Here is a 72,089-nt window from a genome sequence, read left to right as displayed (position 1 = left end):
TGTAGCTAAAATGTTTACTTGATTTTTTTCAACCAAGCTTGTTTAAGCAAAAAAACCCAGGCTTTTAAAAAGTCAAGTGGATTTCATCCTGAAGAGATACAAAACTTAAATTCCATTTGAATGGGCCAGAACACAGTAGAACTGCCATGGTTCTGCTGCAGGGAGAAGCTAGGAAGCAAAACATCCATACATTTCCCTGTGCACTGTGGTGACCCACTCCATTGGTGCACAGGTAGTGGGAATATGAGTGGAGTGTGTAGGTTAGTTATAGGAGCATGACCATTGTATCCCCAAACTGTGTAGATTCACTGCCCACTAATATATGTGGATTTAAGCCATTATAATAGTTCATGGGCTATAGTAGAATTTGAGCAGTGGCTGGATGGGTGCCTTGCATTCTGCCTGAAGGCTGTTGGGAAGGTTTTTGTTCCTCTCTCCCAGGTTACTTCTTTGTGCATAGCTCATATACTCAGGTCTAGATGGGGGATTTGTACCTCACCTTTGTGACTGATGATGTATGTTGTAACCATTGTGCTGTAGTCTTGTTGGGCATAAGTTAGAGACCTCAAAAAGGGGTATTTATTTCTGTAACTCTACCCAATCAAGCTCAATACCCATGTATCCTCAAAGAAGGGATGATACCACAAGGACTTTTGTATATTCTGCTGGAGGAGAGGCAAAAAATGAAGAACTCAACAATGAAAAATAAGCTCCTGTACTAAAATACTCAGTTATGGGAATATTTTATGCAGACTTGTTGGACCCAGATTTATCCAATTGTCTAGAAGGTTTCCATTCCAAATGGCTGTTTGTTTATAACTGGATTCATCAGAAACATAACTGGGCAATAACACACCATCATTCTACTCTTTGAGACCACAAAATCTATGTTTGCAAGCCCCTCATGATCTGTAGAATGTGTTCCTTGGTTACAACTTTGGGTCTGGGCTCCTCAGTATTCTTGGGCCTTCCATGTTTACACTGTACTGATTGTCATTTTCCAAAAGTCTTAGGTGCTGTTTGCAAAAATAAAACAAAAAACAAACAAACCACCTTCAGACTTTGCTCAGTTTCCACTGCTGCCTCAGTTTTCTTAGGGTTTCTCCATACAGTGTATTTTGGTGGCACTGTATAAAGCCCAGAAAAATTCCCCAGGAAACCCTATACTCAGACATGTGACATTTGTCTTTGGATTCTTTTTCCATAAATCCATAGAAAGGAAAAAGTCTTCTGGAACTTGGAATCTGACAAAAGTATGTTTCTAAATGAGCATTGTTCCTCCCTGATTTCTGTGGTTTAAGTAGCTACAGAACTGTTAACTCTTTTCTGTGTACAGCACTGCTATTTTGTTACACAGAACTATGCTTTGCAGGGATATTTTAATTTTTTTTTTAATTTTAAAAAACGAAACAACAAATTAGGGTGACCAGATGTCCTGATTTTATAGGGACAGTCCTGATATTTGGGGCTTTGTCTTATATAGGCTCTTATTACCCCCTACTCCCTGTCCCAATTTTTCACACTTGCTGTCTGGTCACCCTACAACAAATCAAAACCAAAAAAGACCCCTTCATAATGTATATAGTTACTCTTTATACATGGAAAATCCTGCTTTTCCTTCAGTTAAGATCTGTATAAACTCCTTTTCAATTAAACCTCCTATTTTCTTCTAGAGTATAATTTGCCCTACCACTAATTTCCTCCCCTTCTGAGGAGGGCACATCTGTATGAGAAGGCCCTACAAGTATGTGTGCGAAACAGCTGACTCTGGCAGAGAATGGATGAGGCTCTTGAATTGGAACTAGAGTCAGTATTAAAAAGGAATTTGTGCCCAACCATCTTCAGCTTTACTTAGACTGCTTTTGAAAAATCTCTGTGGTTCAGTCAGTCACTGATTATCCAGGCTAACTCAAGGCACCCTGCTGCTAACAAAGATTCTGATGGTGTGCCTTTATTTGAACTACTATCCCTCTAATAGAGGATCCTGAAAACTGAGCTACTTCCATTGTCATTAGTCTATCTCACAGGCATAGATCAGCAATCTGAGCTTATTCCTGGCCTCACAGAAGGTATTTCCTCTTCTAATGCAGTGTAATTCATCAAATCAACTACACACAGTGTCTGGCTGTAATGGGAGTGTATACTCTTTCTATCACTAACACATCCTTTTCTCTGTTGCTTAGTGTAGAAAGGAGCACAGATGCAAGTGGCCATGTGAAACAAAGAGAAGGTTTTCATTCTCTATTGTTAACTATTGTGGAAACTGAATTTGTAACACGGGTAAAAAAACGACTAAATTTTCAATCCATAAGAAAGCCTCAGATTGTGGATCGCTGCCCCGCCCCTTTCTTGACATTCAAAACTTTTGGAAAAGAAAAAGAAAAGAAAAAGAAAAAAAAGAAAGAGAGAAAGAAAGAAATTTAAAGAGCTGAGGCCCAGCCCCCTTGGGTACCACTTGGACCTGCAAAATTTGCACCTGAATTTTTTGCTACTGCTAACTGTGTGTGTGGTTTTTTTTTAAATTGGACCTCACTTACCTGCCAGGTACTTGAAGTCAGGTAGTTAAACTGTGGGCACAAAAATGTGAGAACAAAAGGGAGGCTCCCATTTTGAAAATTCGCCCCAGTGTCTTTATTGTGAAACTAAAAGCATCACAACAGAATTATACATTCTGTCTAGGGTATTTGTAATGTGTCCAGCACCACAGTATTTAGGTACTCAGTCAAATTAATGGCTCCGGGGAACTGCTAGTTGGTATGATGAATAAGAACAGTGGGTTCTATTCTTACAGTATGAAACACTGTGAAGTAAATCCTGTCAGAAGAAGTCCGTACATTGTAACAGTGTAAAATCCTGGCAAGAGGTTTGCATTCTAATGCCTTTGAATTAACTGTCAATGGGGACAGTGTAACAATTTCATTAGGACCCGATAGAATGTGCAGAACTTTGTGTTTTAGTTTTTCCCTTTGTACACTGATCTTGCTAATAACAATACATAAATAAAATATAACAAAAAAATAAATACAAAAGTCTCTCTCAATAGAACATGTCTGGACTGACCCAGAATTAAGATAGGACACTCCACTCAGTCTGCTGAGCTACGCTTCGTTGTTACAGCATATGCAAAATTTAACACTCATTTCTGCCCCAATACCACTGAACTACCCAGGCAGAGTGATGAGCAGATAACTAATTTGTCAAACTTTTAGCTTAATTTCCTGTTTTTGTTGGTCTAAGTCAGACTCTTCAATCTCTTCTTCCTCCCCCAGAGATTTCCTGTGTCCTCCTTGGAGCCCTGCCAAATTTTTCTCAGCCACTGTCATTTTCCTCCTCTTTATAGTCTTTCACTTTTCAGGTCTTGTGCCTCAGTCGTCATGCTTCTTGCCAAGGTTCCCAGTCCTTGCTTGGGTACAGGATCATTGTATAACACAGCCCTCTCTCCCTTCATTGCATCTGTAACTCTTTTAGCCTATGCTAGTCTGGGAACTGAAACTCCAGATTGGGCCCACCCCCACTATACTTTACATAGTGAATTTAGAAGTTACTTGCAGAATTCTAATTAAGCTGTACATGGCTTTAACAATATTTAAAAGTTGTTAACATTTCAACATTATATCAATCATATGCCAGCTTTCTTAGGCCAAAGAAAGATCTCAGTTTTTTGAGTTTTTTACATGGGTTTATTTTCATCTTCAAAATTTGTTAGCACGTCACACTAATAATTATCTTTATAAAGAAGCACAAAGAAGAATGCCCAAATTCTGTCATTATATACATATACACAATGGCCATTAAAGTCAATGGAGCTGTATGTGTCTATCCAAGGACAGAATTAGCAAGGTTGGAAAACTAAATTGACATCCTTGCTAACGATCAGACTCCCTGTCCATTTCTACATGTGGAGTTGGCTTCTTCTTGTGGGTAGATAAGAGGGAATTGTTCCCTTTCTATGGCATTATTCCTCCTTTTCTGCTTTCTTATTTAGTAAAGTGCTTGGGAAATAGACTCTTACCTGTTTGAACACACTGCACAGACTGTCATCTCAACGCCCCTGAAAAAAATTAGTTCATGCTGGGCATGCTCATAGGCTTAGTACAATCACTCCTATATTAGCATTGCATCCTCTCATTTGCTGAACTAATTCAATACTAGAACCAAGATACACTTTTTCCAGTTGTATTTATAAGTCTGGTTTTGTTTAGGTTTGAGTAATTGAGGTCTTGTGGGAGCTAGTCATTTTTCATCTGCTCATTTCCATCTGTGCTGGAGAAGCCAGTTTTCTATTGTTCTATTATATTTCTAAGATCCAACTGTTGGCTATGGATCTTTGTTGCCATGACTAGCTTTCTTTAAAATATCTTTCAGATTAGCTCTCTCAGTTATCTTGCTATGTAGCTATTTTGGCAACAAGGTGAAGTGCTCAAACAGGTCTTCACAAATTTCTGACATTTCAGACCAGTGAATTGGAGTCAGCTGTCAGGAATCAGAAAATCTGATATTCTATTGCTTGCAGAGCGTGATTTGATGTGGACAATCACATGCTCCTACTTGTTTTTTAGTTTAGAAATCTCCATGAATTTAGAGTAATAATCAATTTATTACAAATAATAAATACGTTTCTTCTAGTCACACTCAAATAAGCCCTCATTTAGCCTATGCTATAGCTTTTCTGGGATTTTATGACCCTATATCAGCTCTTTGGTTAGTGCTTTTCAGAAGCAATTACATATATCACAATGAATTAGTAGATATCTGTTATCTAAGTACTTACCCCAGGCAAGGACAGAACTCACTATGTGGATATTCCACAGTGACCTCTGGGACAGATTTTTTTCCCCAATGAACTTTCAGCTTGAAACTGCATTACCTGCTGCTATGTCCCTTCCTCTCCTGCTACTGTACTTTCAGGAGCTGTGCTCCCAGAGATGCTAAAGCAGGGTGAAGGGGCCAGTCTGCTGTTCAGATGCCTCTGCATTCCTAGGAATAGCCTCATTACTCAGGATTCCTACGTTTCCATCTTTGTTCCCTACTAGTATAGGGAAAATGTGTCCCCAAATTCCCCAAAATGTGTCCTACCCAAGGAGATGATTACTTGGAAACTGAGGACACCCTCATGGCATCCCCGCCCATGAGATTCCTCTGTGGGAAGGGATAACCTAGCACTGAAGTGTTATTTATAGCTAATGTACCTTCCAAATACATATATGTTATTAGGCCATAAATCAGAACACTCAGGGTCAGGTTGTTATAAATTCTCAGCACTCAGCTGCTGTCATTGAGAATAATGGGAGTCGACCACTTAAAAATCTGGTCACTTTATTGAGGTACCTAAATTGGAGATGGACTTTTTTGAAAACCTGGCCCCAAGAGATCACTCCTACTCCCATTGCCTTCAGTCGGAGGTTTGTCATTAACTTCTGTGGGAGCATGATTGGGCCCACACTGCATACACAGTATTTAAAATCTCAGTAGCAAAAAACAAACAGTTTTATAAGTTGGCTATTCTAACCATAATTTTTCAGCCATCTAAATTCAGGACAAAGTGATTCTGCTCTATTGTGCTATAAGTAGATAAGTCATTCTTCTTTACTAAATTAAAGAGAAATATATGGTCTCACTCTAACAGAAGAGAAAAGATGATTTAGGGCCTGACCCAAATGCCACTGAATTCAGTGGATGTCTTCCCATTCATTTCAATAGACTTTGGATCTAATCCCTGATGCACAAAATAGATGTCATTTCTGCCATTCCTCCAGTGAAAACATTTTGTATGTTTTGGAAAGATGGAGTGATGAGTTTTATGGTGAGCTTCGATCTGCACTTAAGTATTGTTTACCATTATTCCAGAACTTGGTCATCTCTGTGTGGAAAATTACTTACTGTGCAATGAAACTGTGCATGAGTGATAGGAGATGGGGTGGGAGGATGAGAGTTATATTTTTGTTTTCAGATTAGCATTATAGGCATTTCAGATGCTTTAGACACTCTCCTAAGGCATTTAAGGAAACATCATTTGAATACCCTTATTTTCTCAGGGTACTGAAGGAGAAAAGATTGATTTGTGAATATGCTGGAAGTTACATACTATTTGTACAGAGCTAATAAAAAATGAAAACATTGTGGTCATGGTAGAATTTCAAAAGAGGTAATGGTAGCAATAATGAATTCATGTTTGAAGAATTTTCTGTTATCTAAAATAGCTTTTAGGTTTGTTGTGCCATTATTAGTAAGTTTAGAGGAAATTAAACTAACAGTGTATATAATCTTGTATTAATTCCTGACTCTCTTGACCTAGATTAACATAACAAGATCTTAATATTTAGTTCTCAGCCAATTGCGGCATTGGTCAGCTACAGGCATCATCACATCAAACAAAAGTCACCATACCCTATCCTCTCATTTGCTATTGTGCTATCAACTCCTATCTCCAGTTGGCCCATGATGGCAGCCTCTATCACCCACTTGTTAAATTTTCAAACAAGCACTTTTGTGCTTTCTCCTAAGCTGCCCCTCCCACTTAATTATCCACAAAATTGGGAGGTGCTCCCCTTAAATATCCACAAAATTATTTCACTATCCCCCTTCAGATACCCCCTCAAAACTCTCCTCTGCTGTGATGCCTACAAGTCACTTGATAATAGTCATGCTGATTCCTGTATCCCCCTGTTGTCCCTTGTCTTATACTTACATTGTATTCTCCTTGGGGCAGAGACTGTCTGTTCTGTGTTTGTACAGGACCTGGCACAATGGGGTGCCAGTCCATGACTAGGGCCCCTAGGTGTATGTTAATAAAATAATGGTTAACATTCAGCTTCCCAACCTAACAAAAATGACGACCAGCTGGTGGCCCAATGCATGACACTCTCTGAAGCAGTGACACAAGCCTTTTTTATTTACATCTGGGTGAAATTCATCCCTGCACAGAGGCCCTCAGAAAAATCTGTCCTATTTAAATCCTCCAAATAGGGCTTAAGTAGGATGTTAATGGTGCCTAGATCCTCTGCTGTATAGGGGAAAATTTCACCCATCCAACGCCTCACCCCGAAACAGCTCCACATTCATTTGAAACTGGACATTGTGGGTCATGTTTTTCCGTCCATTTCACCACTGCAACCCCACTGACTTCAATAGAGTTAGTTTGGTGTAGTAGGGTCAGGACCCAGGCATGGGTAGCCTGACCTAGGGGCTAGCATCAGGCATAGGCCAAGGATGCAAAGGCAAGGAGTCAATTACCAGAACCAGGCCTGGTTGGAATGCTAGGAGATAGGAGTCAAGTGACAACCCAAGTACCAAAATCAAAAGACAGGTGTCAACAAGCAGGCAGAGTCTGGATCAGGCAACAATACCAGAAGGCAGGAACCAGGAGGCAGTTCCAAGAGTCTGGGCAAGTCAGGATGCCAAAAACAGGTAAACACAAGGGAAGTGGTCCAGGTCAAGGTAAGGCCCAGCTGTTCAGACAACTTCCTGATTTTCCTCCTGGCTTAAATAGGGGCTGCAGCCCAATCAGGAGCCATAGAACTCTCCCAGGCAGAGATTAGGGGAGGGGCTTGTGCCTCAGTTGGTCTGCATGGGCCCTGGTCCAAGCTGCTGTCTGTGAGTTGCTGGGTGGAGGATAGGAGTGTGATGATTCACCCCATGGACCCAGGTTTAAGATCCACAGGGCCTGACAAACAGAGGGCATCATTTGGCTCTGTGATTGGATGTATTTTCCACATGCTGGTGCAGAAAAAACCCAAACTCATTTACCACACGTTTGCCCAACAGCTTCACTGTGATGCTGCTTTTTGGAATTATTGGTTCCAAAGGGCAGTTCTTCCAGGACAAAGACCAGCTTCAGTACTGTTCTTTACAAGTACTCCTGTCACAGATGACATCAAAAAGCTAGTGCTCCTCTAGTGGATTTGGTATAGCATGTGGGTTTTTTAATGTATCAATTAATAATTCAGATTAATTAATTCATAACAAGGGACTAAATATTATGGGAAAAGATTCTAAAAATCAATATAAATAATTCATAACTTTTTATCTGGAAAGATAAGTTCTCAGAGAATTGTTTCTGAAGGAAAGAATTTACACAAACCTCTATTTTATAGTATTAATCTGACAATTATCATTGCTCAATTGGCTTGAGAATAATCATTACATAGATGTTTAGTTACAGGCAGCTATCTCAAAAACTGAAATTGGTTCGCTCAATATCAGAACCATATCCAGCTCAGAACCACCATCCTTAGTTTTAATTTGAGAAGTAAGGAAGGCTTTTCCATGGTCATCATAAAAACAGTATAATTTTTTTGGTCTTTAATTAATCTAAGCTTGGCAAGAAACAAGACAAGCAAAAAATACCATGATCAGAAAATCCTGCTTTAAACAGGAACAATTCTTTTACATCGAGAATGAATAATTTTAGAAATAGCTGGATTTTTTAAAATATACCTAATAGTGCCACTTGCCCCCCTGACCAAATAACATCCTTTTTCGATCATGAAGGAAAGTAAATGTTACAGTTATGGTGTCAGAAGGAGGAAGATTTATCTGTAGATTTACATAGTGAAACATAAGTGACCAAACAATGTTTTGATATCTGCAGGGGAGGATCAAACTCTAGCAAACAATGTAAAAACCAAGCAGAGGTGATGACTAGTGGCGTTCTGTTATTTTCTTTGTTGGGCCTGTCCTGTAGTAGGTGACTTCTGGGTATTCTTCTGGCTCTGTCAATCTGTTTCTTCACTTTAGCAGGTAGGTATTGTAGTTGTAAGAATGCTTGATAGAGATCTTGTAGGTGTTTGTCTCTGTCTGAGGGGTTGGAGCAAATGTGGTTGTATCATAGAGCTTGGCTGTAGACAATGGATCGTGTGGTGTGATCTGGGTGAAAGCTGGAGGCATGTAGGTAGGAATAGCGGTCAGTAGGTTTCCGGTATAGGGTGGTGTTTATGTGACCATCGCTTATTAGCACCATAGTGTCCAGGAAGAAACAGATTGACAGAGCCAGAAGAGTACCCAGAAGTCACCTACTACAGGACAGGCCCAACAAAGAAAATAACAGAACGCCACTAGCCATCACCTTCAGCCCCCAACTAAAACCTCTCCAACGCATCATCAAGGATCTACAGCCTATCCTGAAGGACGACCCATCACTCTCACAGATCTTGGGAGACAGGCCAGTCCTTGCTTACAGACTGAAGCAAATACTCACCAGCAACCACAACCTGAAGCAAATACTCACCAGCAACCACACACCACACAACAGAACCACTGACCCAGGAACCTATCCTTGCAACAAAGCCCGTTGCCAACTGTGTCCACATATCGATTCAGGGGACACCATCATAGAGCCTAATCACATCAGCCACACTATCAGAGGCTTGTTCACCTGCACATCCACCAATGTGATATATACTATCATGTGCCAGCAATGCCCCTCTGCCATGTACATTGGTCAAACTGGACTGTCTCTACGTAAAAGAATAAATGGACACAAATCAGATGTCAAGAATTATAACATTCAAAAACCCGTTGGAGGACACTTCAATCTCTCTGGTCACTCGATTAGAGACCTAAAAGTGACAATTCTTCAACAAAAAAACTTCAAAAACAGACTCCAATGAGAGACTGCTGAATTGGAATTAATTTGCAAACTGGATACAATTAACTTAGGCTTGAATAGAGACTGGGAGTGGATGGGTCATTACACAAAGTAAAACTATTTCCCCATGTTTATTTCCCCTCCCCCCCGCGACTGTTCCTCAGACGTTCTTGTCAACTGCTGGAAATGGCCCACCTTGTTTATCACTACAAAAGGTTTTCTCCCCCCCCCTCGCTCTCCTGCTGGTATTAGCTCATCTTAAGTGATCACTCTCATTACAGTGTGTATGGTAACACCCATTGTTTCATATTCTCTGTGTATATAAATCTCCCCACTGTATTTTCCACTGAATGCATCCGATGAAGTGAGCTGTAGCTCACGAAAGCTTATGCTCAAATAAATTGGTTAATCTCTAAGGTGCCACAAGTACTCCTTTTCTTTTTGCGAATACAGACTAACAGGGCTGCTACTCTGAAACCAGTGTTTAGAAATGTATGTTGTTGGCCCACGAGGATGCCTGACAGCGCTACAATATATACATTTCTAAAACTTTTGCAAAACAGGCAGAGGGTTTCCTTTTCTCTTGTATCCCCCTACAGAGATCATAGTAACATTGGTGCTTGACATTTGCCCACACCTTTTATTAAACTCCTGCAGGCGGGCTTTAAGTGAATATGTAAACACTGACAGGTTTCTCTGCTCTGCCATGTGTCCTGTGGCAATAACATGCAGTACTGTAGGTTTAGGGCAATTGTAAATTTTCTGTGGTCACCTTATCAGAGTATAGTTTAAATCCTGACGGGGTTGGCAGCTTCTATATTTATTTTTTGAAACATGTGCCCTATATATCAAACTCCTTCCTCATTTTTGCTGGCAGTTGCCTATGCTACACAGTAATTTTCAGGTATTTATTCAGCTTTAACCCGATTGTAAACATACTTACCATTAATGCACAATAATTCCAGTGGGGTGAGCACAGGTTTGCTCAAATAACCTGCAAGTGGCGAAATGTTGGCAGTGATTAATAGCTGAATACAGCATGGAGTATTTTCTCTACCGCTACTTGCTGTTGAAGTTTCAACTTTTCATATCCTGTGTGCTTATTTTTAGGGTTTTTCTTTTAGGATAGTTAAAATCACAACTATGGGTTTATTTTCTACCCTTGGATGCTGTCCTGCTCTCAGACACACTGCACATATCACCATGTATGTCACTATGTAGCATTTTCCTGGCATAGTAATTTAAGGAAAGTAGATGTCAGAATAACCATTTTTGAGTACATTAATACATATGAATCCTCCTTTTAGAAATTGTGTGTGTAAGAATTATATGGGAAGACATATACTACATCTTGACATGGGGTGTGCCCTTGTGACAAATTGTAGCCCTAACATAGGCATAAATAAATCTGGAGTTGTGCCCATTGCACCACTAATCATAAATCAATCATATAAACCAACAGTTCTCTTTTATTTGCTTTAGTTTTAGATACATATACTCACACACAACATTAAAAAAACCACTGAGGTGGCCAAGTCAAGCACTCAAAAGTTAGAAATGCCAGACTTAAGGTTGCCTGTGCAATTATATATGCACCTTAGATGTTGAAGCACAGCTCCCAGTGATTCATCTGCAGCCGTAAGTGCTCTGCACTTCCGGTCTCAAGTCAGGCACCCTGAAAATGAGGAACATAGAAGTAGTGACCACTTGTGAAAAGTTTGATTCAGGTGACTTGCTTATCATCACATAGGAACTCTGTGGCAGAGGCTGGTATAGAATCTAGTTCTCCAGAACACCATTCAACTGCCTTAACCATGGGAACCTCCTTTCTCTTCCTGCGTTCCCCTGCCTCATTCACTACACACCTTCCAACTACTGCAACAAATGAGACCAAGAGTACTGTACAGGTTTCTTCACTGCACAGCCCCAGAGCTGATCTGTCCTGTGCAATGAATGAGGGAGAGGTTCTGGGAAAAAATGGCATGTGAGCAAGACTGTATCAGACTTTTGAGTACTTAACTTTACAATTTTAATAATGTTCTTTTAGCATAGTGATTTTTTTATTTTCTATTTTTTTAAAAGAGTAAACTGAAAACCCCCAGAAAATCTACTATCATATTGACAGTCACATGGTTCATCAGCAAGGTTGGAACCTTTAGATCCACCACACAGACCTCTTCCACTTGAACTAACAGAATCATAGAATCATAGAATCATAGAATATCAGGGTTGGAAGGGACCCCAGAAGGTCATCTAGTCCAACCCCCTGCTCGAAGCAGGACCAATTCCCAGTTAAATCATCCCAGCCAGGGCTTTGTCAAGCCTGACCTTAAAAACCTCTAAGGAAGGAGATTCTACCACCTCCCTAGGTAACGCATTCCAGTGTTTCACCACCCTCATAGTGAAAAAGTTTTTCCTAATATCCAACCTAAACCTCCCCCACTGCAACTTGAGACCATTACTCCTCGTTCTGTCATCTGCTACCATTGAGAACAGTCTAGAGTCATCCTCTTTGGAACCCCCTTTCAGGTAGTTGAAAGCAGCTATCAAATCCCCCCTCATTCTTCTCTTCTGCAGACTAAACAATCCCAGCTCCCTCAGCCTCTCCTCATAAGTCATGTGTTCCAGACCCCTAATAATTTTTGTTGCCCTTCGCTGGACTCTCTCCAATTTATCCACATCCTTCTTGCAGTGTGGGGCCCAAAACTGGACACAGTACTCCAGATGAGGCCTCACCAATGTCGAATAGAGGGGAACGATCACGTCCCTCGATCTGCTCGCTATGCCCCTACTTATACATCCCAAAATGCCATTGGCCTTCTTGGCAACAAGGGCACACTGCTGACTCATATCCAGCTTCTCGTCCACTGTCACCCCTAGGTCCTTTTCCGCAGAACTGCTGCCTAGCCATTCGGTCCCTAGTCTGTAGCGGTGCATTGGATTCTTCTGTCCTAAGTGCAGGACCCTGCACTTATCCTTATTGAACCTCATCAGATTTCTTTTGGCCCAATCCTCCAATTTGTCTAGGTCCTTCTGTATCCTATCCCTCCCCTCCAGCGTATCTACCACTCCTCCCAGTTTAGTATCATCCGCAAATTTGCTGAGAGTGCAATCTACACCATCCTCCAGATCATTTATGAAGATATTGAACAAAACCGGCCCCAGGACCGACCCCTGGGGCACTCCACTTGACACCGGCTGCCAACTAGACATGGAGCCATTGATCACTACCCGTTGAGCCCGACAATCTAGCCAGCTTTCTACCCACCTTATAGTGCATTCATCCAGCCCATACTTCCTTAACTTGCTGACAAAAATACTGTGGGAGACCGTGTCAAAAGCTTTGCTAAAGTCAAGAAACAATACATCCACTGCTTTCCCTTCATCCACAGAACCAGTAATCTCATCATAAAAGGCGATTAGATTAGTCAGGCATGACCTTCCCTTGGTGAATCCATGCTGGCTGTTCCTGATCACTTTCCTCTCATGCAAGTGCTTCAGGATTGATTCTCTGAGGACCTGCTCCATGATTTTTCCAGGGACTGAGGTGAGGCTGACTGGCCTGTAGTTCCCAGGATCCTCCTTCTTCCCTTTTTTAAAGATTGGCACTACATTAGCCTTTTTCCAGTCATCCGGGACTAACTGATAGCAATAGTAAGCTGTCATCCTATATGTGGACCAGCACTAGAGGAGGATGGGAAATGTTGTCAGTGGGTTCCACAGATATTTGCTGACATCAGAGGAATGGAATCTTGGGTTACATTTGAAGTTATGGAGGGGAGTTTGTCTCTTATGGATACAGATTCTTCTGCCCATTCCCCATAAACTTGGCAGTTTTTGTCCCATTCCCTCCAACCTGTCTGCTCAGTTCTATCTCTTCCCTAACCCTTGACTCTTCATCCCAGTCCCAGTATCCTTACAAATTCTAGTCTCAGCCTTCTGGACTCCCCATTCTCACTTACCCACCCAGTTGCAGTCTCTCCCAATGCAAGTTCCCTTGTCCACACAGTCCTAATTACCCCCTCTTGGCTCCTTGTCTGATCTCTCCCTCTCCCTCCCTGGCTTCACACTGCTCCCTCCCTTGTCCCCTGTTCCCCAGTCCCAGACTCTCTTCCCTAGGCTCTGCGTCCAATCTCAGTATCCACTCCTCCCTCAATTCCTTATGTACCTTATCCCAGTCTCTTTGCCCAGTTTCTCCCCGTTATCCCTCTGCACTCCAGCTTCTCAGAAGATCTGCCTCCTCTACCCTCTGGCTCCTTTCCCCCTCTCCACGGGTTCCCTGTCTCAGTCTCCCTTGAGGTCCTCATTCAATTTCAGTCTCCCCCAGCCACTCTCTCCATCTCCCTCCCCATCTCCCAGTTCCAGTGTCCTTGCCCAGCCAGTCTCAGTCTCTACCCCAGCATCTAGTTTCCACTTCCCAGGCTCCTTGTCCAAATCTACTCCCTCCCCAGGTCCAGCTCCTATCCTCTTTGCATTTACATCAGTCAAATTCCTCCTCATGCTTGGTGTATATGGAATCTTCAGTGATTTTAGCTGTGAAGCTATAGCAAATCTTTACTGAGCATGTGCAAACTGCAATTTTTCAAAGGCTTTCAACTTGGCCAAAATTGGGCAGGTTTTCATTGGGACTAAAAAAGACATCCCTTACACTCTCCTGCCAAATGTCAAGCCCCCGCTCCAAAGAATGGGGGTGGTAGAGCTTCTCAAAGAAAGGTCACCAGAATTTTTTGACATGGATCAAACAATGTATTTTTTCCCTTAGCCTTGTTCTTGGAAATGGCTAAACCATACTGGCTGAAATTTTTTATAAAGTTAGCCTGAGGCAGAGACCCAACATGGAAAATGCAACCCAAATGGTTCAAGTTTGGCAAAGTTATAAGCAACTGAAAACAAGGTCTTATAATGGGAAGTCCCAGGTGACCTTAATCATAGGTGGTGTTGCCACCCCTGCCAATAACATATAAGATATATCCATTTATAGATAAATCCCTCAGTTTTAAGGACCAATCTTTCAAATGTTTTTGCACAAACATGGTACACTTCTAGGGCTTTCAGACTCATGTGTATGCAAACATCAGTGAATGTCCACACCCCCGATTTGCACATTCAAACACTTTTACATATGTGCAAATCAAAGGCTGTCCCAGGGCATCATAATCCATGTGCATGCACGTCAGGAGTGTGTCAAAGACTGCATCCATTGTTGGTGCTTGCGTTTGAAAATATGTCCCAAGGTGTAACATGAAATGAAAAATATTTTAAATTTCCAGCATTATAAGATGATCATAAACTGGCCCAAACCTAAACCTCAAATCCTAAATTTGAGGAGGTCTGATATGCTTATAAAGCTTACTTTGGGGTTTAGGCCCATCTTGAGGGGTTAAATTATTTCATCTGCACAAAGCTTGAGTAAATGGTTTTGCTCAAGGGAGTATCTTTTACATCCCCAGGATCATGCTGAAGCAGCTAAGCTGCTCTGTGTCCACTATTCTCCCCTCCCCAAATCAGAATATCCAATATACCCCGTCTCCTCTTCTTCCCTGAAAACTCCGCAAGGAAGCTGTTTTCTTTTAGGGAAATCTCAGTTTGGGGCCAAGTGGCCTCTCACATTTTCTTCTCTGTCTGACAATCACAATTTGCCAATCCTTCCCTCATCCACCTGTGCCTTAATGTTAGAATTAGTGCTGGTTGGAAAGTTTCTGACTGAATGTTTTTTCCATTGGAGAACATGGATTCCTTGAAATCAAAATGTTTTGCAGAGATGGTTTGTTTTTGTGGTTTCCTGACAGCTGTCCTACCTGTCAAGAGCCTGAAATCCCTGGGAGCCCTGGTTCTCAAATTCCTAAACTCCCAGCTGGTTCCTGGTGCCAGGTAGGCTGCCGCAGAGTGGAGCTCCCAGGCTTCTAGCTTGCCATCAACTGGACTGATTGGGGACTAGGATCCCAGAAGCCATGGCTTTAAAGCTCCAATGCTCCCAGATTAGCCAGGGCTTGCAGACTTCTAGCTTCCCTTCAGCCTGCCAAGCAAAATGCCAGGAGCCTGGAAGGCTAAGAGTTCTGGCTCCCAGACTCATCTCCTCAGCAAGCTGAGCTCCTAGCGTCTGTGGCTCCATGGCAACCCACCGCGCACACTGCCCCAGAGCTGGGGCTTCATTCCCTTTCACAGAGAATTTTTTTTAGTTTTCATTCCAAATCAGAACTAAACCCAATTTCAAAATCGTCCATGAAACAGAATGACCTGTCTCCCCACAGCTCTAGTTAGAGCATCATTGAACAGCCAAAGGCAGAGTCTATTATGCCTCCATATTCCAGGGGGAAGTATCCCTTCTGGGGGAGGGATAGCTCAGTGGTTTGAGCATTGATCTGCTAAACCCAGTGTTGTGAGTTCAATCCTTGAGGGGGCCATTTAGGGATCTGGGGCAAAAATTGGGGATGGATCCTGCTTTGAGCAGGGGGTTGAACTAGATGAGATCCCTGCCAACCCTGATATTCTATGATAGGGAGTGGGAATCTACATTCTGGTTCTAGATATACCAAAATGTTCTTTCACCCTGAGAAAATCCTTATGATTTTCTGGAGCTGTACTGTACTGGGGACTTGTGAGGGGGGCAGATAGGCCCCACACTGGCAGTGAGGGAGTTAAGGACTGCCTGTGGATCCAGTTAATCCCTGCTACACCTGCAGCCCAAGTCAGGAGTGGAGAAGGGAATTGAAAGGAGGAGGCCTCATCCCGTTGAAGGCTGACCGCTGTGATCAGGAAGGCGATGAGAGCTTTCCTACTTCTTAAATTAAGGAAGCCTGATTCCTGCTGAGGTAAACAGCTTGTTACTCAGACAAGCCATTTGATGGATGGGATGACCAGGCCTAGGAAGATGGAGACAAAAAGGGTCTACCCACACAAAGACAATTCTGGAGCAGAAGGGCAGGGTCTAGCCAATGAATCCTTGGACAACCCTGACTTTTGATTCACTCTTTTCCTTTTTGTTTTGGACTCAAACATGCTGGAAAAGGAAGGACTCCAGTGTGACTTAGCCGGAGGGATAAGGCACCACTGTACCAGAGCTAAAGGGGTGACAGCTCACCATCAGGGGCCCGCAGTAGGGAAGTCATGCTGTGACAGGTCACAAAGGGGGTGCTGACTAGACAACCTGGTTACATGGCTTGTATTTCATTTTTCAGAACCTAGAGCATATTAGGGATAAGGGGCAGTATCCTCAGCTGGTATAAATCAGTATTGCTCCATTGATTTCAATATGATCCCAACCTAGATCTCCTATTAATGGTAGCACACATTTACCAGAGGAATACATCACTTTGCTTACATCATTAGTGTAATATTAATCAAATGATATGCACTTCTGAGGAATGACTTAATGCACAATAAGGGGTTTAATGGGCAGAACCAATGTTTTGTAAGTCAAAAAGAAAATGTTTACACTTGAACTACCCCAATGGGTTAAATGTTTCCTATCACAGCATAACAGTTCAAATATAACAGCTAGTCCTTATGCCTTTGAGTGCCCCATCCTTCCACTGATCTGTATTATAGCATTTTTGACATATCATCTACACTGATATTTCTCTCCCCCACTCTTATTGTTATTACAACTCCTCTCACCTGTAGTACTCTTAGTTTTGACACCCAGAGGAAATAACGACTATACATTTCTTTACAGTAGAAAATATTACTGGCAGTATTGCCAAACCCAAGCATTCAAAGAATAATGAGATTGGTTTAAAATTATGAGATTTTAAAACATTACTAAAGTTTGGGTTATTTTTAGTTATGGACCTCTCAGGTGCACTCACTTCACAGTTTCAAGATTTTCTCTGCAAACATGAGGGCCAGAAACTTACTTTTAAGTTGGAGAATCTCACCTAATCTCTTGATTCCAGCTGCTGGGGTTTTAGGGATAGCATCAAATATTGCCAGACTCACAGTGAAATTATAAGAGTTGGCACTGCTGTGCTGTGCACACTCTCTACCGAGCCCACTTAGGATTGCAGATCTAACGACACCCATGTCGTCTTGCTCTTCAAGAAATAGTTTAAAATCCTGAAGTGTGGGTTTCTTTGCTTCTCACACTTAGAGTTGAAAACAATGGTAGGGTTAGAATCATAGAATATCGGGGTTGAAAAGAACCTCAGGAGGTCATCTAATCCAACCCCCTGCTCAAAGCAGGACCAATCCCCAATTTTTGTCCCAGATCCCTAAATAGCCCCCTCGAGGGTTGAGCTCACAACCTTGGGGTTTAGCAAGCCAATGCTCAAACCACTGAGCTATCCCTCCCCCTTGCAATTGTCCATTGCAGGACATTAAGCAATGAAGCACAGAATCCTCAAAAGCAATAAGGTCCCTCATTGCATTGAGCCACTATGCAAGAGGTCGGTGTTGATGATGTATTCTTATTTTTAGAAATCCTTTAATGAGAGTCAAACTAAACCCGACTATACCACATTTTAGACTGCTTAAGATGTTGTGGTGCCACTTTTCATTATTATGAATGCTAAACACTTTAAGAATATTTCTGGTTTATACATAAGGTTTTGAAGTGGTTCAATGATTTATGAAGCAAATAGGCTTCCTCGATGTCTATGAAACACCACTGATGTGTTCAGTGAATGCAGGAATAAGCACCCATTACAGTACCTAGAACATAGTATCTAACTGATTTTTGTTCCATTAACAAGTTGTGAAAAAGTTATGATGGTGCTTTTAGCTGTAAACATTTTAGAGTGTAATGTGCTTTTGGAAGATTAAGTATCTGTAATAGTGCGGCAAATGACAAACAACTTAAAGGAGACAAGGAACGTAGCCTGTTACCACTCACAGGAGACTGACAGCATGTACCATTTTACACCTCAGGACAATACTACCCATGCTCATGCACACACAACTGGCACTGCCAGAAGATTCCCTCAGAACAGTCCCCAAAATAAAGTTTTCCCTTTCAGAGTACAAACAGTAACCTGAAATAAATACTGGCCTTTTCACTCTGAGCATCCGACAGTCTCCTGATGCTTTGACCAGAATAGCCTCATCTTCCTGTTTGGCATAGAAGACAGCTGGGCCTTACTGCCCCAAACCTTTAACCCTCTCTTGCCTATTCCACGAATCTCACCAGTTTGCATAAGAAAGGGAAGGGCTTAAGAGGATGCCTCTTATAAAGTGGGCAGATCATCTCTGTGACATTTTGACCTGAGAAACCCCATAGATCTTAGTAATGTTGTAGCTTGGGAATTTGTATTTCAGAAGGGAGCATAATCTTTTGGTATGTGCCCCAGTTTCCCACATCACAAGCAGAGAACTTGGCTTTTTGGTATCATACCTAGGTATCCCTTCTGTCCAGAGTGTGTGAAGAGCTCTGGAGAATTCTTTGGGACCCAAGGGCTTTGGGGATAGTTTCAAGAATGTTCTTTTCTCTTTCACTTCCTGATGTGGTCTCTCTGCCTATGTCCCAATACCAAGAGACCACACTTTCTGGCTGGATCATCTTGCTTTCCCTCCTCCTCCACCCCTAACGTTCCCACTTTAAAGCTTTGTCTACACTACCGTGGTAAGTCGACCTAAGTTACGCAACTCCAGCTATGTCAATAATGTAGCTGGAGTTGACATAGCTTAGGTCAACTTACTGCAGTGTCTACACCTTGCAGGGTCAACAGGAGAGAGTCTCCCATTGACTTACCTTACTCCTCTCTTTCGGGGTGGAGTACCAGGGTCAACCAGAGAGCGATCTGCGGTCGATTTGATGGGTCTTCACTAGACTCACTAAATCAAGCCCCGGTGCATCAATTGCTGGAGCGTCGATCCAGCAGTAGTGTAGACATAGCCTAAGACAGAAGGCCAAATCCTCAGCTTGAATAAATTGGCATGGCTCCATGAAAGTGAAAGAAGCAATGAGAGGATCTAGTTACTAGACAGGGAAGGAAACTGGAGAATCCATAGACAGATTGAACCTGGCCCTTCTTGTTGTCTTTGGCATCTGGCAGACAGGTTACGGAAGAGCTAAATGGTTTTTGTTGGACCTGAAAGTTTCACAGGACGGGTTTCTCAGTTCTAGGCTGGAATTTCTAGTCAAAACCAGGGAGACACTGACCATGTCACAAGTCCAGTGAAGCACCCCCTCTTGACCACTCACAAGACTGGTAGAAGGGGATCCAGCTGCTGAATTCCCAGGTGTTTTAAGCCTCTGGAATTTGAGCATGGACTGTGCACTGTTCTTATCTTTGTGCAAATTTTCTATATAGTACCACCTTCTGAGAGCTGTGATCACATGGAACTCAGCCCTGCACCAAGAACCAATGGTGATCCCTCAGTTTCCCCCCATAACTTAGTCTCTTTGCACTGGTGTGACTGCTGTTGGAATATAGTGTTCAGTTCTGGTGTCCGCAATTCAAGAAGGATATTGATAAATTGGAGAAGGGTCAGAGAAGAGCCACAAGAGTGATTAGAAAACATGCCTTATAGTGACAGACTCAAGGATTTTGATTTATTTAGCTTAACAAAGAGAAGATTAAGGAGTGACTTGATTACATCCCATAACTACTTACCTGATAAACAATTATTTGATAATTGGCTCTTTCCTTTCTGTTCCTCAGTCAGAGGACTCCCATATCAGCCTCTTCAGGTAATTCCAAATCCTTATGCAGTGACTTCATATTTAGGCAGCCTCTTCCCTGATAAACAAGTTCTCTTGGATAGGAGCCCACTTAGTGTGTAGAATAATTCTATTTCAACAGGAGAGCATTTAAGTCAATAACCTTCTATTTTCAGCCTTGCCATTAGCCTTTGGAATTCCTGTCCAGCATGGAGGTAACAGGGCAACAGAGAGAGTTAAGAATGCCCCATCCAAAGTGGAGTCTGCAGTCTGACACAGATACATATCAAAGGCCCCCAATATTAACCAGGATTCATAAATATAGATTCCTCAGATCAGCGCCCCTGGTGGTTACAGCACTGACCTGGGATGTGGAAGACCCAGGTTCAAGTCCCTGCTCCAAATCAGACAGAACAGAAACTTCAACCTGGGTTTCCCATGGCCTACATGAGTGGACTAACTACTGGACTATAGGGTATTCCATAGTGGGATTCTTATGTTGGAGCAGTTTCACTTTGTATAAATAATTAAATACCCATGGGGCCAGCAAGCAAGACTGATTATAGCTCTGTGGTCAGGCACTCGCCTTAGGTGTGGGAGATAGTGGAACTTATATTTATATAAAGTGGAACAGCTTGAACAGGAGAGACTGAAATAGAGAGAATTGACTCTACAGCTCTGCTCAGCGTGATTCAATGCAGGGACTTGAACAAGATGAGTGCATTAACCACCAAGCTATTGGTTATTCTGGAGCCTCGCCCTCAGTTTTTGTGAAATTTCTTGAAAAGTCTCAGTTTCAACCCAATGCAGAATAGTAAAAATGTTTGAAATCTCAAAAAAAAAAAAAAAAAAAAGCATAATGGGAAAACTGTCTCTCACCCAGCTTTAGTTACAAATGTTTCTGAAGTTGTCGTTCATGCAAATACTAATGAAACATTAAAAGCATTGAGGTGTGTACTTAGTATGTATTACTTTTGTCAGTGGTGGCTTTGCTATTATAAAGCCTTCAGCTTCCATAAATTGCTTCCTGAACAATGAGGTACCTGATGAAGCAGGACAAAAAATAAGTAGCATTTATAAACAAAAGACAAAATATTTTGCCTTTTTATATATATCAGAAAAGCCTATCTTGTCAGGTTTGACTAGCGGGATCTGAGCTAAATGTTATCTACACAGAACACTTAACTATCACAGCACAACGCTAATTATAAAGAAGTGTCTTCGCTTTTTCCAATACATAGAGGAGGGACTAGAAAAATCTTAAATCATGCTTAGAGAAACCTCTGTTTAAACATCTGTGAGCAAACTAAGTATTTTTGCTTGTCCAATTTTGCACACTTGAAAACAGGGGGATCTACAAAATCATGGCTGTCCAACATTACAAGTGCAAATAACTTGGATGCTGAAATTTAGAGGCCACTTTTGTAAATAAGACAAATAGCACATAGTTATACTAGGAAACATTTCTTTAGGCAGTAACTTCAATGTGAGATTGAATTCAAGGACAGTAGCTCTTGTTATGTACACACCATACTTTATAGACTGTGTAAACTTGCTTAGCTATGAACTACTGTACTTCATGATAGAATATTGAAAAATATTAAGATCTACATAGATTACTGAAAGGATTTTCAACAAAATACAAAAGCTTCAGACCTTGTTGTCACCCTTTTTCTCAACACAGAAAAGACAAAACAGTCTCAGTGCATCCTATGCATCTGCATTTTCTTTCTCCTTCACTTTATAGGGGGTGGAGATGAATACCAGGGAGATAAAACTTAGGGCAAACCTAGACAGACATTGTGAGTCCATTTTTTCTGGTACTCTTTCAAGTACTGTACTCAAATTTCTTGTATCAGAGGGGTAGCTGTGTTAGTCTGGATCTGTAAAAGTGTCAAAGAGTCCTGTGGCGCCTTATAGACTAACAGACGTATTGGAGCATAAGCTTTTGTGGATGAATACCCACTTCATTGGATGCATGGAGTGGCCATTTCTTGAGCATTCTATTCTTGGCCTTAATGCTGCCCATATAATTAGTTGTGCACATAGTTACAATGAAGTGAGCTAGGAAAGGGTGAATAGTAGCCAAGCAGGTGACAGGACAAGAAACTTTAACGAATAGGCTAAAATAAATAAACTGGTAAAAACAAAACAAAAAAATTTAAGAAACTCTTCATTTTTAATCTCTTCATTGAATAAATCATTTCCAGGTTTTATTTTTTAACCGCTTACTCTGAACTGGTAGAAAAGTAGCAATGGTGAGACTGGGGAGATAGAATTGTGACTAAAGCTAGTCAGAAAACAGCACCCTGAGCATGGCACCCCCAAGACTGGGGTTGCCTGCCCCTAAATCCAGCCCTGAACATGTGTTTAACTTTAAACAGGTACTTGAGTTCCATTGACTTTAATGCACTTGCTTAAAGTTTAGAACATGCTTAAATGTTTTCCCAAATAGGGATGTGCTTAAGGACCTTGCTAAACTGAGGCCTAAAAACTGTAGTGATGGGCTCATTAGACATTTATAGGCAGAAAAGGCAGACAAGTGGGAACAATTACTGGGCCTTATAGTCTACTATATTTGACTATCATCTTTAATCTATGTCTGTTATTTCTTCATCATTCATCTTCACAGAAAATACATCAATGGCTGTGAGTCATTTAAAGCTTTGAAGCTGGAGAGTTAGACTGTAACTAGTGGTAAGGGTACATCTTAAAACCATGATTAAACTTGTTTGGAATTTTTCACTGAATATTTCTTCCACAAACTGCCAAAGACTTGTTAAACTCTGGTTCCAGTCCTATATTTGCACATCCCAAACTCTCAATGACTTCAAAGGGAGCTTGTTGAGGTGCACAGAGAACGAAGGATTCTGCCCTCTTTTTATAGACACCTCAGGTCACCTATCAATGTCTTCACTAAAGTCATAAGGAGTTAAGCAAAAAGACAAACGTTAAAGGCAGTTCAGTAATTAATTTCATAAACCTTTCAGCAACCATTTTGACATATGTAGCTATCTAGCTAGTATATCATGTTTTGTTGTTTTTTTCTTTTTTGGCTGGCCTTCCTTTAATGGTCTGTGATAGGGTATGATTTATCCTTGCTAAGGAAGAAACTGGAAGAAACCAGTAGAATGTGTTTTGTTTAAATCCATAAAGAGCTGCATAGTGATTTGGGGTTTGAAAGATTAGGGAATGAATAAGAGAAATAGAAGCAGATGAAATACGGATTCCTTTGCATGGTGTATTTCAGGGAATCATTAATTCATCTGAATATAACAATGAGTTGTGATCAGAGAATTGTACTAGAATTGCTAGAAGAAAGCGATTTAGATACACTTGTAAAGTTAAATATGGTAAGATAGTAAAATATTGATTGTTTATTATAAACAAAGCAGTAGGGCATCTAGAACATGTTTTCCACATGGAATATAATGCAGTAGTTAATCTAATGATTGGTTTTATTTGTATGTCTGTATTTTAAAGCAGTCATAAAAATATTTTCATTTCGGACCAATTCACACCTACAGTTGAATTAATGTTCATTTTGTATAGGTGCCTTCTATCACCCAGACTAAAACAAGCAATACTTTCTTCCCTTTTTTTGAAAGTAAAATAGTGGAATCAGTTGTAAAAGAGCACTTTGGTTATAAAAGCTAGTGACTAATATTAGAGTTCTGACCTTCTGAGTTGCATTTACTGTTCACCAATGATTATATCATTTGGAGTGAATTAGATAGTCAATGAAGTGGATCTTCAGATCAAAGCTGCCACTCTGAAATTTTCAATAATTTTGTCACTTATAGAATTAAAGCAATATTTAATGACTAGAAATGTTACATTGCTGGGGGTTTGCTGTCATGAAAAATAGTTGTCTTGTGGCACTCTTGCTCTCGTAGTATTTGTGCATTTTAAAAGAGAATTCTAGGAATAGTAAGACTGTTCAGACCTGGCTCAGTAATACTTACATTGCCTTAATAAGCAAATTGCAATGGGACTACTTATGTAGTAAGGCACTATGAGGAGAGTGGCTGAACTGAGGCCTAACAAATCTATGTTATTTTACATAGTCTTTGCTTGGGGACAGTGGAATATATATATCAATATATGAACTTAGTTGTGCACCAAAGCTGCATTTACTACTCAAAAAGCCCCCCAATGTAATGACTTAATGTATTTAATTACAAAATGTACACCTCTGAATTCAGTCACAAGCTGTAAGGCCCAGCAAGTATTTCCTGCCTCGGTGAGGCAGTTACACATTTTGGGTGGGATTTTCTAAAGCACTTGAATGATTTAGAAGCACAAGTCATATTGACTTAGGAAGTGAGGGAACAGAATGCCTCCTGGAGCTTTCTGGTATGTGGCACCTGTGCACCTGCTCCTAGTCACCTTTTTAGGATGCAGCTAACTTCCCCCCGACAGCTGGTCAGCTCTGGTGGCTGGTGTGTCTGAGGGGCAGAGCCATACCCTCCCGGCAGGAGAGATAAGGAAGCACAGAAGCTGCTTTAAGAGCAAGGGCTGTAATTCTGCCTCGTTCTTGCAGGGGCTGCACAAGTGTGATGACCACCAAGCAAGGACCTCCAGAGCTAAAAGCACAAGCCTGTGTAGTTTAAGGGAAAGACCCACACGATATAGCTGGTGGCTAGGGTGACCAGACAGCAAGTGTAAAAAATCGGGACAGAGGGTGGTGGGGGGGTTATAGGAGCCTACATGAGAAAAAGCCCCAAATATTGGGACTGTCCCTATAAAATCAGCAAAGAGTCCTGTGGCTCCTTATAGACTAACAGACGTATTGGAGCATAAGCTTTTGTGGGTGAATACCCACTTTGTCGGATGCATGTAGTGGAAATTTCCAGAGGCAGGTATAAATATGCAAGCAAGAATCAGGCTAGGGATAACGAGGTTAGTTCAAGCAGGGAGGATGAGGCCCCCTTCTAGCAGCTGAGGTGTGAACACCAAGGGAGGAGAAACTGCTTTTGTAGCTGGCTAGCCATTCACAGTCTTTGTTTAATCTTGACCTGATGGTGTCATCCTTTGTTTAGTCCTGAGCTGACATCTGGTCACCCTACTGGTGGCTGGGATGGACTCACCCCCTCTCTGTATTTGTCATGGAGAGCACTTTAACACACTGATGAGGTGTGGAGAAAAGATTGTTAGTTCTTTTTCCTCTGTGCATCCAGGAGAAAGCCAGGCACAATCTGGCCCAAAGGAGGGAAAATACGAGACCAGAAAATTAGCACAGAAATTATTTATTAGCAGCACCATTATCAAGATGTTAAAGTGAAAACAAAATGGACTTCCTAGGTTGAGCTGCTGGGAAGGAAAGAGCAATCTGCAATACCCTTTTAAGAGATGTGGTCTACTCTGCTTCCCTGGCCACTGCCAATGGAGGGCAGGGAGACAGAACCCATTGGAGGGCAGGGAGACAGAACAATTATCCCTACTCCCTGTCCCTCACTGCTCCTTTTCAGCTGAGTTATGCCTGGGTGCAGGCAGAACATGTTGGTAGCAGCCCCTCTGCTCCCGCTATGCACAGGCTGCAATGCTGGATGGCTCTTACACAGGCTGTGGAGGGCAGGGGAGAGGCTCCTTCCTCCCAGCCTGTGCGGCCATGATCCAGCCTAAGATTTGTAAAACAAGGACAAGCCCAGGAGTGTTCCATTGTATCAGAAAATGTATGTAAAACACCTATTATACAATCCTTACTAAGTGAATCAGGACAGTGACATCAGAGCCCATATTGCTTCATGATTCCATAGCAGTGACAATGGCTAGAATTGGGGGCATGCCGCAGAAGTTTATGAACAACTGGTTTCCTTGCTTGACTCCACTCCTGGCTCCCATTCACACTACTGGTCACTTTTATATCTATCCATCCATTTTACTTTGTATTAGTAAGTCTTTGTATGTTCAAAAGAGGGTAGGAAAAGTGCAACACCTTTATCCATCTCCTATCCCGCCCCCGCATCTATAGCACCAAGAAAATAAGACTGGTCCAATTGTGGAATTTTTCTAACTCTTTTGAATCTACTCACATCATGACCTACTATAGATTAGCAGTGGCACATTCCAACAATCACTCAGGTGTCACTTGAAAACTGACAGTCACTTGGACATTCCCAGCTGGGATTTCAATACTCAGCCCTGGAAGCTCTTTGTTGGCCGCTTCCAGTAGAAGCCATGTATTTGGATAGCACTGTGCCCACTCACAAATTGGTCAGGCTAAGGTAGGGGTGCCAGGCAGTCATGAGTAGCCTACATAATATTGCTGTTTTATTTTCTTCAATAAAGTCCTTCTTTCAGCACTCTCTGACAACATTTGATGGCCCTTTCCACTCAGTATCATTTGCTAATGTACTTACATATAGTTTGTAATGAATAAAACAATGTCTGTGCATTGGAAAAGGGAAAGACCCTAAATTCATGGACACTTTTGGTTGCTGATAACACAGTTTATGTTGCCACAGACACCAACTATACTTGAGAAATCATTGCGTATGTATAGTAGTAACATCAGAGAAAAAGCTGCTTTGCTTTTACAGCAATCCTTCAAAGCAAAGCAGACAATGGCACAGGAAAAAAGCTCTAAAACAAAAATAAAGAATATAGGTCTAGATCCTCAAAGGTATTTAGATGCCTAACTCCCCTTGAAATTAATGGACACTTATGTACGTTTGAGGATCTGGACAATAGTGTCCAAAGCACCAGGGACCTAACTTATCACTGGCTTCCATGAAGATTCACATCAATTAAATTTAGCTTCACTAGCATTACACCCATTCATAGAAGAACAGTTGGCTATAGGAGCACCTGTAAGCACAACCTCCAAAAGCCAGAGCCTAGAAATGCCTGTTACAACACAAGCTGATAGCCATACAGGTCATATTTGTTTTCATTTAAGAGCAATGGAGGTTTTCTGTTTGTAGTTAGCCTTGAAGCTCTCTCGCTAATGTGTCATAATCAGTAATATGTATCAATGTAAGCCAACTGCCATTTTTAGGCACGAGGTATGACATGATGTTGTTTTCTGTGCCAATCTGATATTAATTCCCAGAAATGTTGCAGAAATGGGCTTTTCTTTTTATAATCTTGTCATTTTTCTGAACAACAGTTTCAATGATTTAAATTAAGAATTATACTTAGGGCATTAACATATTGTAAGCAATGAGAAAACTTTGTGAAGGGAAATCACTTTGAATCAACCAAATCTTTTGAGTTTCTGTTCTTTTCATTGTTTGTCCCTTTAAAGCTAACTGTCTGGGAGAGAGAAAAATTGAATGGAAGTTCAGTGACTTTCCTTACTGATTGCAAAATCTGCCAATCATATTGTAGAGTGTAGGTGAGGGGCAGGATGTGACATGCATGAAGATTAGAAGATCGGACATGAGAATTGGAAGGTAGGATGTGGGGAAATAGCATTGGCTTGTGCTACAGGATGAGAAGAAGGGTCAGGAAGGCATGAAGGCAGATTTATGATTTGCTGGATCCCAGGCAAAATCGGGGCCCTAAGGGAGGAGATACAAGGAATGGCATTGAGATAAGGATGGTGAATAATCTTCCCTTTCTGACCTGCTGCCAGGCAGGAAGAGTGGGCCAGCCTGTGAGTTTTGCAACTGATGCAGGGTAACAAGCAGTCACTTGTGCTTAAGGCTAGCCATGGGGAGAGGCTGGTAGCCAAAACAGCAATGCATGGCAACACAAAGGGGAATATGGACATAAAAAGAAGGGATGCAGAATACAGAGAAAAAGTTAGCTAGGATAGCCTTTAAAGGGGTCTGTGATTGTGAGATGTTTTTACATTCATATTGTCAGATAACATGTGCAGCAATCTGTTTCTTTAAAACCAGTGAATACTTATGGAGCCTGAATAACTCCCAAAAGAAGTCAATGGGCCAAACTAATCCCTGGTGTCACTCCATTGATGTCAATCGCTTTCCCACATATTATTTTTGCTCAATAAAGGCTCTCAGTGTCTCACTAAGCATCTAAACCCTGATGGTACATCTGTTCTACATGTGGAGCTGGCTGAAGTTGTTGTCCTTGGAATGTCAGGTAGGTTCTAAAGTGATTAAGAGGAGACTATACATTGCTCCCTGTTTCTTTAAGCAAGAGTCTTTAATAACCACCAAAACATAGGCTCTATTCATTTCACATTTTTGCATGAAAGTGTTAACATAAGGCTTTGTGATCATGCGTTAGTTATTAGGTTCATAATCAGTATAATACTGACTTAGTTGTAATATTAACTAACACAGTAGAAAAATACAGTGTATTAATGTGTATTCCTCGAAGATTAGCTACAGCAAGTGAAAGTACAATTCTGTGCTAATACAGTAAAATCTATTAAACCCATAACCTTTGTGCATGAAAAAGGAATTATTTTAACAGGTTTATTCCATTAATGGTTATTTGTTTAAGAGGGCTCCCGTAGCATTTTCTAGCTGCATGCTCAGAAAATTTATTCCGTGAATGCATCCGTTTCTTTGCCAGGTGGAGTTACTGTAAGTTGCAGGATTTTTTAAAAGTCTGTATTTAAGATTTCCTCATGTAGAGGACATCTACAGTGCTTAGAATATGGTTTCTAACTGCGGGACATATCATGTCAACAGGCTGCTGCCTATGAGCATTTCAATATACTTTAAGGGCCAGATTCACCTTCCCTTACCCCACAGGAACTTTACCCTGAAGGAGGACAGGCAGTGTCTGCTGCCACCGCCCCAGGACTGCCCCTATTCTTGGGAGGAGGAGGAGCAGCTTTAAATTATAGCTCCAGAGCAGCTCCGACCATTCGAATATGCTACAGCAGAGAATCCTCCAGCTACCTTTCCCCAGCTGTCCCCACCCACCTTTTGTGCTGCACTGGCTCCCTGTCGTCCCCTGATGAGAGAGAGATTGTAGCTACTTTCCAGCGCCAGAGCCTCCCACAATTGATGTTCCACTTTGGGGACTCTCCCCTCCAGTGTTTACAATTAAATAACATGGCATAAATCCTGGATTAATTTGGCCTAATATTTCAAAAGGACATTAATATAAAAGTAGACAGTACATTCCCCTATGAGAGGCCATATTCTTTGCTCAGCACGAGAGCTCTTCTTGGTGCAACAGAAAGGGAGGCTGTCACAGTCTGAGCCTCCAATGGCTTCCTGATTCTCTAGCCTGGGAACCATCCATCAAGGGATTGACAGAGTTCACTGCATTCTGGACCTGCCCTTTCCCCACCTCTCCCTGCCCATTATGTCAGGGGCTACAGAGAAGGTGGCATAGGAGCTGTCTGTGCTGGCTGCATGCCAACTTGAGGACTCCCCCACACTGGGAAAGCCCCATCTGGGGAGATCAGGCCAATTGTCTCCCTTTTTGTGCCACTAAAGCAGTACAAAGAGAGAGGCACTGGGGACAGAATATAGGTCAATATCTGAAAGTCCAAATATGGTTCTTTTCGATGAGGGTGTTAGGGTTTCTCTCTACCCTGTCTGTATGGTGTGAAGCTTATAGCTGTTTTGCAGGATGGGGGTCTAAAAAGGCCACATTCTTTGCCACGTCCTGGAGTAAGAATGCATATTAGTTCTTTACAAAAGATTGATTTCTATTCTGCTACAGCACAGTTCATTACACCTTAATACAGAGGTGGATGGATGGTAGTCTCTTTCTCATCCAAACAACTGCAAGCCTGCGTTTGGCTAGCAGCAAAGCTTGTTGGATGAAACATGACTGTTCAGCATTCGGTTTGTTTGCTATTGCCAGCAAACAATACACTGGCAAGTGTTTATGTTGTTTTTTTCAATATACAAGAATCAACATGGGTAACACTTGTCTAAAACGTATACACTTGCTGACATTCCTGTATAAAAGTACAAGCTAAAGTTCTACACTTAAAGCAAGACATAGATTTTGTTGTTGGAGCATGTGATGTTGCGTTTCCTGGGGTGATTAAATCAATGCTAGGCACAAAAATCGTTTAAAAAAATTGGGGTCAATTTTGGCCACTGCTCTGGTCCCCATATACCACTCTAGCACAGGAACAGCATACAGCCAGTGTAAGCCCTCGGATACAATGGCATTTGAGTTCTTAACTCCCTCGGGCTCCTTTGTAAGTCTCAGCTGGTAGCTACAGTCATTATTTTTGCTACACTGTGCAGAAATAATATGGTCAGTGAGGAGACCATAAGAGTCAGGCTTCCCTTCTCCATCATCTCCAGTGTGACATGCCTAAACTGCACCAATCTGGAAAACAACAGACATGAGGTTGTTTCAGAACCCAGACAATATGCTGTTACCAAGCTGAACACAGAGTTAAGAGGCAACCAGTGTAATTCTGGTATTATCTGGCATCATTTGGTTTAGGGCAGCATCCTCAGATCAAGGGAGGCAGAGGAGGATGAAAAAACCCCTCACCATCCACAAACAACCCTCCTAAAATGTGCTCAGCCAGGCACAACCCTTAATCAAGGGCAGTACAGACCCACACCACCCCAGTAGGAGAAGCAGGGTGAGGTGGGATAAAAATCCCAGCCCCTTTGAAGTCAATGGGAGTTTTGCCATTGACTTCAGTGGGACAGGGTTTCACCTCAAAGACCACTGTCAGAGCTCTTTGGAGCATAGGTGAGCATGCTCACAGTTACATCTCTTATGAGGATGTAGGATGTGCTTCCTTTTGTGCTCAGAGGGCTCTGGATTTTGGGGCTCTCTGCATAAGGTAGCATCAGACTTTGCCCCAAAAGAAAGTTTATCCATATCACATAAGCACAAGTGCCCCTGGGGAGAACTGCACTCTGGCACAGTGTGTTACCACCACCTTCTTCCTGTGCTGCACTCTGGTGTAATCTATTCACAATGCATCTGGCTGCAATTTGGGGAAATTCCCTATCTGAATCCTGTATCTTTCCCCATTATGTAGCATGAGCCTTTATGTATGTATGCTCTTCCCTTTTACACAGCTGTTGTTTGCTATTTCCCTGTTATTAAACACACGAAAAAGGAAAGAACTATAAAAATGCTAATACTTCCCATCAAAGATTTTTGATGCAACACTTGAGTTTTCCAACTGGACCAAGTGAATACATTTCATTAAGCACATCATAAATGCATTTGTTAAAAGACTCACCAATGCTCAGCCAGCTCCAATGAGAAGGAAACAGAGCTTGGTGTTCTCAACATAGTGAAGACCTCTCACTGTCTCAGTATTCTTTCTCCCACCCTTTGTTTGTTTAGACTGTAAGCTCTCTGGGACAGGGGCTGTTTCTTACTATGTATATGTACAGTGCTTTGCACAGTGCGGCCCTGATCTCACTTGGGGCCTATACACACTGCTGTAATAATAAATAATATCACCCCACTTATACCCAGCACTTCCTCTTGGTCAGAACCTCCCATCTATCAGACCTCAGTTCAGATTTCCCTTCTCCCATTCAACCACCCAAGGCTCAGAATTCTCAGTTTAGTAACCCTTCCCCTTCTCCCACCTGACCCATCCAAACTCAATCACCCCAAGATGTATTCTGTGATTCCATGGATGCTGAATTCACCCCTAACTGCAAAATTGGGCTTCAGAATCTCAGCTTTCATTTAAAAATGTTATCAGCTCTCATGGTTGTAGAGAAAGCCTCAAAAACATGGATAAAGCATAAACTCAAAGTATAAACTCAATGTGACTTGCTTGAGTCCGCAGAGAGCCTGAAATAATAGCCTTGAAGGATGTGAACTGTCCCATTCACCTGAGTCAGGGCCCAGTGGATTTGCAAGTGTACAGCCATGAAATCTGGTATTTTTCCAAGATGCCACAGCATTTGCTACAGTCACATATTAAACCTTTGGTTTTCTGGGTCCTTGCTTGGCTGGGACCTGCCTGCAATGCCCCTCATTCTCCAGCTTTTCACATAACACAGAGTTCATTGGATTACAGTGCATGTGTTTTGGATCTGGGCAGTAGGAGGTTGGAACCCCAAGCTGGAGTCCAGCTCACTACCTTTGAGTGGAGGAAATCAGAAATGTAGAACCAGTTGGGCTCCTGGAGAAAGTGCAATAAACAAAACCTGGGGAGCTAAGGAAGAGACCCCATAAAGCTGGCTAAAAGTCCCCTCCTCCCTAGAACACAGGGATGGAAGGAGGCTCAGAACAGGGTCATCTGGACAATGATGCAAGAGCTAAGGACTGGAACCAGGCCACCACAAACCCATCCTCGCAAATAGTCATTGACAAAAGTAAGCATAGTTGAATGTTGTGTTAACGAGACTTAGCTGTGCCTGTGTCTGGGGATGGGGTGGGAATGAAAGGTATTTCAGGGCAGTAGAATATATTAATGTTGCAACAGAATTTGGTGCCACTGTGCTGCAGAATATACAGGGCCTGATTACAATGAGCTTTTGAGGAGGTGATGCTATGAACACAGCTGTTTTCCAGATGCACTACTTCTCATTCCCAGACTTCCCTGCTTTCCGGCCTCCACGGGGAGTCCCTACTGAGAAACTTCCCTAGAAGACTGAGGTGGAGGAGGGGGATGCTGTGGAAGTGGTATTCTCCATTCCACTCACCCAATCTGGGTCCACCTCTGCTTGCAGACATGAAGGGGTGATCAGGCTCTATGATTCTAGGAGTCCGTTAGAAAATGTTTATTTCTCATAATGCAAAAGTATTTTTGTTATGTGAATGAAAGCGTTAATATTTATAAGGGTGCAGCAAATAGCACTGCATTAAAGCACACTAGGGAATCTTTAGTGCACACCAGCAGGATCTAGGCAGACCAATTAGTGCCCAACACTTTAGTGCTCTTTATAATCAGACCCCTATAGTGCACATTGCCACACCCCATTGACAAGCCCTAAATAGCGGGTGCCATTTCCTCTCTCCACCTTTTCTAACACTCCGACACCCAGACCACACATTCTTTTAAGTGTTCCAAGATCATAATTATATTTCGAGCTGTTTCCACACAGCTATACAAATTAGGGACATCAAGGGGAAATTTGCTTGAGCTGGGACCACAAGATTGGGCCCTACAGCTACCAGGTAATATGTTATGAATGTCAAATCACCAAAAGCATAGAAGTGTCATTCTTGGCCACGAGAATGTGCCTTCTCTCTCATTTGCCTTTTTTGTAAGCTGAGGAATACGATCTCTTGCACTTAATTTGTGAATATGTCATCCAGCATTTTCTGAGTAACATCTTTTACATGAGCTTGTACTATAATAAACTCAGTTTATTTGTGCCCTCATTTTCCTTTGTACAGTGAAGCCTGGATCCAAAACAGTTCCTTTACAACCTAGTAGAATATTTGAGATCAATCCACAGCATCTCCTGAAAAGATGTCTTTTACATCCCTCCCATGCCTAGATCCAAACACTGAATGTACAGAGACATTGTGAAAATCAAACATGTTTTATTTGCAATTCCCCAAGCTCTCTCCTCAAAAAAATCCCAAAACAATGGATGCAAATAATTTTTCAAATAGATCATCTTATGAACATGCCAGTTTTATTCTGTCTTTTTAAAGGGAAGAAAATCACATCAATGACAATTCCAGAAACTGTAGATTTATGACTTTTTTTTCTTTCCGATTATGTTGGCAATGAGTAAAAAATAAAATTTTGTAATTTTGAGGCGAGAATAATGTACTTTTTTATTAAAATAGAAATGACACACTGCTGCATATCTAACTTGATTTAGTGTTTTTATTAGTTATATAACTGTTTTAATACCTCACTAACTATTGCTTTCTCCCTCTAGGTTTTCATTGTTCTCATACACTAGAAACAAATTGATAATTCTGAAAAAATAAAGTATTTCTTGGTTGTTTGCTAACAGCAGAATAGCAATCAGTCACCACAGGGTTACTACAATGGGCATCATTATATCTGGATCCTTATCAATTTCACTATATGGGTAAGTATTATTGCTGCATACCGGAACTCCTTTGGTGTTATTGCTTAATTTTAATTGTGATTGTAAAATGTGAAAAATGTGGATCTTTAAATGACAATTAAACACCTGCTATACTTGTTGTGCATTGGCATTTAAAGATATATTGAGTATTTAAAATCTGCTGATTCAGATATTACAACGAGGCAAAAAGAGGGGGGCAGGGGTTTGGAGGCCAGTAGAATTTAGTCAAATAGGTGACACAAGATCTGAACCTTAAACCATTTCCAAACAGTAAATTTTTACACCATGCTGTTTCTCAGCACAGTTTCAGATACTGTGCCAGTTTCCCACTGCTCCAGTAATCCCAATCTCCTGTGTTTGTCCCACTGACATCCAGTTAATGGAAGCCCTTGCCCTGGGAAACACCTGCCCAACATTAACAAGATGTTAATGGCGTAAACAACGGAAAGTCAAATTACTGAGATGCAAAGGAATATTGACTGCGGAGAAAGAGGCATTGGTGACTGATCCCAAACAGCAGCTCAAATTCTTAAGACAATCAGATGTCAAAGATGTTGCATTATGGTCTTGATCCAGCAAAGAATGAAGGCACATGCTCTACTTTAAACATGTGATTAGTCCTAATGGATTAAGATTGAGCATATCAGAGAATCATAGAAGATCAGGGTTGGAAGGGACCTCAGGAGGTCATCTAGTCCAACCCCCCGCTCAAAGCAGGACCAACCCCAACTAAATCATCCCAGCCAAGGCTTTGTCAAGCCGGGCCTTAAAAACCTCTAAGGATGGAGATTCCACCACCTCCCTAGGTAACCCATGCACATATGTGCTTTGCTGGATTGGGGCTGGTGTGAGGTGTGAACTGGTTTAGATCAAGCAGACAGTAAGGAGAGGCAGTAGGCTTGCTATAATTAAGGTTGCCAGAAGCTTCTATAATAAAACCTTAATTTAGGTCCCTTATAACTCTGGCTTGGAAAACTTGGTTGGCTTGGAATTTGCTAGATTTTCTCTGGTAGTAAATACGTTTGAACAGTAATGCCAAATCAACAGTACTTGAAATTTTGACTTCTCTATTGTCATCTAATTTCTTTGTCTTCTTCTAGCTACAAAAACCCCTCATATTAATCCTATATAGTTAAATATCCTCAAAAACCCATGAGCCAGCTATTCTACACTCAAGGAGAATTAAACAAAAAGGATGAATTTTGAATGAATGCATTTGGCCTAATCCAGCTTTCACTGATTTCCTTTGGAGTTGAGGGCTCACTCATGGCTGGTGCAACTGATGTCAAGACAAGGTATTTTTGCCATTGGTTTTAGCTGTAGGAAGAACACTGTGTGTGAGAGAGGAATGGCTGGTTGCAGAACATAAAGACCCTTTTTAAAGCTACCCAAGGTATTCCTATAGTTCAAGCAGTTGCAGAGGCATGTCAGGGGAGGGTGTGTGCATCTGTGTCCAGAGCGTGCTGTCCTCTGGCTGTGCTTGGGTGTCACACAGACCCTAGAGGGCTTAGACAGCTGGGCATAATAGGGATCAGCCCTGAAACTGCTCTATTTTATGCCAGGGGCTGAGCACAGATGCAGGGGGGCACAGAGGTAGCTTAAAGCCTTCTTTGCTGTCCACCCCCTGCATCTCTGGCAGGTACATGCTCTGCTCCTGCCTTGTTCCAGACAAACATGTGCTCCTGCAGGTAGAAAACCAGTGATTTATTTACAAAGTTCATTCCCACTACCTTTATAGAGTGTGCAGTTATCTGGAGCTCTAAAGACTCCAAAGCCCAGCATGGGAGAGACCTTTCATGTCCGTGGCTCTACCGTCTTACAACTCTTTCATGTTCTCTCCCTCCTTTTTTTGCATTTCTTTCCTGTGCCCTGTACCCTCTGAGGTAAGGAGGTTTTAGCTGTCTCCAGCTTATCTTTAGTCTATCAATCTGTAACAGTTCCCATATTCAGGTGTATGTGGGGCAATTAATTGAAGTTTCAGTGATCAGAATGCTGGATCAGCTGCTGTTGCCCTTGCTCTACCACACCAGCCTTATTCCTGTACTATGTATCGCTCAACTTGAGTATGCCATGCAGCTGGGGAAGCTGCCCTTTCCTTATGCTGATGTAGAGAAGCGTGGGACTCTTTTTCTGAAGATGTTTTGCTTCATAAACTAGGGTTTTCCTCCTCCTCAGCTCCCCAGCCCCTGCAAGGCATGGTGAACCTCCCTTGCCTTTTGAGGGTGGTGATGGAGAGGAAGGAGGCACTTCATTTTAGCACTTCCTCCTATTTTTAAGAAGTTGGGGGTACTTAGTGGTAAGTCTTTATTGATGCGCCACGTATCTCAGGCTAGTATTTTGTGCATTCAAAAATATAGAACCTTTGTGAGAAATATGGCCAACCTTTGCACTCCATTATACCCACACAACCCTTGTGAAATCTGTGACATGCACAGGTATAAATGGGGACAGAATCTGGTGCATGGTTTTTATGTAATGGCAGCAGGAAGGCAAAAAAGGATGGATCTCCTCTCATAAAGTTTTTCCCTATTGGTTGAATTGACTGCTACCAAATTCACTTACTTTATGGCTTTCTGGGAGAAAATGCAAAGAGAACCCCCATCCTAGAGTCTTGTGTTTCTGTATTAGAGAAGTAAAATAAATTTTTATTTGCAGAAAACTGGTGTCACCTTAAGGCCACCAAAGTCTTCTAGTTTCTTTGTGGGTACATGGACTTATTTTTGGTATTTCAAGTAAGTCAGATTTCTGGAACGATTTCCCCCACTTTTTGCTTCTGTACTTTTATTGAGTTTCCATTATTGAGTTTGAAATTGATTAAACATGACCTGCTGTCAAATTCTTGCTGCACAGCAGGTGATCAAAATACATTCTTCTATCCTCCTCTGAGGATAGGAGCCCCAAGGGCACTTTAAACCCTTTAGCTTTTTCACCTTGCTAATTAGCAAAGAATGATATCTGACTAATAGATGTGGAAAAACAACCCTGGGTTTAAGAAATGATCCAGCTCTGACTCGTGATGAGGCTGAAAGGCCTATAATTTAATTTATTCCCCAAAATACTATCTGAGGTTGGAGGTACAGTATCTCCATAATTCTTTTCTGGAGAGGCCTAACAGCTCCTCAAACACCTCACCACAAATAAATCATTTAAATATCTTCTGCCTGTTGTATAGCATGTCTTGGCTACCAGAACATTTTCTGTCAATCTTCAGTAATGGCTTGTGTCAGACTGGAACCTCCTGGGAAAGAAATGGGTTTATCTTAAAAAGTTTATGAGTCTGTCTCCTATATCTCCAATGTGTGTCACAGAAAGGGATTATTAAATATAGAATAAATAACTGGCAACTGAATTACAGAACTATGATTCCATTGAGGGCTTCCATTTTTTAAAAGTGGATTTAGTGCTCATGAAAGCTGCCAGACTGACAGCCCTGGAAACCAAAGTGCTCTTTTAACCCATGGAACAGGTACAGTGGTGGCAAAAGCAGTGCACCCATTCACAGACCATTGCACTTTTTACTCTTTCCTGCTTGGAATGCCAGAGGGCAGCATCCTGAATAGGTAATTTAACTGCGGCGCACTAGTCATAAGATAGTGAGCGTTAGAGTCTGGAGTGTGAGGAGCTGTTCCGAGCTCTACAAAGACCCTATGAGCAAGTCTGCTTCAGTTTAACCTACTGTAAAATGGGTATAACTATGCTCTACCTGGCTCACAGGAATATTCCTATATCTGAGAGAACCAACAGGAAGTGTGCCACTTGCAAGACGTGTAGCAACTTTAAGCTTCCTTTTGAAGCCTAAACCTATATAGCATGGGACCTATCAATTAATTTACCTACTCCTTTAGGTAGCTTTATAAATTGGAAAAAAAGAATCATGATTGAAATCCATCCCCTCACTCTGCAATGCATCAATGCCTATAATTCCTCATAGAAAATATCTTTCCTGAAGTCTGCAATGTGTTATAATCTCTAATTATGAATATGCTCACAGAATTTGTTCATCTCAAGATGCACTTGTGCATCTGTTGTTTATGTACTATACATTAAACTTTACATGTAGCTTTAGAAATATTTCTGCAGATGTGCACTTATGCTCAAAAGACCACAGAAAATGATAAGTTAAGATGTGTGATGTGGTTGTTGGGCAAGGATGAAGCTGTGCCGGCTTGAAAGCCTCCATAACTAGCAGAATTGTACCTATATATCTTTCCAAACTATCATCCCTGTGCCTTGTGACAGCAAATTGAGACATAGCAGGCAAAGGACTCCAGTCTCAGAAGTCTCAAACAAAAGCTGACCTTTAAAAAAACTACAAAAACCGAGAAGGCCCATTAAAGGCTTTTTTGGTTGTAGCAAATATTGAAAGTTTTCAGGTTCTCATATTGAAAAAAAAAACAAAACATTTCCCCTCTGATGCCACACAGACAATGTTGCTTTGTGTCAATCAGCAACATTCTGAAATGGTTGCTGGCAGTTCCGGGAAGTCATGGAGAGTTCACATGACAGAAGGCTGGCTTCTGGGGCAATGGGAAGCCATACCAGTCATCCAGGACTAGTAGATAGTATGTATAATACATACAAGTCAGCTGAACTATTGTATATGGAGTGTCAAGCAGAATCTAGGTGGAAGGCAGGTTAGCAAAATATTCACCAACCCTATTCAGTACTTCATGTTTGGAGCTATTCTGACATGGAGCTATTGTTTCCACCAGTGTCTGTAACTATTGCGTCCACATACTTTTCTGAGGGAGCATCCAAAGTTCTCTTTTCTTTTATGCACTGTGGAATCATTTCACCCTTAAAAAAACAGGTTAGATGTTCAGATATTACTGAGGTGGGGGCCATTCAGGAATCTGTATATATGGATTTCTTGATTGCTCACATCACATTTGAAACTTGCTTTTGTAATGGCAAACAGCAGTTAGACCCAAGATTCAGCAAAGTACTGCCATTGACTTCAATACTTAAAGTTAGGCACGTGCTTAAGCTGAATCAGGACCTCAATCCTCACTCTCAGCAGCAGCAGCTCCTGCCTACCAACTCGCCTTGCAAGGTGTGACCCTTTAAAATCAGTACTCCCTGGAAGTTTGCGCGAGTCAGCAAAGCACCTTGCTGAGCAATATCCCTTGCTCTCTGTGTGCATATTATTTCAAATTGCTGCTGTAGGTTCTGTTCTTTGTACATTTATAGACAAGCACCTGCATCTAGGGTGTGGGATTCTAATCTCCACATGCTAGATGGCCTTGAATAATTTCCATTCCTCTTTTAGGCAAATCTGTATGGATCAGACCCCAGTAAAGGAAGACCTGCAACTACCTCTGTTTTTTTTTGTTTCAAACGTATCATCTAAGGTTTCCCTTATTGGTGGCTCATCTTTCTTTTGTGACACGGTAATTTCTTCATAGGTGGTACCTGACAAGTCTTTTTTTCCCCTTGGAGTTTTTTTGTTTGGATTCCTTTCACTTCAAAATATCATTACCATTGCAAACAAGGAAAATGTGTTTATCAGAAACTGCAAACTCCTTTAGGGCCTCATAGGATTAATCACGGTTATAAAGTTTTATTAAACACAATTTTTGTTTAATGACAAGCTCCACCAGTCCTTCCCATTCCAAACCAATCCTGTCCTAAGGGTGTATCTAGCACAGCAGATTGTTTTCAACAGACTCTCAAGACAATCCCGATTACTTTGTCATGCACAGAGATATTTTTCTTCCTGGATAATTTGAACTTCCTTAAAAATCACATCTGTTTCATACTTTATTTATTTGTCATTTAAATCCTTAAATTGAATCTTTCATTACTAACATCTGGGCTTGAAATGCAGCCCACTTGAAAAAATACAAATTTTATTTTATTTGTAGTTATCCCCCCTTCACTCGGTAGCATTGATACAAACATTCCCTGGCCAGAGGCAAAACAGCCGGGTATCTTAAAGCTGTGATGCTGTACCACGTGTAATATGGCTCACTTGAATGTCCCTGAAGTGACTGGCAATTTGCCCAGAATTAGACTGAATGCAAGTAATAAGCTGTAGAAATTCCACAATATTGACAATTAGATATCTCTATATAGCAGCAGCTGTGTATTGTTCTCATGGTATATTCCTCTCAAAGCACCTCCTAAAAAAAAAAAAAAACCTGGCAGAAGGTTGCAGGCAACAGAAAGGTAATATACATTGTATGAAATAGCTCAAATTCAGATTAATAGGGATGATTCTATTAGTACAGTCTTCTGCAATGGAAATAATGGCTGAAACAAAATGCCAGGGAATCTTGAGTTTATAACACCACATCTGAACTGGATAATTGCTATATTTTTAGCATTTTTTCAGAGGGAGATACCTACCCTCATTTCCATTCATTGTGAAAGTGAGGAAATTGGCGTACTCGCGCGCCTTTGGATGCTATTTAGGAAGCTGGTTCTCCAGTCCTTTTGAAAATTGCTTCTAAAATGTAAAAGATCCTTTAGCATCCTGCATAAATATTTGGCCTTGAGCAGAAAGAGGACATTTAATGGCAATAGGGTTAACTTCTCACCTAGTATTAAAAAATCCAGCTAGTACAAAGGGAATCACTGAAATAAATAAATATACTCCCTATCAGTTATGCATTCCTCCATATTTAAAGTCTGCTTGCCAGCCTTTCCACAGAAAACACAGAAAATGAATTAATTGAGCATATATTTTACTCACCAGAAGCAGCTACCCACAGAGAAAGGATTCAAATTTTATTTTTTAAAACACACTTTTGAAGTTTGCATTATGAACTACTAATCTTTGATATTTTGCCCAGTGGATGTAAATGGAGCTTGTTTCTGTCTGTTACCAGGCTTGTCAAACTTTGGTTTTTGTATCTGTTTTGTTTGTAACAGAAATGATCATTTTTAAAGTAAGCTACAGTTTTTCAGAAGTACCATAAAACTGAGGGAACAATAAGATGTCAAGTTTTATATTGCAGATGCTAATTTATCAAGCTAATTACCAACAAAATACAACTAAATTGCTGATAATCTTGCGACTGATTAATTCAGCAACAGAGATATTGGTGAGTATTTAAAGGTTAGGAAAGCATCATCGTAGTGCAGGATTCCTTTCCTATTTCTTTCCTTGCCATACATTAAGGATTATTTCTACATTTTGCGGCTTATGCAACATTTTGGTCTAGGACAGATATGTGACCCATGTGTTACACAAATTATCAGAGACAGGAAGGATCAATTTGTGCATCAGAAACAGGATGATTTCTTCTGGATGTTGTGACCGCACAAATTATTGCTAAAGAATTTGGAAAGCTTTTGCATGGCATTTTATTCATATTGCCCCTGTTTCCTGGCATATATATTCCTGGCCCCAGGAAACAGGGGCAATATGAAGGCATTATCTCAGTTGCAAGATTATCAACAATTTAGTATATATGTGCCAAGAACATGGAACATGGTGACCATATATATAGGAATTTGAAAGGTGTACTTCAGGCTCCAGTAGATCAGTTCTTAGGCGGGAGATAGTATTTCCTCTTTTGGCAGGGATATAGAGAATCAGTTCTTCTGTCCTTACTCTTAACTCTACTGTATATTGTCATGGAATTGAGGCTGCTGAGTCAGTGACTAATGAGGTCAGATCATGATGTGTATTTTTGTGAACTAAAGACAAAGCTGAGGCTGCAGGAAATTGCATCACTTGGGTCCTTCTACTGCCAGCAGCACAACATTAGGTCCCTTTGGTGCCGAATGTACTCCAATAAAGGAGGTTAAAAAGCCAGTACATTAATTGACTCCAGTACTGAGTCCCTTTATAACCTGTGTTATCAGCAGAAGTACAAGTGTGGTGTAGTAAGGAATATCATTATGAAACAGATTTCCTGAGAGAGGAATTAGCTGGCTCTGGTGGTGATCCCTGTTGTAATGAACACACTTCCATGTTTATGAATACAATTATAAATGTGCTCTTACAATCATGAAAAACACAGATCTCTTCTGCCTTGTCGAACAGTTTCATGCAGGTTCTCAAAGGGTTAATGTGCAGTTTACTATTGAATAACATAAAATGAGCTGTAAATAATGTAATGATATGTATTGTTAAGCTACATATACTGTACCAGGTGCAAGTACTCCCACTCCTCACTTAGATATAATCTGGGGCAGTCAACAAACACAGATGTATTTTAACAAAAAGAGAGAGGGAGAGAAAGATCAAGAAAGAATGAACAAAAAAATTAAAACATATGTAAGATAATTTAACCAAGATAAAGATCCAGGTAAAACTTAGCCTATTTTTCAGTGCTTTAACTGCCATGTAAAACACAACAGTGTTTTGACTTGTTTTTGGAAGACGCATGAGCCAAACACGTGTGAAACACCTTGACAGGGCTTTTGTATAACAACAAGAAAACTGATAATCCTAAATCAATTACATGGGGAAAAATATGAATCTTTGAATACTAGTAATTATAATGGTTATTTTTCACTGTTGTAGCACCTGCAAATGATGTACGGCATATATAACAATGATTCAAAAAGCCCTAATTAACTGTTTATTTTTTGTACTCATTTGCTGGCTGTTACCAGTGTGCATTAATGGACAATATATATATATATATATATATATATATATATATATTTCTCCACCAAATATTATCCATTACTTTAATGTGACTGGAAATCATGCATTATTGAGTTGGCCTCTGCTATGTTGGTTTTTTTAAAGCTTTATCAGATACTTTCACTGAATTCCCAATAACACTCCAGTACAGGAAAGCATGGCTGAATATTCTGGGCTGATCCTACCTAGTGGGGACAACTGCAGTCCATTCTGTAGAGCAATGACATGACTTCTGACTGATAGTGCCAGTCAGAATTCCTAACTGTTCCTACCCCAAACGTGAAAGAGCTGATTTTGGAAGACCTCCAGCCACAGCATTCCACTGCTGACAGATTACTCTGGTCTATTCATGGAGCAAGATTAGCCTGACCACCAGGAAGAAAACTCTTTGTTCTGCCTCATTACCTAGTACGGGTTGAACCAAAGTCAGGCAAAGCTGCACTGGTGAGCTAAATTCATACAGAAAGGGGATCAGCGATTATTCTGAAATGATGCTCTTATGGTTTGGGGGAGTGGAGGAGGCAGATTTGTCAGGGTTCTAGGTAGGGAATGTGAAATAAAACATAACTCTGTGGAGAGGGAGTGGGGACAGCTTGTGATAAGCACCGTTAGGATTTTTAATGTGGTTGCAAACATTAAAAAAAACCCCAGCAGAGCTTTGTATTTAAATAAATATACAAGTGTGCCTGGGACGTGACCTAGCCAGGGTGGATATAGCACTTTTCTGTGCCGTTGTGTTGCAATAATTCCAGAGGCACTGAATAAGGGCCGGTCGAATACTGAGTGCAGACAGGAGGCGCAAAAGTGCCACACAACGCAAATGCAAGATGGCTGCTGTAACCATCTGCAGGACATCAACGTCTGCTGCCTGATGGCAAGTGGGTTGCCAAAGCTTCTAAAGGCTTTGGCGCCGGAATGTAAATCGGATGCAAACTGTCCATCTGCTGCATGGCACAAGTGACAGCTAATTCTTTTTGCAGTCCGTAAGATGAACTAGATCTAAGCCAATCCATCTCTGCTTCTAATCGCACAAGGTTTGTCTTACCAGTTTCATTAGCCAGACACACGAGCTACAGTGTGTGGTTTTGCATTTTCTCTGTACGTGACACTATAAAAAACGATGTTGTGGATGGGCTGTGAAACCAAGGGGGACACACTGCTGCAGCAGCAGAGAAAACATATTGGCAATGTTCAAAGCATATTGGGGCATAACAATAGTCTAAAAACCCCAATATGGATTAGGATAGCTGACCAGATGTCTTGACTGACATATTTTAACACGATTCAAGGGTGCCCCTATGGTACACAAATGCAAACTATACATCTGTGTACTTTTTTCCACTGGAAATATGATACATGGATGCTTTGACTATAGCTGACAGTTCCAGTGTGAAGAGAGATCTGCACGATGGTGGTGCTGTGGCCTTCTCATGTTAGAAGCTCATTGGAAAAGATGAAGCCCTGTGGAAACAGATGACAGAATGAAATTTTCTTCTCTAGACAGCTATCTACCTCTTTCCCCATCACATGGGTAGTAGGACATTTTTGGATGCCTTGATGAAAGAGGGGAATGGGATGTGCTACACTGTTATGCTAAGCGGTAGCTGTTCATTTCTAAACTGACCTGAAATTGAGAAAGTGGAATTATTGTCCCATTGTAGTTATTCAGCTGTGTGATTGTAAGAAGGAGGGCATGGAATGAGTAAATTGCACAAGGTGCTGGAGGTGTGTGAGGAACAAGGAAGAAAGAAGATGAATAAATAAAACTATCCCTTTTTTTCATTTAAGGAATATTTAGACTAAGGGCCAAAAGCTAAAGAAACCGAAATCAAAATAGAAAAGCATCAGTCTTCAGTATTAACTAAAAGAAAAGGAGGACTTGTGGCACCTTAGAGACTAAGAAATGTATTATTATTTATGCTCTAATAAATTTGTTAGTCTCTAACGTGCCACAAGTCCTCCTTTTCTTTTTGCAGATACAGACTAACACGGCTGCTACTCTGAAACCAGTATTAACTAAGGCTCTGAAATCTGGGCTGCCTGACTGCAGCGTACTCTTGTCAGCCAGCTCAACTTCTTCAACTTACTGAAAAAGACACGTGCTTATTTCCATCATTCCATAGCTTTGCCTTGTGCTAAGCTCCTTTCCCCTTCTCTCGTTTGTGCATTGTCTTTTTAGACTGTAAGGCCTGCAGGACGGGAAGCCTGTCTTCATAGCTGGCTGTAAAGTGCCTAGTCCTCTGCTGGTGCCTATGCAAATAAAAATAGCAATCACATTTTTTTAGTCAACTACATTTTTATTCAAAAGTGCTTTAAAATCATTTAAAAAAATAAGAAAACTGAAACCCTGCATGATTCAAAAGGAAAATTAGGTTACGAGGTAACCACAGCCTCTATTTCTGACATCATTAGAATGCATCATGGAATTTCTTCGACACAGTTAATGCCTCCTGTTAGCATGGTAGAGCCCAAATTTACAGTGTTTGCACAGATTAGTGTGTAACCAAAGGGACTCGCTGGTTTCACTGTGTACTCTTTTGTTTCCTGGTAAATGTAAACTTGTGTCTGTGAATTTATATGGGTTTGCTTTGATCCAATTCTTTCCTTTGTAAACCTTTCTTTTCACAGTAACCAGCTCCAAATCGCACGTCGAAACAAAAGATTTCCTAATAAAGCAAAAAGGTCTGGTGCATCAGTGAGGTCACAGATATAAAAGGCTAACGTACTGCCCAGCATATTCTGTGGTGCCAGCTGCTGGGCTGTGCACATTTGATAGAAACAGAATTCTTATTTAATACTTTGGATAATATAAAGTTTGTGCTGTGCTGGTGATAAAACTCTCTGGGAGCTTAAGTTCAGGTTTTATATCCCTATTTAGATCAGTAGTGAGGCCTTAAAGGGCATTTTTAAATAATTTCCTTTATCATGATGCTTCCACTTTACAAATATAGTTTTTTAGCTCCAAAGCCACACCTCGGTGTGAGTAGTTGTGTGCTGGGGCAATCTGTGAAGACAAGGGGTAAGAATTCTCCCCACAAGACTGTGAAGTGGCAAGTGAATCCCTGCATAGAGGCTATTCCAGGCCTCATGTCTCTCATTGCAGTGGTGGAAGGACTGGAAGATCAAATAGTAGCGGCAGAACTTATGGCCCAACACCCCCCGTCCTGTCTTCAAATCTCTACTGTGTGTTGCTGGACTAGGAAGCAGGGCTCTCAACATGAGGTATGTTGGTGAGTTCTTTGCAGCCTTTTTCCTCCCTGCAGATCATGTTTCCCTTTTGTCAGAGGATCTGCACCTGTTCTTTCTCCAGGGTTCTGTTCTCAATCATAGAGATGCAGGATTTGTTCCTGGGAGATGATACACGCTTCGTATAAGTGAAAACTCCCACATTTGCTCTGTATGGGTGAATAATTTCTATGTTCTAAGCCTCATTTATGCACCCACAAAACCCTGCCATGCTAGTCACCCACATAATGGGGTTGAAGAGAAGAGTTAAATTAAGTGTACGGACTGAGAGGAGGAGTAAACATCTGCCCGTGAAAGGATGGCTCCCTTGCATTCCCAGGAAATGCATTTAAGATAAAACCTTATTCATAAATTTAGAAACTTGCTCTAGTTCCATATGGTTATAGGCTCAGTTACATGTATTACACACTTTGCAAATACTAACAGGGGCAGTACAGACGTGATACTAATAATATGCTAATGTGAATTTTACAGTTATATAATTAACTATAAAACTGGTGATCTAAAATAAAATATACTAATAGCATTCACTGAACTAGAAGAATAATCTGGCAAACCGTAATTGTCTTTACTTTTCTAAAATGACTTTTACAGTGTCTTTACTGATCAAAGGAAAGGTATGAAAACACACAAGTGAAAAAGTCCAGGTTGAAACCTGCTCAGATTGTAATATCCCCAAGACAGGGATTGTCTTTTTGTTATCTGTTTGTACAGTATCTTGCACAATGGGGTCCCAATCTATTACTGGGATTGCTAGGAGTTGCCACAATACTACTACTAAACTTTAATAATAGTAATAATAAATAATTAATAATGTATTTACATGCTTGTTTTTGACTGCCTTGTTGCTATTGCTTCAATTAACCAGTTTAGGTTCCCTTCTTGGCTCCCCCATGTCAATTTCTTGCACAGAAGTCAAATAAATAATTTATATTTTAATGGGTCTTTTTATTGGTCTATGTAGCATGCCACTGAATTCCATAAATGGGCTATTCGGGGGATGGGGGGGAGGCGGGGAAGGTAGGGCTTGGGAAAATCCACACGTTTTCCCCCATGGAATTTCCTCATCATCAGTCCATGAGTTATTTTGGTTCTGTGAAAATGCTACTGATTTAAGCCCAGACAACCCATGGATCTTGGGAAATCTGCCACAGGTTAGGGCTGTCAGTGTTGAATGCCATCACCTCTGTACCGCTCCCTGGGCAGCTCCAGCCCACTCCAGAACCTTCAGGAGCTATATTGCTGTGAGGTGGCCTGATGACTGCTGGCTCCAGATATCTTGTTCAGAGCGTGGAAGAGGAATCATAGAATCATAGAATATCAGGGTTGGAAGGGACCTCAGGAGGTCACCTAGTCCAACCCCTGCTCAAAAGCAGTACCCATACCCAATTAGCCTGATTCCTTTCTCTTACTCTCTGATTGTTGCGTGGTGGAAAGAGGTGTGGAAAGAGGCCACTTTCCCAGCCTTGCTCCCTCTTCACACACAGCCTGGGGAAGTTACTGCAGCGCTGGGGAAATGGAAGATGAGGATGCAGAGGTAGCACTTCTCCTCATTTTTTTACTCTGATGCAGATCCATCAGCTTGTCATCCTGTGTTCATGCAAAGGAAATTATCTGATCCATTATATTCTATTAGGCACAGCAATTAATATGGAATGGACTTGCTTCCATAATACAGTCAAGTTATTAAATTATCAAATGTACAGAGAAATAGTTCAGTACAGTACATTGTGTGATATATTAAACAATATAATATGTACATCTATCTATCTAATTTCAAAACTACTTATCACCATAGTATCGAAATGATGATTGTAAATGGAATACCTTCCTGACCTCTAAACTATTGTTCAAATCCCGCAGTCTGTAATAAGTTTTACGTATGCAACAGTCTCCCACATTGTTACTTCATGGAATAATGATGCATCAGTACAGTCTTGAAATTTGGCCCTAAATTAGAACACATCTTTGTTCAGACTGACCAAAAGCTGATTTTGTTTCAAACTCTTTGTACTACTGTGCTCCAGAGTGATCCATGTCATGGTCTGATTTTTTAATCCGGTGGCACGTTCTTTCATGCTAGTTCTTGAGCCGTAATATCCCTGGTAGGACAAAGTTCTCTTGTCTAGAAAAATATTTCTGAAAAGACAAGGGGAAGCATTTGGGATACTTTTTCTTGACATCTTTTTCTGGGGAAAAGAAGATAAAGGGATACTGTGAATTATTATAGAACCGTTATCTTATAGCCGGGCAAATGTTTTCATCTTACAATGTAGAATAGAGAGCCCTTGCGTTGTGATTAATAAGGCAACACTTGCTGGCATTCAAAACATATTCTTTTACACTCACTGTGCCTTTTTATATTTGGATACTTTTGTACACGGAGACATATCCTTACATTGATTTTAAGGAAAAACTCTCACTGATTTTAATGGCAGTGCAGAATAGGGAACTATGACAGAATCTGCCCCTCAGATGGCATCTTTGTACATTCTGGATTTCCATTTTTTGCATTCAGAACTCATCTTGGGCTTGGGCTTGACTTTAGTGGGAGTGGAGAGTGTTTGCCACTTCCCCGCAGGTGCTCAGTGTCTTGCAGAATCACCCCCTCTGCATAAGATGTGGTAACTAATTAATTTCATGGCACTGTGATGGGGTATACAAACCCTATGCTGGGCCCAAAGTGGTTAAAGGGCAATACTGGGCCCAAGTAGCCTCACCCCCTCCGGGTCTGCTGAGCATGCTCTGACTGGAGGAGCAGGTTCAAAGGAGCTTAGAAGCCCAAGCAAAGGGTTATGGACAGGCTGTAGGAGAGCTGAATCCTTCTCTAGAAAGGCAGGCAGAAGTTTGAGCCTGAGAGTGGTCCACAGGGTGAGTAAGGCCCCTCTGCCTTTGCCTTCGAGAACCAGCGGGTCTGGGAGGGCCCTGCTTATTTGGACTTTTTTGTTAAACTATTGACTGTTTGGACTGCAGGGGCCATGCTCCAAAATGAAGGATCATATAGATAGGAAGAAGCCTACACTCCCTGCAGAGAGGACCTTGCTCATACTACTTCCCACAGAGACTTGGGCTGGGACCTGGTAAAGTGGTTGTGCCTGGGTCTCCCTTCCACACCCCACTTAAGGGCAAAGGCCCAGATGTGGGTTGAGGCCAGAACAATTCTGGCATGGGGCAGGAACCAGACATCCCAACTCCCTTCCTGACAGAGAGACAAGGGGCTGGAGGATGGGTGTGCTAGTTGCTAGCTCACCCAGTCCTCCACGCCCCCTATCACAGGCATAAAGTTCTTACAATGCATTTATCATAGAAAAAGAGGTGGAAGATTCCTTGCAGATCATCTGAACCACCCCACTCCCTCCATGCCAGTATCTGATCATTCTCTATAATACATTTTCTAGAGCTGTGGCCAGTCTAATTTTAAATGTCACAAATGATGGGGGTTCCACTACTTCCCTTGAGAGACTATTAATAGCCTAGTAGATCTCCTCGTCAAGAATCGGCCCCCCCCGTATTCAAATTAGATTCTTCTTAAATAATATTCATTTTAATTTTATCCCTTTGCTCTGAGTTACACACACTTGTAACATCCAAAATAGTTCCTTTAATTTCTTGGAGTTGACACCTTTCAAATATTTATACATTGTTATCTTTTCCCCATTTACTTTTCACTTGACCAAACTAGATGTATATGTCATATTTAATGCTTTTAACTTTCCCTTATAATGTAATCTTCCCATAGCTACAACCATTTGCTGGCCTTTTCTAACTCCCCTCCTCAAATTTGTCAATATCTTTCTGAATACAATATTCCAGGTGTGGTCATATATAGCTGTGTAGAGAGGGGCTGTTATCTCCTTCCTCCATGAGAGGATGCTTCTTTCTATGGAGTCCAAATCTGTATGGGCTTTTTTGTCCTATCAGATGCAAATCACATTGCAAAATCATGTATAATCGGCTGTCCTCTCTCACCCCCCTAGGTTTCTTTTAGAATTACAGTAGAAACTCAGAGTTACTAACACCTTGGGAACGGAGGTTGTTCATAATTCTGAAATGTTCGTAACTCTGAACAAAACATCATGGTTGTTCTTTCAAAAGTTTACAACTGAACATTGACTTAATACAGCATTGAAACTTTACCATGCAGAAGAAAAATGCTGCTTTTAACCATTCTAATTTAAATGCAACAAGCACAGAAACAATTTCCTTACCTTGTTATATCTTTTTTTTTAAACTTTCCCTTTATTGTTTTAGTAGTTTACATTTAACACAGTACTGTACTGTATTTGCTTTTTGTTGTTGTCTCTGCTGCTGCCTGATTGCATACTTCCAGTTGACTGGTCAGTTCGTAACTCTGGTGTTTGTAACTCTGAGGTTTTACTGTATTGTATTCCAGGAAAACTGTATTTATTATTTAGAGCTTGATCCAATACCTACTGAAGTGCAGACGAGTCTTTTCACTGACTTCAAAGGGCATCAGGTCAGGCCCTTATTATTTGTATAGAGCTATGTGTGTGAGAATAGTGCTTTAGACACATATCAGAAGAGAAGGTCTCTACTTTGAGGAGCAAAGTTTCAAATAATTTTTGCTCAGAAGTCTAAGCTTAATTTTTTCCCCAAATTAAACTTCATACTATTATTTTCTGACCATCCTCTTTAGTCTCTTTGTATTTCTCTGAGTTAGCAATTCTCCCAATTAAGCATTGTCTGTAAATTTACCTCCACTTTCAGATCATTAATAAAATTTACTGAACTAGTTTTCAAACAGGGTTTTAGAGCATATGATAACTGTAATACTATATGCTATGGTGCATCTTCAAAGTTAAATTTAATGAGTTGCAGAGCCTACCTGTAAAATCGTGCCTGGAATGAGTTGAAAGGGGTATCAATATTTTTTCCCAAAAAATATTTCTTGCAAAAGTTCTGAGCAGAAAAAGACAATATTTCTTAAATCTATCTATCTTCCAGCCTTGCTTTTTTGCATTAATTTTTTATTTAAAAGTTTTTCATTCCACGGCTTGCAAACCTTGTAATGAAAGCGCTTCTAGGATCAAAGGAAGTTATTTTTGTAGTATTACCTCATTTTCTTTTATTAAAATAGAGAATGGCTTTGAGTTATGAATACATCTGGTCAAAAGGATAGGAATCCTAACCATACTTTCATTTTCTTTCCCAGGGATTAGGGATAAATTGAAGGCTTTAGGGCACAGCCCTTAGTAGTGAGCGTTGCGGAGGAACATTGACTTGGGAGCTCACTTGGAGCAAGCACAATGCTTCTAGACATGTGGGAAGAGTGTGGCCAGTGCTAGATTGTGGCTTTCAGCCACAGCCCTGCATTGGCAGTGGTATGGAATTGCATGGCTCTAGTGGGAGTATTGGGAAGCACTCTATATGTAATAGAGGCAGAATGCCTCCCAGAGCTTCCCAGTTAAGTTTGGGGAATACAGTCTGTAACATCCCTTGAAGAGATACAGCATATTCCTTTGTATGACCAGCCAGTTCCTTGCTTAATGGAGCAGAGCCCTGGTTGTACTGTATCTACCTTCTTTTTTGATGACCTCCCACCACCCTGCTTTCTTGAAGGCAGAATTCAGCATATGCTATTTTTCTCATGGAATCAAGTCTGCTGGCCATTGTGATGCAAGCTTACAGGGACAAGACCTAACCCTTTTCCTCTCCGCATGCTTTGGGAAGACTAATTCCCTTGTCGTTCTACATCAGGGGTAGTCAACAGGGAGCTTGCAATCCAAATCCAACAGAGGCTTTTCAGTGGACCATGGGGCACGCCAGAACTCGCAGCTTCAGTCCTGCCAGGATTTGTGCCAGAACTTGTACATCAAGACTGAAGGCCCCCGTCTGGGCTGAAGCCCCGAGTCCCGGTGCGCCTCAAGCGGGGCTAAAGCCCCAAGTCCCAGCATGAGTAGGAGGCACGCTGGGATTCGGGGCTTCTGCCTCACCTGAAGCATGCCGGGACTCCACCAGGACTTGTACCGGGACTCGGGGTGTCAGCCCCACCTGGAATGCCAGGGCTCATGGCTTCAGTCCCTCTTGGGCATGCCAGGGCTTGGGGCTTCAGCTTGGGGTTTCAGCTGAAGCCCCGAGCCCTGGTGCACCGGCCTGGCATGCCTGTCAGGGATCCATTTAGGGAGGATGGGGGAACACCTGCCCGCCAGTTTCAAGTCAGCCCCAGGCATCTGCTTGGCTCCTGTTATCAGCCCCCACAGAGTTGGGGCTCCATTTAGGGAGGGCAGGGGGGCATCTGCTACCCTGCTTTCCATGTCAGCTCCCCCAAGAGCACCAGCACGCAGCCAGTCATTCCTCAACCTGCACGAGCCCCACCCACACTAACTGCCCACTCTCCCCAGAGTTTTGTGGTCCGGTCAAAAACTTCTGGCAGTCTGGATTTGGCCCACAGTCCACCTGCTGACCACCCTGCAATAGGCCCTGGGTATATTACCCAGCATTGTATGCGTTCATTGAACAGGGATACTTGTGGTGTGAAAAATGTTTCTCTGGAGTCCAGACTTTGACCATACTTTGACCAAGAAATCTGGACCTTGATAAAAAATAACTGACTGCCCCTGCTGTAACCGAATAGAAGGATTAGGCTTGTTATTGGCCCCCTACACAGTGATGTCAGTGAATGGTATGGGAGGAAGACTGCTTGCAAGCTCTCCACACAATCTACATAATCTAGCACAATAAAGCCCTTACTCTATTATGAAAAAACCCTCAGTGAGATTTTCAGAAATAATTTCTAAAAGACATAACAGTATTCCATTGCAGTATTGTTCCAAAATACTGGCTCTCATCTTTCTTTCTGTTCATTTCAGTGGGAGTTTAGGCTGCTCAAGATGAAGGATAGGGCGGTAAGTAATGATCTGCTTGGGACATGATGACTAATAACTAGAGCTGGTGAAATTTTTTGCCTGAAACTCCTTTTGGTGAAAAGTGTAGATTTGGATCAATCAAAACATATTGCAAATTTGTGTCAATTTCTGCAAATTGTTTTGGTTAAAAAAACCCCTTAAAAAGTTAATTTTGGGGTTCAAATGGCATTTTGTTTAAAATTTTCTTTAATTTTATTTTTAAATATGTTTTATATTCCCAAAATCTATGTAATGGTTTATTGAACCCAAAATAACTTTTTTCCAAGTGTTTGATTTGCTGAAAATTCTGAAAAATTTTGCGTTTGGGTACTCAAAATGATTTTTTTACCTGATATTTTTGAATTGCCAGTGAACTGAATAATACATTATTCACAGAACTCTACTAATAATTAGGCACTAGCTAAATTTGTGTTAGAAGACTTAATTTGCTTGCAAAATGCCATTTAATGGAAAGGATCAGCATTGAGCATGTACCTGTCCAATGCTATCATAATATGGAGACCACGAGTCCTTTTAAAATGTATGGGTAAGACAACATTTTCCAAGCTGTCCTGGATTATTTAAGCATCCAGCTGGTTTCCAGGAATTACAGATGAAGCCACTGGTTAAAGCACAAAATTGAGAGTCAGAAGATTTGAATTCAATTCCTAGCTCTGTCACAGACTTCCACGTGATCTTGAATATGACACTTAACCTCTCTGTGCTGCACTTTCGTTATCTGTAAATTGGGCATCATCATAACACTTGCTCCTGATGGATGTTGTGAGTGTGAAAAGCATCCAGGATGTAACATGCCCTGGTCTACGCTATGAATTTAGGTCGAATTTAGCAGCATTAGGTCGATTTAACCCTGCACCCATCCACACGACGAAGCCATGTTTGTCGACTTAAAGGGCTCTTAAAATTGATTTTTGTACTCCTCCCCAACAAGGGGATTAGCGCTGAACTTGACATTGCCGGGTTGATTTTGGGGTAGTGTGGATACAATTCGACGGTATTGGCCTCCGGGAGCTATCCCAGAGTGCTCCATTGTGACCGCTCTGGACAGCACTCTCAACTCAGATGCACTGGCCAGGTAGACAGGAAAAGCACCGGGAACTTTTGAGTTTCATTTCCTGTTTGGTCAGCGTGGCGAGGTCATCAGCAGAGATGACCATGCAGAGCTCATCAGCACAGGTGACCATGGAGTCCCAGAATCGCAAAAGAGCTCCAGCATGGACCGAACGGGAGGTACTGGATCTGATCACTGTATGGGGAGATGAATCCCTGCTATCAGAACTCTGTTCCAAAAGACAAAATGCCAAAATATTTGAAAAAAATCTCCAAGGGCATGAAGGACGGAGGCTATAACAGGGACCCTGGTTGTAAACACCTCGCGCATTATCCTGCAGTATGTGCAGAACCAGAACCTGCAAAAGCAGGTGAGGAAGCAACGGCAATGCAGTGACGAGAGTTATGAGAACATGGACACAGACTTCTCTCAAAGCACAGGCCCCGGCAATTTGGCCATCCTGGTGGCAGTAGGGCAGTCTTATGCTGTGGAACGCCGATTCTGGGCCCGGGAAACAAGCACTGGTTTACTGGTTCTGTGGATGAAGGGAAAGCAGTGGATGTATTGTTTCTTGACTTTAGCAAAGCTTTTGACACGGTCTCCCACAGTATTCTTGTCAGCAAGTTAAGGAAGTATGGGCTGGATGAATGCACTATAAGGTGGGTAGAAAGCTGGCTAGATTGTCGGGCTCAACGGGTAGTGATCAATGGCTCCATGTCTAGTTGGCAGCCGGTACCAAGTGGAGTGCCCCAAGGGTCGGTCCTGGGGCTGGTTTTGTTCAATATCTTCATAAATGATCTGGAGGATGGTGTGGATTGCACTCTCAGCAAATTTGCGGATGATACTAAACTGGGAGGAGTGGTAGATACGCTGGAGGGGAGGGATAGGATACAGAAGGACCTAGACAAATTGGAGGATTGGGCCAAAAGAAATCTGATGAGGTTCGATAAGGATAAGTGCAGGGTCCTGCACTTAGGACGGAAGAACCCAATGCACAGCTACAGACTAGGGACCGAATGGCTAGGCAGCAGTTCTGCGGAAAAGGACCTAGGGGTGACAGTGGATGAGAAGCTGGATATGAGTCAGCAGTGTGCCCTTGTTGCCAAGAAGGCCAATGGCATTTTGGGATGTATAAGTAGGGGCATAGCGAGCAGATCGAGGGACGTGATCGTCCCCCTCTATTCGACATTGGTGAGGCCTCATCTGGAGTACTGTGTCCAGTTTTGGGCCCCACACTACAAGAAGGATGTGGATAAATTGGAGAGAGTCCAGCGAAGGGCAACAAAAATGATTAGGGGTCTGGAACACATGACTTATGAGGAGAGGCTGAGGGAGCTGGGATTGTTTAGCCTGCAGAAGAGAAGAATGAGGGGGGATTTGATAGCTGCTTTCAACTACCTGAAAGGGGGTTCCAAAGAGGATGGCTCTAGACTGTTCTCAATGGTAGCAGATGACAGAACGAGGAGTAATGGTCTCAAGTTGCAGTGGGGGAGGTTTAGATTGGATATTAGGAAAAACTTTTTCACTAAGAGGGTGGTGAAACACTGGAATGCGTTACCTAGGGAGGTGGTAGAATCTCCTTCCTTAGAGGTTTTTAAGGTCAAGCTTGACAAAGCCCTGGCTGGGATGATTTAACTGGGAATTGGTCCTGCTTCGAGCAGGGGGTTGGACTAGATGACCTTCTGGGGTCCCTTCCAACCCTGATATTCTATGATTCTATGATTCTGTGACCTGCAGCAGTGCCGCGTGAAACTTAAGGAGCTCAGGCAAGCCTACCAAAAATCCAAAGAGGCAAACAGCCGCTCCGGGTCCGACCCCCAGACATGCCTCTTCTATGATGAGCTGCATGCAATTCTAGGTGGTGCCCCTACCACTACCCCACCCCCGTACGTGGACTCCTGCAAGGGGGGAGTCTCACACAACAGGGATGAGGAAGAGGATGATGAGGAGGAAGATGAAACCATTCTCCCTGACAGCCAGGAACTGTTTATCACCTTGGAGCCAATACCCTCCCACGTCCCTTGTTATCCACCAGTGCTTGCAGCACCACTGAAAAGTACCCCTTTTGGTTTATATACTGGCTGCCAGGGGTGGTACAGTCCCAAGATAGGGATACGCGTTCCGTCTATTGCCCCACCGCAGTTAGGAAATCCCATTGCAGCAAAGCCATCCACTATGACCTGCACATTTCCCAGAGTCACTACCCTTGATAGCAGCAGCTCAGTGATTGCAATGGCTACTTGGATCACAGCAGCCCCCACAGTAGATTTGCCCACTCTAAATTGATTCCTGACTGACTGGTAGCTGTCTGGTGTTGCAAGCTTCCAGAGGGCTATTGCCACTCGCTTGTGGACTGTGAGGGCTGCTCTCATCTTGGTATTCCTGTGCTTCAGGGCAGGGGAAAGCAAATCACAAAGGTCCATGAAAGTGCCCTTATGCATGCAAAATTTCGCAGCCACTGGGAATCATCCCAGACCTGCAACACTATGCGGTCCCACCAGTCTGTGCTTGTTTCCCGGGCCCAGAATCGGCGTTCCACAGCATAAGACTGCCCTACTGCCACCAGGATGGCCAAATTGCCGGGGCCTGTGCTTTGAGAGAAGTCTGTGTCAATGTTCTCATAACTCTCGTCACTGCATTGCCGTTGCTTCCTCACCTGCTTTTGCAGGTTCTGGTTCTGCACATACTGCAGGATAATGCGCGAGGTGTTTACAATGCTCATAACTGCCGCGGTGACCTGAGCGGGCTCCATGCTTGTCGTGGTATGGCGTCTGCAGGAGAGCAGGAGAGCAGAGTTGCAGTGGAAGCGGTGGCTGATGACAGATGCCACGAGAATAGATATTTATAGAGAATGACGAGAGGACCTGCGAGGTGGATTCATGAGAACAGAAGAGCAGAGTTGCAGCGGAAGCGGGAGTCCATGACAGCCAACATGGAGAAATTTGCTATCAAGACAAGAGCAGGAGAGCAGAGTTGCAGCGGAAGCCGAGTTCGATGATGACGGCTAGCAGTCCTACTGCACCGTCTGCTGAAAGCAGTATGGCGTCCGCAGGGAAAAAAGGCGCAAAACGATTGTCTGCCGTTGCTTTCACAGAGGGAGGGGCGACAGACAACATGTACCCAAAACCACCTGCGACAATGTTTTTGCCCCATCGGGCATTGGGAGCTAACCCAGAATTCCAGTGGGTGGTGGAGACTGTGAGAACTGTGGGATAGCTACCCACAGTGCAATGCTCCAAAAGTCAATGTGAGCCATGGTACTGTGGATGCACACTGCCGACTTAATGCCCTTAGTGGGGACACACACAATCGAATGTATAAAATCGCTTTCTAAAAAATCTACTTCTATAAATTTGACCTAATTTTGTAGTGTAGACATACCCTATGTCATAACAGTTTGCTTTAAGAAATATAAAATTACATGCTAAGATTCTAGCAAGGATCTTGGTCTTTTGTGAATAGTTCTTATTCATGACAGTGGTCTTATTGAGATGAATAGCAACGTGTGCATGTCTGGGGGAGACTGAAATGAGGGAGGGCTGCAGGCTCTCTAGATCAGTGGTTCTCAAACTGTGGATTGGGACCCCAAAGTGGGTCGCAACCCCATTTTAATGGGGTCGCCAGGGCTGGCTTAGACTTGCTGGAGCACAGGGCCGAAGTCTGAGCCCCACCACCTGGGGCCCAAGTCCCACTGCCCAGGGCCAAAGCCTGAGGACTTTAGCCCTGGGCAGCGGGGCTCAGGTTATAGGCCCCTTGCCTGGGGCTGAAGCCCTCGGGCTTTGGCTTTGGATGCCCCCTCCCTCCCCCCACCGGGCGACGGCGCTCGCGTAGGTTCAGGCTTCACTTCCCCATCCTGGGATCATGTAGTATTTTTGTTGTCAGAAGGAGGTCGTGGTGCAATGAAATTTGAGAACTCCTGTTCTAGACCAATGTTGGTCTGACAAATATTAGGAAATCACAAAGGAAATCAGAAGTACCTTTCTGATATCTGAAAGGTAAATGCATCTTTCCCATGTTGCTAAATCTATTCAGAGCAATTCATCCAATGGTTAAACTTTGTCTGCTGTGTTATTGCAGAAAGTGTGCTAATAATAAGCTTTTTTGGGAAATCACATCAGTACAAGTCATTAATAAGTTAGACTTATAGAGCTACCTGTGGATGTAAAATACTCTGTTGCCATTAATGATGTAGAATGAATGGGAATTAAAACACTGTATGTCTTGTTAGTAGAAATCTATCACTGAGCTGAGGGAATGGGCCTTCCAAATGTACACAAAAAAGCATCCTTTGAATTATAAACATTCCAGAAAAAACCGACAAGTCCAAAAGCTTCAACTAGGCTGAAGCTGATAGTATATAAGAAACCCAACCCAAACCAAACACTCCCCACCCCAGTAAATAAAGGTTATTGAACATGTTAACAGTGCTTTACCAAGTTCTGGTTCAAAAATATAGTGACGAGTCAGAGCACAATAATACATAATCCTTTCTGTGGCTACCGGGCTAATTCAGCCAGTGGTAATGATCCCATTGACTGCTTTGAGGGATGGCTGCAGACCTAACTCACTGTAACAGGAAAATATTCCAGTGCCTGGTGGGTATAATAACTCTTCTTTAAAAAAAATTAATATTTATTAAATATAGACTGCATAGTTCATTTAAACTTATAGCAGAATTAGAAGTTCATTTTCCCTATAATTTGTATAGTGTATTTTTCATTTTCAGGTAATAACATTGCAATAAATATAGCTCAATTCAATATGTACGTAAGCACATTGTTATAAAACAGGTATTACAGCTAAGACGATTTTAGCTTGCTTTAGTATGCAGGAATCATGTTTAGTTATCCATTTTTTAAAATAATGGCTATAGCCAATACAAAGTATCCTCTTTATCTATTAGTTAAAAGGACAGTTTTTCAAGATTTGCCAAGTAATTTACATGTACGTACTGGTTAGGAACGTTCACAGTTGATGAGGACTTTCTGTTTTGTAAGATTATTCATTTTGCTCTTAAAATTTAGCTCTTAAAGTACATTTTCCTCACAATAGTGAGATATATTTTCAGCTGTATTTCTGTTACCTAGTATGAAAAATGTAGGTGCAATGGGTAGACCTGTATTTATTTACAATAAAATCAGATGTAGTAATTATTTAATTCAGTAGATGAATATCACTATAAAGGTTATGTTTATTCAAGGTAGCACGCACCACAACAAAAATCATAAATACTAAAATTCTGTGCAGCTTGACAATGGCAGGTAATAGACGATCATTTCAGTTCCCTTAGCTACTGTATCCTTTTCTATCCTTCATTCTTTATTGTTATTATCAAACTTACTTCAGCATTCTTATATCAGCAGCATTTAGTGACATTGCGAAAACATGGTTCATAAAGGCTGAACTTTTAATTGTGATGAGAAATAAGTTAGCTTAATTATTCTATGTAAGTAGAAAAGATGTGGTTTGTTCTTCTTCCTAAGTCCTTCCTTCCTAATCGCAATTCAACACCCTTTTTAAGCATTGCTATGTATGAACTTCATGCTGCTAGACAAATAAATTCTTTGGAAAAATGCACATTTTTATTTGGAAATAATGCCATCTCTTTGTTAGATTTGCGGCAATCCTATTTTGCCTCTACTGTTTTTAAGTCGAAAATGAAAAATTATATAGAAGATGTTTGTGCATCATATTGTGCTGGATGGTATGTAGGTCAGCATGCTGCACCATAGCAGATAAGGCACAGTGAACAAGTGTTCTATGTACTTACAAGCAAATATCAGTCATAATAGAAGTAGACAGATCTACAAGAGCGTTTTGGCTTAGGAAATGTTTCTTGTCATTAGCATTTAAAAAAAGCTATGAGATTCAGGCCTATCAGCACCGATTCACAGCAAAGCCTGGCTTGCACAGGTTGTTATCTGTTCAGTACAGAGGTGCAGCTGGTTAGCAAATGGATTTGCAGATTTTTTTTTTTTTTTAAGCAGGGATGAGTAAAAAGGCAAAGAATCAGGTACTTACAACCCATTCAGAATGTAACAATTTTGTTTGTGTTATAAACCAAACCTTCTGTATTTTGCAAACTGCATTATTTTTAGAAACAGAACCAAGAAAAAACGGCTGATTTAAAAAAAAATCTTTATTCATATTCCAGTATCCCTAAGGGCTCCAATATCCATGAAGTAATACCAGCAAAGGGAGCAATGAAAACTGCAGACTTCCATGATTCAGTTTACGATGCTGCTTTATTGTCTTAGCAGTCAAGTCAAAAGGCAATAGCTAATATTTTTAATTTTTTGTTTCCTTCTCCTCTCTTCTCTTCCTTCCTTCTCTTGGGTTATGAAGGGAAAAATATATGACCAATTCCTTAATGGTATGGCTAAAGGTTAGTGTAGTGTTTATATTGTGTGCAAGTGGAAGCAATGTGCTTGGTGATAATGATCAAGAATGACATCTAAAGTAACGCAATAATACCCTAAATATAGACTGCCTGGTACAGTGTGAGTAAGCATATAATATGGTATGATATGCTACAGTATCGTGTGCATAAACTTCTGGGGACTGATTTTTTTCCACTTACAATAGGCCTTTTATGCTGATGTGGCAGGGTAAAAGGGCCTTAAAGTACGTGGAAATGACCCCTTGTAAAAATTTCCTGAGACAGGGATCTCCTAGGACTGTGTGGAGCTGTTGTAAGGGCTCTACACCAGTCCTTCTCCCAGCCTTTGGTGTAAGAGGTGTGTCCAGAATGCTCTGCACTATAGGTAATCTTTCCTTCCCAGGGTTCATAGGGGCTGCTCTAACATCATCCAAGTAGGCTCCTGCATGGCCCAGAATACAGAGGTCTTTGGGTGTAAAGGAGCACAAGGGCCTTAACCCCAGTCCCTGCCCCAACCACAAGTAACTGAGAATCAGGCCCATAGTGTATGAATTTATATAAAATGGTTTTACCTGGAAGAGGAAATGGATGGATCCATTGTATCATAGGTCTGACTTAAATTGCTGGGCTTTCATTGAAAAAGGTTCTAGACATGGTTGATGCTTTTTATTTTATATATTTTTTAACACTGTTTCAGAATTCACTGAATTGGCAGGGTATAGGTGGGGGCCAAAGAGATATGGATAGAAAAACAATGCTCTACAATTGAAGAGTGTATCAATAATAAAAATGTGAAACGAGCCTTCCAGATTGTAAAAGATCTGATGAAGGAAAGATGGACCAAAGTTAATGCAATTCAAGACAAAGGAGGGAATAGCCTTACAAAAGAAAAGGACATCATTAATAGATGGACAAATTACTGCTTTGATCTACACAAGCATCAGACAAATGGAGATCCTAGTGTCCTAGATAGCCCAGATTCAACAGAGGAGGATGACTTTCCAATACTTCAGGAAGAAGTGGAGACAGCTGTGAAATCACTCAAGAACGAAAAGGCTACAGGTATTGACAACATCCCAGCCGAACTGATGGAATTCGGAGGAGAAATAGTAATAGATGTACTCACTAAGATCTGCAACAAGATCTGGCAGACCGGTGAGTGGCCCTCCATGTGGACACAGTCACTAATCATCACTCTGCCAAAGAAAGGCAACCTGCAATTGTGTCAAAATTACCGGTCCATAAGCTTAATTAGCCATCCCAGTAAAGTGATGTTGAAAGTCATATTGAATAGATTGAAGCCACAAGTGGTGAATATCATCGCTGAAGAACAGTCTGGCTTTCGTGCTGGAAGAAGTACCACAGAACAGATTTTCAATCTTTGTGTTCTATGGGAGAAGTACTTACAACACCAGCAGGACATCTACCACGTCTTTGTTGATTTCAAGAAGGTGTTTGGCAGAGTATGCCACAAAGCTCTCTTGGCAACCATGAAGAAGTACAATGTTGGTCATAAGGTTATTCTTACCATTTAACAACTGTATGCCAAGGCCGGCAGTGCAGTTCTCGTCAATGGCAAAATAGGAGAGTGGTTTCACACCACTGTTGGAGTCCGGCAAGACGGCCTTCTCTTGCCCACAGTGTTCAGTATCTACTTGGAGCACATAATGACTGATGCCCTAGAAGATCACATATGCACAGTCAGCACTGGGGGGTGAACAATCTCAAATCTTCAGTTTGCTGATGATATTGACAGCCTGGCAGGTAGGTGAACTTACTAACCTTGTAAAATGATTGGATGAAACCTCTGCAAAATACGGTATGGAAATCAGTGCAGAGAAAACCAAGCTGATGACAAACAAATGTGATGGGATCAGCTCACATATCACTGTCAGTGGAGAAGAGCTGGAGACAGTGAAACAGTTCAAGTATTTGGGGGCAATCATCACTGATGAAGGATCAAGGCTGAAATTCTGGCAAGAACTGCGCAAACAACAGCAACACTGGCAAAGCTAAAGAAAATTTTGAGGAACAAGAACATCTCCCTAGAATCCAAACTGAAACTGCTGCATACACTGGTCATCTCCATTTTTCTGTGTGCATGAGAGACGTGGACCCTTACGACAGAACTTGAACAGAAAATACAGGTAGTAGAGATGAGATAATTCCGTAAAATCCTGGGCATCTCCTACTTCCACTACGTCAGTAATGAAGAGGTCCACAACATCATCACCCAGCATGCTGTGTCACATGAAGACCTCCTGATGACCATGCAGAAGCGCAAGCTGAAGGGGTATGTCCATGTAACAAGATCATCTGGCGTATCCAAGATCATCCTTCAAGGAACAGTACAGGGGAAGGGAAGAGAAGGGGAAGAGAGGTAGACAGAAGAAGAGATGGATTGATAACAAAAAGAATGGACAAGAATGGAGCTGGTGGAGACTCAAGCACTGACACACAATCGTCAGGGGTGGAGACAGCTGGTTGATTGCTTATCAGTGTTGGTGCCCCAGTGACCAATGTGGTTATGGGAGTGATGATGATGATAATAAGGCGGGGGATAGGAGCAGTAGCATATATGACATAATAGGGCTGTGGCAGCTTTTCATTGAAAGAGTGAGCCTTGTCAAATACCCGTGGTTGAGACATTAGACTTAGTTTTGTGGCTAGATTCAGCCTGTAAACCCTCCCCTCACAAAACCCCCCCAACCCCTCCCCATGATTCATTCAAAGTGTGCTTACCAAGCGATAGAAAATGCCTCAGATTTAGAAATGTGTTAAAAGTGAAGTATTTTACATGCATCAAATATTTACATTAATTCCAGTTTCCTTACCTATCTAAATAAGTAGATGCTACAAAACCTGTCCAGTAAAACAGAATTCCTTGAATATATTGCCAATTGCCTACAAACAGAGAGATTAGAATAAAAGGAATAAACACTGGTGAGCAAGTGTGAATAAGAGAACTGGAGTGCATATTTGGGGACTATACAAGCATTGAAACTATGAGCTGAAGTACCCACTTAAAATATACATTGCTCGAGTGGAAAGGGGAAAGAATGTACACATGGAGCTGGGAAGAGGAGAGAAAATAAATGATCTCCAGTGAACTTTGCAAGAGAGTTAGGCAAGTGAACATTAAGTGTTGGTTTTGCATAGGGCAATGCTGAGCTTGTGGAAATTTAATTTAGATCACTCAGGATTAAATTGTGGAAGCTTTGTTTTTTAGCAGACAGTTATCTCGAACAATGAAGTTTAGATGTGAGGCTAGTGACTGGCACAAGAATGAATGTCTCCCAGTCTGAGTGTCCAGAAGACCTTTGCAAGGGAATAGAGGTGGGGCAGGATAGAATCCCTGTCCCTACAGTTCAAATTAATTTTTCAGTCCACCGCCCTTCTACGAAACTAGCTTAGTTTTTCCAGATCAAAATGTTACTTGTGTTCTGGAAAAAGATCAAAAAGTTTCCAGATCAAAAACTTACTTTTCTCTGCATTCCATGGGCCACATTCGGTTCTCAGATGTCAATGGGGGTGGGTTGTAGGTGCTACTGAGAACCGAATTTGGCTCCATACTTGTGATAGCCGAGAAACAACTCCAGCATGATTTTCATTGCTTATTATCTTAAAACATTAGGCACGTACTGGAGGGCCTGCGTCTGCTCCCATTGAAGCCAACGAGAGTTTTGCCGTTGAGAGCAGGAGTAGGCTTTGAATGGGTGACTGGAGAAAATCAGGTGGTAATGCAGTAATATTTTATGAACTGTAGGCATTGATTTACATAGCAGAGACTGTATTCTGAGATGAGTGACACTTATAAATTATAGCATTAATAATATGTCTTTCTTGCTTAATGGAGTATGAGCATAAGGATAAGTGCAAAGCAAGCTTCCCCATTCTTTATGTATTGGTTAGTCAACAACTCATGGCCTACCTGACAAGCTGAGATGAGGGGAAATAAGCGGATTTTTTCAGGATTGTGCCCTAAGAACTGAAACAGCAGAAGTCCAAAATGATGAGAGTCATGCCTTTGTCATCTGTCATTATTCCAGTAGGTAATTTTCATGTAATACCGAGACATTGATGGATATGACCTTCTTTTGGATCAGAGGAAGTTGAGGCTCTACTGCATGTTGGTGATGTCTAGTATTTGTGACCTGCCTTGCTTACGCCACATATCAAAAATAAGAAAACATTGTGGGCCATGTTTGCAATAACATCTGTAATTAACAGTCTGTGTTTGGAAAATGGGGTCCGGATCCTCCGTTGGTACAAAATGGGGTAGCTCCATTGCAGTAAACTGAGGTGATGTCAATTTAGACCAGCTAAGGATCTAGATGAAGGTTTTTAAGAAAATAGGATTTACCATATTAGATCAGAACACTGGCTTGTCTCGTCCCATACTCTGAAAGTGGCCTGCACCTAAAGTTTCAAAGGGAGAAAAGTAAAACAAACAAACAAAAAGCATAACACACCTAGTCAGACACACTGTGTACAGTACGTTATCTAAGTCAGGTACATGGACTATGTCAATTAAATCGGTTGATTTTTTTGTTCATGAGCCCCATCATCAGCAGGGCCTGATTCTGCTCCCACAGAGATGCCAGTGATGGCTTTGCCCTTGATTTTAACAAGAGCAGGATCAGGTCTTTGTTCACAAGAGATCTAACCTCAACCACACAGCAGGTTGCAAATGAGGTGAACCTGGATAAGAGGATAGTTCCATTAACCTAACTGAGGGTTTTATGCTCACTCACAAAAAACTGCTCCTGAGTATTTAGTTAAATACAGGCAAACACAATTTGTCTATTACTTCTCTGTTGGGGGAAGCTTCCTCACACTCAGGCCTTTCTTTACTGTTCAAGAGCTATCCACCTTTTTTGTGCCCGGAATTATATTAGGGATTTTCAGGAGTACGTAGTGTTGGCCTAATTCTGCTCCCATTGAAGCCAATGGTACATTGCCCTAATTCACACCCCAGTGAAGTAAGTGGGAGTTATATCATAGAGTTCAGTGGGAGCAGAGTTAGGCCAAGGCTGAGTGCTTTTAAAAATCTCATTAAGAAGATATGTAATGGCCTGATGTGTATGCACTGTCAGGTGGACATCTAAGCTATAGGAATTACCTTGTAGTTACTTGCACAGGCAAAACTGCAGGTCCAAAAAAGGAGACAGAGTTGAGGTAGGCCAGACTTTAAGGACTTGTCTACATGGGGCATTAGTCCACACTGGAGGAGTGTAAATTCTAGTGCACACTAGCGTGTTGTGCACTAACTGACTCTTGTGGAGCCTGCTGCTATGCACTTAAGTTCCATAGTGCGTTACCGTAGTCCTGTTTCAAACTGTACCACAGTAACACACCCTAGGGAACTTCTAATGTGTACCGGTAGTGTCCACATGGGCCAGTTTGTGTGCAACATGTTAGTGTGCACTATAATTTACACCCATCTGTGTGGACTAATGCACCATGTAGACAAGCACTACTTGTTCATTCTTTGATTTGGTCTGCCTGAATATAAGGGAGTAGCTAGAAGAGTGGAGGAGGAGAGGATGAGCCAGATAAAGAGGTGGCAAAGAGAAAAGTGGTTAAACAGAGGAATGAATGTCTGGGGAGAGAGCTCATATAGATACCCTTACTAGGTGTGATTTATGGGCTAAGATATATCTTGTAGAGAAGGGCTGATTCCTATTCTGATAGGTTGAACTTAAAAAAAAAAAGGACTTGTGCCATTAGTTATCATGTCTCTCTTGGCATTTTATTCTTTCTATCTAACATTTTAATCACATAAAAAATCTTTGTCACAACCTCAGGGCTAGATTTGTTTCGCCAAGCCCTTTTAAAAGCTTTTGAGAAAGGGAAGGTTGGCCTCCTCGCCCTTTCACAGCTAGATTCAGTTCTAATATCATCAAAGCAACATAAAAATACATGAAACAACCTTGTTGCTTTATTGTTAGGGTCTCACAATATCAGCCTAAGGCTCCACATTCAGCATTCAGAGAAGGCTATAGAGCTGAGTAACAGTCACAGGTAATAAGAGATTCCAGAAACAAAAATCATACTTGACCATGGACCCCGCCCACCATCCCTGTTGTATGCTTCATGCTGGCCCAACGCCATCTGGCTGTTTGCCCAGATTTAGTCAACAGTGTTCACCATGCTCACGAGATACAAACTCTTCCCAAAATAATGCACACACGCATGGTACATTCATTAAGTGTCTCCCAATATCCCCCACCCTTATAAATGTGGACACACAAACATAAATATATACAGACACACAAATACACATATACTTTTTTAATGCTTGTGTGGCAAATGAACACCATAAGTACATATTTCCCCCCCCCCCCAGGAAAATACTTCTGCCCCCAAGTGAATAAACATGGAGAGCCTGACTCCTCTGAAGTTCCTTGCTAGCAGAGTAAGACATGACTCAACATGACTAGGGCTGGCAGAATCAGGCTCTTATGGCAAGACTGAAAACCCCTTACTCACACTGCTGAGTAGTTAGTCACATAAGTAGTGGGGCTGGAGTTAATGGGGCTATTTGGGTGAGTAACTCCTCACCATTGAGAATGAGGGGTTCACAGTCAGGTCCTTTGTAATTTGGGTATGAAATAAACTCATACTGTGTTCAGACTCGGCTGTGGTAGAAAATATTTTATTGGTATTCATCCTTCTATGGACTGGGGGGATGACAGTGACTTCCCGGCCACACCTGTTAAAGATACAAATATTGGATCTTTTGCTGAATAACAACAATGAAAATGAAAAAATGCAGAGGAAAGAATTTTGCTAAAAGCAAGCAAAACTGTTCTTGATGTTGGAGCTTGTCATGCTTTATGGAGGAATTCTGCTGTTACTTTTGAAAATGTAAAACCAGTTCCAAAGCACATTGGCACATGCATGAAACTGCAATACTCACTTGGCACGGGTTGTTCCCATTGCTGGCAGTGTGGCACATGGACCTCTTTAGCCTCTTCCTCTGTTGTTTTCTGCACAAGAGCCAACCATTGTGGCTACTCATGAGGCAAGGTTGGCAGCTGAAGAACCCAGATGCCAAGCTCTGGACTGTATGTCTGTTAGGTTTGTGGCTGGTCTCTTCCCTAGCATCTGCCCTGGCACTGCAGCGGGCTGTGCAACTGTCTGTGGAGCTGGGTTCAGGATTAGTCTTCTGCTGGCTAGCATGCTCTTCTGGTCACTGTTTGCCTTTCAAATTACCCTTGATTATCAGGAATGTGTTTCTGTCATGCACACTGTGCAGTGTTGTCTGTGCAGTGCTGTCTTACAGCCAAATCGGGGTGCTCTCCTTTCTCAGCACAGTAGGTTTTCTCGCCTGAGCCCCATATTCTCAATTCTCTCACTTGAGATGTGAGAATTTTAAATCAAAACATTTGCTCATAGATAACACCCACCTGATGTTCCCTTGGATAGGAGGATCCACCACATGCCGATGAAGGCCTGAAGATTCCACCATTTTCAATCTGCATTAACACCTGGATCCTCAAGATCCCATATTGGGATCTGGCCAGTATTATGACTGAGGACAGGATGCAACTCCCTTCAGAAATCATGAGTGTTGCTCTTTAATCCACCGTAAGTGCAATGTGAGATATTCCATTCACCCTACTGTTGCCAGCTTTGTGAGTGAGAGACCATGATCGGTAACTGAAACTGGACAACTTGCGTGACAGCGGAAAACAGTGTCCATGTGAGCCACTGGGGGCAAATAACCTTTCTTTAGCAATTGGTTAACGTGAAGGTTTTATATCTTTTAACAACAATCTTTAATCTTGTCTTTTATACATATTTCCACTCCTTTCTCTCCAGGTATCTCTACGCCCATCCTACTAGAACGGGCTGGTAGGAAGAATGAGGAATTGCTTCTGGATAAAACTTCTGTGGCACTATACAAATCTGCAAGCGGTATCTACCCCCTGGCTAGTGAATGCAGGCCTCACTGGTCTGTTAATCTCTGTCTCCAGGAGTCTGAAGCCTGAGTTCCAAGTGTGAATCCTCTTTCTAGGGTCTCCCAGTTTGCAGTGTACTGCTGCTGCCTTACACACATAAAGCTATCTGATCATGGTGTGTGTGTGTGTGTGTGTGTGTGTGTGTGTGTGAGGCAGGTGTCTATGGCAGCTTGATGGGAAGCCCATCATACACACCTCTAGCATTATGAAGTTTTATTTTGTTTGGAAAAGTCTTTAAGTACATGCTATAGACCACCCGAGGTGCAAATATGCAGGGGGAATTCAACATGCAGCTTGCTACTGCTATTTTACTGATATTCCAAGCCATTATATCACATAGCAAAGCCTTGTCCCAAGCATGATGTAGCCTACTGATTCAGAACTATTACTCCCAGAGCTACTACATATTCAGTTCATCTCCAATTTTTTCACCCAAAGATACTTAAAAAAAACCCATTTCTATTTGGAGGTGCACAGTCCAAAAAGGGCCAATGTCCATGTTATTATTTCTGACTGGAGGGATATCAAAAGTGTCTTTCCTACGATGTATAAGCTTCTGTTTGGACCAGAGTACTTTACAGCAGTAATGCCTCAACCTGCTATTTCAATTTTCAGTAAGATCTCAAGTGCTAATTTAAGCACGTTACATGCTCAAAATACCATCAAACAAAGTCTTTCTCAATCTCTGATAAAATCAATGACCATCTGGAAACCTTACAAAAATTAGATGTAACATCTCATGAAGCTATCCCAGTGAGCAAGATTCTTAATTAATTTGCACTCAATTATTGTGGGGATTTTGGAATTACCAAAAATGGTAATATGTGCTTATGCTTATGTAATGTCTGTTTGTGTTGGTGATGTAGAAATAAAAATGAATTTTTCGATTGCTCAGACATATCAATCAGTTTTAATAAACTTTGGAAAAAGAATTCAGATACCAAGCTGAAATAAATTCCCTTTCACAATTCTTATCTGGAAAAACTTCAGTACTTTCTGTTTAAGAGTGCTGGGTGAATGCTGAGGGTACTGTGACTGCTGCTCCGAACTCCAGTGGTACTATCCTGATATCTAAATACAACATGAGCATGGGCAAATATTTTCCATCCTAATCCTCACACCTCACAGAACCCCAGAAAAAACCAGTCCACAAATCCTTCATGACAAAAGCTGCCTATGTAAGATGACCAGATAGCAAGTGTGAAAAATCAGGATAGGGTGTGTGTGTGTGTGTGGGCGGGGGAATAGGTGCCTATATAAGATAAAGCTCCAAATATCAGAACTATCCCTATAAAATTGGGATATCTGGTCACCCTATGTAGTCTGGTCTGCTTAGTTTTGCATTTACACTCCCTCACCTCTGCACAGTCTAGTGTTGTCAGACTGTCTAGTGCTGGTCTAACGTTGTCAGATTGTTTTTTTCTAGTAGAAACATCTTTAAAAATAAGTTGGCAGAAATATTTATTTAAACTGAATTAAAAAAGACGGCAGAGAAATCTCAGTGTGGGAATGAATTTTTTTTCACTGAATTAAAAAGTAAAAAATTAGTTTGTTTGTTTGTTTAAAAATGATATGAGTGCTGTGCAAAAAAAAAAAAAGGACAAAAATAGTTGATCAGTTTTTGATGCTTTTTTGTGCATGTCTAACTTTTATACAGCTTCTGTTTAACATGAAATTTGGCAAGTGATTAGACCATAATATGCCTAAATGCTTTGTGTATTTTGAAAAAAATAAATAAAAGGGCTGAGATAATAAAACTCCAAAAGTTGCTTCTGCACATGTACTGTAAATATTTTTCAAAGAAGTTCCATAAGATTTTTAATTAGGTGGCTAAGACTATACATGATAGACTGGCGCAGCTTGGTCTGCGGGGTAAATAATGTGCATTTTAAAAAACATTTCTAAATACATATTCCCCCAATTGACAGAGCTGTTCTGGTCCACTGAGTAAATAATGCACAGTTTAAAAAATTTATAAATACGTATAATATGTAAAGAAGCTGTTTAGATTGTGTATGTATGGAGCCTAGAAACTGGTCTGGCACTGAAGCAGCTGCAATCCCAAAGGATAATGATATGTGCTCTATAACCTATGATGAACAAATAAATAAACCAAGGAAATTCCATTGAAATAACCTTAAGACTGTGACACAAGCTGACATTATTCTGCAGATTCAAGGTGAAGTTCGTATTTGGTCCTTAAATCATGCTCCTGGGCTTTTCACTCCATTCCCCTTCTCCCACTCCCCTGCTTAATAACAGTCTGAGTCAAGAAGGAAGAATCAGCATTTGTGCTTCATTTCTGGGCCTCGTAAGCTTGTCAGAAACACATTGTTTTAACCGAGTCATTTTAAAAGTTAACTTAGTGGGTTACAGATTGTTGTAACCTACTGACAACCTCACTAAAGCCAGTGTCTCTATTCAGTCCATGATTCTTAGTGGCTAGCTAAGTTATGAATTTAAACTCCCATGAATGAATGGTAGCATTTTACACGCAGTTTGAACTTTGCACAGCTGTACACTGCATGCAAGGTGCAGTGGAGAATCAGGCCCAAAAGTGAGTAAGTATACAGAAATTGACCATAATATTTAATGAGGAAAACTGGAGGAAAGTATTGTGAACACTGGTTTTAATGCTGCTTGTTTTGTCTATGCAATGATCACCTTCGTGTTGATCTGATTCTTTAGTGCAATTAATTGTTTTCTGTGTGCATCTTTACATATTTTCTTAGCTCCTAACTAGTACATTTCTGCACAGTTTTGTATCTGCTAGCCCCAGCATTTATAGCCAACAAAAACCTCATAAATCTACTTCATTTTTCTAATAAGACATGAAAGTCCTTAATTGGCCTTAATGAAATGCACTTAAAGGGCAATAAACGTGTTTAAGCCCCTCTTTCAGGGTGAGCTACAGTACTCTCACTCTGCTCTGTTTTAGCCTTTGTGGTAATTAATCACTTATTCATATGTGGCACATCAGTAACAAGATCAAGCAACTACTGCACAATTGCATGATAATAAGCTGCTCATATATGTGTCAAGATTTAGCAATCCTTTTTAAAGCCTAATTTAAACTCATTTTACAACTAAGCAGACTGCTTCTCTGAAGTATTTCTACCCAGTATCTTTTTACATATTTCTGTTGAAATGCCATCTCTTTATTTTGTTTATAGAACTCAGTTTGCCTTAAATCCATTTATGGCACCAGAGTGAATTTCAGCAATGCAAACATTTACCATTGTTTTTTCAGTCAACTGGAAATGCTTTATATTTGATCCAAGGCAACACCAAACCTCGGGTAAAAACAGAGGGCAGTAGAATGAGTGCCATTTTGGGTAACTATTTAAATGAGCAAGGAACTGTAGTGACGTGTTACATTCTTAGCTAATACAGTTGGGCCCAGCAGGAATTTCATGCCATTCACCTATGAATGTACAAAGGAAATGCTTCATTAGAAGTAAAATTATCCCCTTCACTAAGGGTCATTATATAGATGCCCCATAGTATGTTGTCGGGGTCAGGGGGAGGGATGAGAAAAGTGGCAGTCTGGTGGAATGTCGCTCCATCTCCTATGTGCCACGGCCATGAGCTTTGCACCAGCCAGGAAAAGGCCAAGTGGAAAAGCATATTGGGGATGGTCCAGGGATGGGCTACTCAGTCCACATGTTTTTGCACACCCAGAAACTCCTTGTGACGGTGCCCCCCATAAGGCTTTATGGAAATATGCTTATGAATATATATGACATAACTCGAATATGTTCTATGCTACATATGCCATATAACATATCTATGTAAAGGTTACGATCTACTGAATCTATTAATCCTTTTTGTATGCATGTATCATTTTTGTATTCAAAGTTATGAATATTGGCCGTGTACTGGCTTGATTTCTAAATA

This window comes from Eretmochelys imbricata, chromosome 2, assembly GCF_965152235.1.
Source record: "Eretmochelys imbricata isolate rEreImb1 chromosome 2, rEreImb1.hap1, whole genome shotgun sequence".
Taxonomy (NCBI): domain Eukaryota; kingdom Metazoa; phylum Chordata; order Testudines; family Cheloniidae; genus Eretmochelys; species Eretmochelys imbricata.
This window is presented reverse-complemented; position numbering follows the sequence as displayed.